The sequence below is a fragment of the Lactuca saligna genome, chromosome 9, assembly GCF_052625555.1.
Source record: "Lactuca saligna cultivar CGN05327 chromosome 9, ASM5262555v1, whole genome shotgun sequence".
Taxonomy (NCBI): domain Eukaryota; kingdom Viridiplantae; phylum Streptophyta; class Magnoliopsida; order Asterales; family Asteraceae; genus Lactuca; species Lactuca saligna.
This window is the reverse complement of record NC_136425.1, coordinates 52568846-52640934: the sequence shown is the minus strand read 5'-3', so window position 1 is coordinate 52640934 and position 72089 is coordinate 52568846. Positions and strand designations below refer to the sequence as shown.

Below are 72089 nucleotides of genomic sequence, written 5' to 3'. Positions count from 1 at the left end.
TAAAGTTGCAAACTTTACGTGAAACCAAGGAGCTATAGGCTAAAAATACTCTAGGGCTAGGGTTTGAGACAAACATGCTTCACCAACACACCAAGGACTGATACTTTATGGGTCTCTGGGCCAAGACAAACCAAGATCTGAAGTAGTAACCTCATATCTCCACTTATAACTCGAAATGGCTCCTTAACATGCCAAAATGGCCCCAAAACATCATCCGAGAAAAGATCTAAAAGCAACAAAGGAAAAGTGACCGATTGTTACCTTCAAACTGATGCTCTCAACCAAAGAGTTGAATCCTCCAGCTCCTTAGTGGTCAAATCCTCCAAATCTTCCTCTTGCAAAAGCCTCAAGCTCACTTCCCTCCTTCTCTCACTCAAATTAGGGTTTGGAATCGTCTATAGGATCTGGCCGACAAGGGGGGGGGGCTTAGGAGGGGACATAAGGTCCTTTAAATAGGGTGCAAACCATAAGATTATGGCTTTTCTTGTCCAGACCAGACTCGCTGAGTCCACTCGCCGAGTCGGTCACTTATTTTATAACCCGGATCCCACTCCGACTCGTCGAGTTCTTCCCTAGACTCGACGAGTTGACTCCTTGACTTAGCTTTTCCTTTCTTTTCTTGGTATTTATGATTCTGGGTGTTACAGGTTGTGACAACCCGATATTTTTGAATCAATGTAATGACCTAATGTAACGCCCGTAGATCCGGGCTAGTCAATTTAGAGATAATAGGGGTCGAAAATGACTTTTTAACAAAAGTTTATTTAGAATAAACAATGTTAACTAAGTTATAGTATATGTTACAAGGATTATGTACATATAGAGAACGTCGAAATCCGAGTTATAACGAAGAAGTTATGACCTGTCGAAGTTTCGCAACAGAACCGGCATGACGCTGAATGACGTAAAAACTGAATTTACGTTAGAGCGATATTTAGCCTTAGTGATCTAAATGAAAGTTTTAGAGTTCGTTAAACCATGAGCGTTCATAAAAAGAACGTCCAAATCTGACTTCGTATAAGGAAGTTATGATTTTTCTAAGTTTCGACTTAGTGGTATGCAGCTCGAATACTCAATTTGAGATCGAGCGGTTTTTCGCCAAAACAATCTAAATGAGAATCGAAGATCTCGTCATTAGCAGTGCAACGGTAAAAGACAGACGAACCGGACATCGGATGAAGAAATTATGGTTTTATAACGAAGTTTTCCTGTCCCGGCCTACTAAAAATAATATAATAAAAATAAATTCAAAATTAGCCGATGGAGTCTAAATGAAAGTTATAAATCATATTCTCACCTTCGCGTGGATATAAAGAACGTCGAAAATGGAGCTCGTATACGAAAATTATGAATTTTTGAAATCGTGGCACACATACCAAAGCTTATCCGAGGCGTACGCCTAGCGTAACCAAAATTACACCCAGCGTACTAAGTACGCCCAGCGTACTCCAAAATTACGCCCAGCATAATCCCAGACCCAACAGCCTATAAATAGAAACTGATATCAGCCATTTTCCTTGCCATTTTTCTTCCTTTCTCTCTATGTTTTGCATCGTTTAGCGTGCCAATTATATCCCGAAGCCCCGGTACCATTCCTGAACCCCGAAGCAAGTTCCAAAGCCCCGAGGATCCCGAGAAGTGAGAATCCCAAGCCGAAGCTCTGCCCGTGAGAAGCCCGTTTTTGTGAAGATCTTCCAGATCTACCGAAGAATACTACTTCTACAATTCTTAGTGTTGTCCGAGCATCGTCTAATCAAGTGAGTGTATAGTCACGTTCGTCTTACACATAGATATGAAGTATTTTATGAAATACGTGCTATGTGTATATATATTACTATTTATATGAGTGAGTGTGTGATTACTTTCTTCTAACACATAAATATAAAGTATTTTCTATGAAATACATGCTATGTGTTAAATATATTGTTGTTTATTTGAGATGAGTGTGGAATGGATGTTTTATATAGTTTTTAAATGAGCTAAACTGTATATGTATTTTGTATCTACAAATATGTTGGGTAGAACACGGGTAGATGAGATAGTTAGTATGTGATAAAATGATGAGGTATGAAAGATGATTAAGAATGATATTGGCAGATGCACTAAGTAGAGAATGTCATAATGCTAGCAGATGCGCTTAAGCATAATATTTGTAGATGCACCAAATAGAGGATGACATAATACTAGTAGATGCACTTAAGCATAATATTGGTAGATGAACCTAAAAGAGATTGCCATAATGCTAGCAGATGCGCTTAGGAATAATATTGGTAGATGCACCAAATAGAGAATGTCATAATACTAACAGATGCACTTAAGGATAATGTTGGCAGATGCGTCTAATAGTGAATGTCGTAATCCTGGCAGAGGCGCTTAAAGGATAATGTTGGTAGATGCGCCTTATGTAGCAATGGAAGTTTGTGCTAATTCCTTAGGTCAACCCTTAGGAATGAATGAATGAAGGATAGTTGATTAATAGGGTAAAACCTTAAGTAATAAAGAAGATAATGGTGATGGGTAATTGGGTTGATTTTTTAATGGTTGAATATAATAATTATATTATTGTGGGTCGAAAACCATATATGCTCACCAAGCTCCCAAGCCTGACCCACTCAGTTTTCTTTGCATTACAGGTAATGGCACAAGAGTATAAGTTGGTGGACTTGACGAGCGATTTTAGATTATAGGCCAGTAGTTATGAATAACTGTTGTAAGGTCTATTTTGTTCTGTTTATGCTTTTGGTCTGTATTGAACATGACATCCCGAGATTTTGTTATATAATGAAAATACTTTTCTTTAAGAAATGCTTCGATAAATTCTTATCATATTTTGTTTTGGGGACAAATTCCACAACAATTTTCTTTAAACGATTACTATGATTTTAAAAATAAAGCATAAACAAATCGGTCTTTTCTGGCCGTGAAATTGGGGATGTCACACCTAAAAAGTCAAGAATTGTAATCTATTTTGATATAATGAAATTAGCATTAAAAATAAAATGTTCAAAAGTCTCTATTGGATTGCATAAAATGATAGATATTGTAATAAGGTTTCCAAAAATATAAAGAACACTGAAATCCGTGTTACAACAAAGAAGTTATGAATTTCCTAAGTTTGGATATAGCAGTAGACAACTAAGAACTCGAAATAGAGATCGAGAGATTTTAGGCCGAAAAAACCTAAATGAGAATCGAAGATCTCAACAATAGTAGCGCAATGGCAAAAAGTCTGACGAAAACGAACACCGGATGAAGAAGTTATGGATTTATGATAGAGTTTTCATGTCCCATCAGGCAACAAGCTCTCCCATTCGCCATTAGATCCAAGTTACGCATGCGATGACGACTCACTACACCCAGCATAACTGGGGTGAGTATGCCCCGCTTAAATGGGGTTTTCAACCCCTATAAAAAGGGTGCAAGGGATCCAGGATTATTTGTTCAATTCCCTTCTTTCTCGTGCTGAAGCTCTGTGTCTAAACCCTCAAAGCCATCCCAAAGCCCCGGTTTTCATATCCAAGTTCCGAAGAAAGGTTTTACACTCCTGAGATTCCTGAGAATCTCGAGAAATCCACTTTCTCAAGTCGAAGTTCTTTTCGTCTCACCATCTTCAATCTATCAAGTGAGTTCATAACCTTATAACTACGTTTTCAAATGTTTTGTAAATGCTTTTATACACTTTTAAGCCAGGGGGGATACAAGTACACACACGGTTATCCTCGTGTGAAAAACATCAATCTTTTGCTATACTTTTTTGTTATATAGTAAATCATATGTGATTTATAACTATCATATGAAAACTTTCTCATACAACATATCACGATAATACTTTGTCCTTTTGGAATGAAACATGTTGTTATATAAATATCAAACACTTTATTTATATTTTGAGTATAATTGTTCAATAATGTTATTACAAATGTTATACTTTACATACAAAGTCGACACTATACTAGGGTTTATCATACAAACGAATCACACATTTAGAAAAACTATAATAGGTGTAGTTTACTAGATATTCATGAGATTTTACATACTATAAGTACTATATCAAGGAAATACTTTCATATACAAGAACAAATGGACTTTTCATACGTAAATCTATTTGATACTAAGTTTTGTGAGATATTCAAACTTCACGTACTTTCAAGTATGCAGTTAAAGCCCTATATTATATACCATAATCTCTTGTAGGGAGAGCGTGATACTTGTGTATAGATCTCTATGGGATTGACATTCCCGCAACTAAACTGTTAGCTATTGTTAGACCGGAAGGTCTGGGGTGACAAACGTCATAACATTACAACGCCTGAAGAACGTTGTTACAGGCAGTCTGGGTCAATAGCATGGTTATAAACCTCACATGGAGTATTAAAAACACGTTGATTTGCGGGGTTATCAAATGCCTTAGTGATTTTATACATACATAAATCTACTAATTTAGGCATGAAAACACTATTGCATTACAGTTTTAGAACTTTTAAACTACCACACGCTTATGGAAAAATATTGGATTTCTAGAAGCAAACATTCAAAACAGTCGGGTCTTGGTAGAAGACTACTTTTATACTGGTAGGAAATATGGGATTTTCTAGGAGTTTTCAAACATCTACTAACAATTTCATTCAAATTTATACAAGCATTGACATTAAGTACTTATGAACTCACCAGCTTAAATGTTGATTTACACTTTCAAATCTACTTGTATTTCTCAGGGATTCAGTAATACAGGTAAACATCAGTTTTTGGAGAAGTGACACTAAGGCGTTAGTTTAAAACTCATTTTGTCATCATATTGTAATTTGTTTTGAAACAAGTATCATTCAACAATGTAAATTTTAAAATATATATATGATGGTTGTTTTACTTTCTTTACTATGTATTCAACTGTTACGATACTACATGAAGTCATTCGCCCTCGAACGATTCTGCCATTCTGGTTTGGGGGTGTGACAGATTGGTATCAAAGCCTTGTTTATAGTGAACTAAGTATATCGAACCACATAAGATATACGAACTATAATGCATAGGGACTAAAACTCTCTAAAAAACGTTTTTATACCTGAATCGCGTTTCATTTAACTTAAATTATTTGGGTCGTAAAAGCACAAACACATGCATACAACAATTCATTTTCATAGTTAGAACTATACAAGAAGTATTAAGACAAATTGGACACTATGACTTGGCCTCGGTATATGTAATCGGATTTGGGAGGAATATAGCCTGATCAACTATATTTATCTGAGATCGGACTAATGTATGTCAAGGAATGGTCGTAGTGAGCAACAAGTCAAAACTTACCAAAATAACACTAGTATCAACCATAAAAATTTAAATACTATAGGATTATTGATGGGTTTTAGTCATAAGAACATCCTATGTGCTCATACAAACCCTAATGCTTGGATCTAGGTTTCTCTATTGTACATGCAATTCATCCAAGACTATAAACCCTAGATCTAGTATATGATAATCAATATAACATATAGTTAGGGTTTAGATCATACCTTGATTGTTATGTAGCATTAACAATCCCAAATCCTTCTTGTATTGACTTAAGAAAGCTTAGAGTCACAAATGTCACTCCTCTAATGGTTCACAAACACCAAGAGCAAGAGGATGAAGAAGAGAAGAGAATGAGGCTCTTAAAAACATGTGGAAACCCTAGAGAATCAGTTCACCACGTTTTTGGAGCATAAGGGTTCTATATATAGTGAGGGTATTAGGGTTATCTAACAAGGAAACCCTAATTTGGATGCTTAAGCCCTAAGCAACCCATGGACTCCTTTACTTAAAGGCCTTGGACGATTTCCAATGGGTTTCCCCATAGAATTCGTCCAACCTTATAATATAAGGCAACCCAAAGCTCAATTTCAATTATCTTATAATTAGAATTCCAGTCCCTTAAGTTTAATTAATCTCTTTTAGTCACAAACTTAATTCTTATTAATTCTTGACTAATATTAATTAAATAATATGATTTCTCCTTTAATATATTATTCTCATAATATATTAATAAATCATATTTAATCCTTTCTCTCCATAATTCATCCTATCAAGTTGCTTTGGTGAAGGCAACCCAAAAGGACCATGCACCATCGGGTCAAGTACATACCAAAATAGTTATGGACTTAGACACTAATCCAATAGTCTCCCACTTTGATAAGTCTAATAACTATTATGCGTATGACTTCAGATCCTGATCTGCAATCGTAGCTTTCCAAAGCCGCTGTCAACTCTGATCCAATCAGATACGCATGTCCTTTAGATAAGGGATCATATATTCCTCCATTCTAGATATCGTATGAGACATGATTTCTAATCATTCTCTTTGTACTATTTCTCGACTTCCGATTTATGACGACTGACTAATTGAACAAATCAAATTAGCCCTAGCCTGGCCGAGCATTTACGTTTGTCATCACTAAATCATCGATTCAATGCTCGCTTTTATCATTCTTTGGATAAAAGGAACGGATAAACTTTGATTCAATGCTCGCTTGCACTCACTTACTGAATCACACACAACAATATGTTTTATGACACCAAGTTACTGGTGCGTTTACATATTATCAATGTGCAACCGATTTGCAAGATACAACTCACACATCTCGGTTTCAAGAATATAAGATGTTATCGTTTCACCAATCACTCGTGATACAATTCATGGAGTGATCCAAGTGAGCGTGGGTTTAATCCAATGCTCAAATCATATTCATAAGCACTCATGAACGTTGCAGCAAACATTTGCTTATGTCTAATACTCTTTAGACAATCCACACACCAATTCACGACAGTCTTCATTCATACCTACTTCCAACATATGAACGACTGTGGCCCGTTTGAATAATTTGATTGTTCTTAACCAATTAAATTATTCAGGAAGTCAAAACATGCAAAGTGAAACACAAGAATAATACTAATCCCATATGGCCTCAAACCTTTGAGTATAAATAAAACACCTTTTATTTATCACCATATCGATTACTCATTATTTGTTGTTTCGGGTAATCAACTTCTTACTTGAATTATTACTACACTTTTCCCATGCTCCTAGCATGCACACAATGTTTACCTATGGTTCTTACTTTGTGAAATAGATCAAATTGAAAACATTTCCAATCATTCTCATTTCATAGCTCCTAATCCTTTTTCATAAGTGTAAGAATATCAAATTCTTGCCACTTATAGAATATACTAGATTCTAACATTTTATGCAATGATCCTTTCGTAATATCACTGCACCAAAGTCACAAAGACTATTGCCAATGAAATTACAAAGTCCTCTATCGGATATTGTTACAAGACAATTCCTTAGATATGATATCTCTCACTCAAAGTACATTCCTTTGAACATCCTTTTGCATAAAAGTTTCTAATCTAGACATAGATTTTCAATATTCAATTCCCAATATGGACACGTTTCCATATTTTCCATATGACAACTCATTCTTAATAGAATCTTATCTATTCATAATAATGTCGATATGGTCCATCCAATACTATACTTCCAACTACTCACAAGCGACCAATCCTCGGCGAACTTTGGATTGTCCTTTGATAGTTGTTTAATTATCTTAGTCAAAACCAATTCTTGTCCTTTTTCCCTCTAAATGCGCTAGACATTTGGAAAATTTTAGAATGGTCAAATATTATAGCATTTGCAATCGATCCTATACCCGAAGCGTATGGGACACGATGCATAATGTCTTACATAAAGATTTGATACTTTATCAATCTTCTGCCATAATATTTTATGTGCTACATTCTCAAAATTTGAACTATGAAGAAGAATGCTGCATAATCGAAATTTGAGAACACACTATGTTTCCTTGACTAAATTATTAACATTTCACAACCTAAGCCTTTAGATTTGAAATGAAGCATAATATTCTCTCCCTTAATTATAGCAAAATAATTTTTCAACTCTTGCGACTTTGCAAAGTATAACTGTTGTTTTCTATAATTAATATTGCTAACTTGCAATACTTTCCATAATAATCATACAATCATAACATTTATGCTCCCACTATCATGATGATTATTATAAACATAATGCTTATGCTCCCACTAGCTTTGACATGTATTCAGAAACCAGCTTAACTTCCAGAAAAACAATACTCATTGAATTTCTTAAGTTCATGTTTCTAATACCTAATGCTTTGATAATACTTTATCTAAGCTTATACACATTTGCCTTAGATAGCTCATATGTGTGTCTAAACAATTCAGACTAATTGCCAAATCTCACAATTCGAATCATGGAAAGGGATACCGTAACCATAATCGAATTCGAGAATTCAATTTCAAAATCACTATCTTCTTAAAATCTATCTTAGTGAAAGTATTTCCTCACAGTCATTTTCATGAAGGAGGGAATCTTATGACACTTAGATTTTAATGGTGTATGTGTTCCTATCCATGTGAATTTGTCAAAACCAAAGTTTACAACAAATTCAAACTCATATGGACCGAACTTTCTTAATCTTGATTTCTTGCCTTATGGTAGCACAGCTACCACCATGTCTTCCAAGTAGTTAAGCAGCTCACATTTTCCTATCAATGTACTTTTTCATTGATCAAAGTGCCTGGCTTTTATGCGTTCAAATTAGAACTCATTGAACTCACATGCATAATTAACTCAATTGGAATGGCACAGAAACAAAACAGTGTCAACACGATAGGTTGTAAACCTCAACTCGTGTGCTAGTAATGATCGATAAGGTTTATTTTGATTTGTTCTTGAAACCTTTCAAGACCATTAAGACTCCCACTGACTCCTTGACATATAAGATTCTCTTTTCAATAAACATTTCTTGACAAATATTCAAGAGTTAGTGTAGCTTTTATTAAAACACTTCATAAATTGGTCCTAGTTGGTCTTTGTATTATCCAAGACATCACAAATTTCCACATTTGATGAATGCTATAAACCTTCTTAATACTTATCACTCAATGTTACAATCTTAACTCTAAGACTTGTTTTGGAACGAAGTATGATTGACTTCTTGATTTTAACCATTTCTATCAATTCTTGATTCCTCTTCTTAGACATACAATTGTACTAAGACTCACTTAGAGGATCGATTGAGATACGGTTCTTAATCATTAAGACCTATCATAAAGCATAAGAGGTACTCTCCCTTCTTCTTAGAATGGAGAAACTTTTATCTTTCTGCCTACTTGATTCTTCTTATTCGTTCTGCCATTGATTTAAACCTTTTCAATCAATTCAGAATTACACTTAATCTTATAAGTATAATCATATTTACTAAACCGTTAGTAAATCATGACGAATATCTTTGTTACTCTTATGGTGGACTTGATCAACACGCAACTTTGTGTACTCGGTCTCCTAGTCCTTCACTTGACACTTTGTCAATGAATTAGTCTTATTTCCAAATATGAAATTTCTCATTCATCGTGCAACCAAGTTGCATGATTCCAAATTTCTGTCCAACTGAAACTTGGGCGATGAGAAGCTCTCCTTATTTGGTAAATTTTCGACATTTCCATAATTAAGAATCAAATTCATTATTGCTAATAATAGAAACATTCAAACATCAATTTTTCATACATTCCACTACAAGGATAAATAAATAATATAAAATCAAAATTTATTTTATTACGGAAAAATTCATCCTTGCAATTCATTGAAAAACTATGCCAATACATCTTTCTTAGCAATCTAATTCTAACTCTAAGTAGTAGCATAAGAATCTAATCTTCAAGTAATCTGATCGAGATCCATTCCTTCACGATTAGATTCTGCTCACTTCTTCCCTTAAGCTTCCTTTCTTTTTCATCGATCCTACAAAACATCGATTGTAATCTTATCACATTATGTATTAAGAATCTAAAATAGAAGCTTAAAAGAGTTAGTCAATGGATTTTACCTAAAGCAGAGCCATACGTTTTGACTCTCCCATATCTTTAATCTCTTAGGTAAATAGGGCAGCTTCGTCTCCAATGCCCCTTCTCTTGGCAATAAAAGCAAATTGACTCTTTTGGAATAGGATATGGAACTAGTTCAGACATTGCCTTTCTCTTATGATCAAACTTTTCGATCATAGCATGTCTTTCGTTGCCATTGTCTATATCCATAGAGGTCTTGAAGGCAGATTCACCAATCAACTTTGCTTTTCTATTGCGCCAAACCATTGCTGATTCAGCAGCAATAAGCATATAGGTGAGATCTATAAGGGTCACGTCGCAGTTCATCATATAGTACTCTCTTACGAACTCACTATATGAGTTAGGAAGTGACTGAAGAACCCAATCAACAGTCATCTCCTCACAGACAACAGATCCCAACATTCTTAACCTATCAATGTGTGACTTCATCCCTAGGACGTTTGCACACACTGACTTTCCTTCTTTATGTTTACTTGCGAAAAGGGCTTGAGTGAGCTTCAACTTTTCAAGCCTTCAAACTTGTGGGTTAGGGAGAATAATTGGAGGAGGTGGAGGAAGTAAAGCATGATTTCTTGTTCCTCGACCATAGTTTTCGTACTTTGACATCTATAAAACGCGAGAAAAAAAATTCAAGTTAGTTGATTGATTGAGTCCTTAGTAAATCACCCAAATGAGATACTAAGGCTAGGATCCAACACAATACACTACAACCTAGAAAAGGGATGCCGTAATCTAGTTGCAGAATATTTGAAGGTAAGTGAATGACGACTCACTAATTTCCACCATGAAAAATGAAAAAGAAATTTATGTTTTAAATCTATGAAAACTCCTAGATCCTTTGAGATTCATTGAACATTTCAATGGCATGTTTAAATCTCGATATGCCCCTCTAGTTTGTGACTGGGATGCCGAGGATCACAAAGCGGATGTGAATAACCATGCAAACTTACATGGTGCCCTCACATGTTATAGTCACCTATTCGATGTGCCGGTAAACCACACATGCTCCACCAAACTATGACAAACATTGAGTCACCCTTTTCTACCTTTGCTTAGAACCATTTAGTGTGCCGGTAAACCACACACGCTCCACTAACGTCTTCGCAAGGGCACAAAGTGTAATTTCATGGAATTGCATGAATTCACTTTGTCTAAGTAACTAAGACTGGGAATTTGTAAAACATTTAGTTACTTTTGTACTTCATTATACTTATAATGGAAGGTTTCGTCTTATCCTACCCGTTCGGCTAACGACCCTCCACTAGTCAAGAGTGCGGTGGGTAAGAGTGGATACCCATTCAATCGCCATTCTATAGGCAATTTCCTTAAACACCCCTTATAGACCAGCTTCGTGAATGAGGCCTACTAACGGTAATACTGACTTTTACTCATACATATATATATATATATATATATATATATATATATATATATATATAATGTTAGACTTTTAATGTTATATATATAGTATATGGTGTATTTTACACTTTTAAAATACTATGTGGTCAAATTTAACAATTATACTTTTAATTCAATTAAATTGTGAACCAAAACTTTTATGGATTTATTAAAGCTCTTTTAATTATACACCTTAATTAATTAATAAAACCATAAGGGTGTGATTTGAACTTTTCAAAATAATACCAGGGTTTTAGAATTTAACATTCCTAGATTAAACTTTTAATCAACTTTTAAATTCCAAAACATGAGGGCAAGTTTCAAAACATTTAGGTTTTAAATATACATCAAAATTAAACTTTTAATCAAAATTTAAATTCCAAAACTTGAGGGCAAGTTTTGAAACCTTTTCAAAACATTAGGGTTTCAACTATTTAAATTTCAAAACAAAACTTTTGAGTTCAAATTTAAACTATAAAACCTAAAGGGGAAAATTGAAACTTTTCATACAAGATAATTCAAATCTAAATTACAAATAATCAAAATTTATCTAATAAAACAAGTGATTATCTAAATTTTGATAATTATCTTCTATTTAGGTAAGGATAATCACCAAATAATGATAAAATTCGGATTTTATAACAAAAACATGTTTATGGTAATTATCCAAAGCCAAAACAGGAAGAAAATCGCGAATCTGAGCTGGCAGACCCTTTGACTCGTCGAGTCTGGACCTGGACTCGTCGAGTACAACTGACTCGGCGAGTTCACCAAGTGACTCGGCGAGTCAAACACTCAGAAGCCAAAAAAATTTATTTTCAGGGCTAATTTCGATCAAAGATGCATCAATACAATAGAAACCAATCAAGGCTCTGATACCACTGATGGGTTTTAGTCATAAGAACATCCTATGTGCTCATACAAACCCTAATGCTTGGATGTAGGTTTGTCTATTGTACATGCAATTCATCCAAGACTATAAACCCTAGATCTAGCATATGATAATCAATATAACATATAGTTAGGGTTTAGATCATACCTTGATTGTTATGTAGCAATAACAATCCCAAATCCTTCTTGTATTGACTTAAGAAAGCTTAGAGTCACAAATGTCACTCCTCTAATGGTTCACAAACACCAAGAGCAAGAGGATGAAGAAGAGAAGAGAAGGAGGCTCTTAAAAACGTGTGGAAACCCTAGAGAATCAGTTCACCACGTTTTTGGAGCATAAGGGTTCTATATATAGTGAGGCTATTAGGGTTATCTAACAAGGAAACCCTAATTTGGATGCTTAAGCCCTGAGCAACCCATTGACTCCTTTACCTAAAGGCCTTGGATGATTTCCAATGGGTTTCCCCATAGAATTCGTCCAACCTTATAATATAAGGCAATCCAAAGCTCAATTGCAATTATCTTACAATTACAATTCCAGTCCCTTAAGTTTAATTAATCTCTTTTGGTCACAAACTTAATTCTTATTAATTATTGACTAATATTAATTAAATAATATGATTTCTCATTTAATATATTATTCTCATAATATATTAATAAATCATATTTAATCCTTTCTCTCCATAACTCATCCTATCAAGTTGCTTTGGTGAAGGCAACCCAAAAGGACCATGCACCATCGGGTCAAGTACATACCAAAATAGTTATGGACTTAGACACTAATCCAACAAGTATTTGGTAATTACAATAGTTTAATCTACATGTTTAGATTTACATGTTTTAAATTTTAGAGAATTCTCATATCTCTATTCTCGTATAGGCACGATGGCAGGGTTCCACTTCTCGGAGACCCCTACTACCCCAATCAAGGTAATGGAGGATGGGTGGAGGAAGACCCCGAAGAGGACGAGGAACCTATAGAGTTAAAGGAAGGGGAAGACTCTGGGACAAACTCAGAGCCAGAAGTAATCAACCCACCAGTCGCTCAACGTCCCGTATTTAGGAGAAACTTTCGGGGACCAACTCCCGTTTGGGGAAGTCACATTCACCATTGGAGCCGGCAACAAGGATTACGCCCTCCCTACAGCATATTTCAGGACTTCTACGATGTCAGGGCGGAGCTTCAACCGACCAAGCACTCCCAGTCATGGTGGGCAAACTAGCCAACCAATCCTATCAATCTGGGTTCAAGCAAACCGGATTCGTGAAGTCAACGTGGAGGTACAAGTTCACACTTATGACATCCGCCCTCTGGATAGGTTGCAGGAAAATGCCCAACTCCGCACTGACACATTCCAAGAGAAACTGATTGCATCCCTCTCTGAGTTAAGAAAAATGAGTGAACAACAAGCCGCCTTTGATAGGCACCTTATGGAAGAAAGGCAATCTAACATGGAATCAAGCTCCAAGCGCAACCTACGTCGCAAGTTGTACTTGCCCGACTCCCCAAAAATTTTGTTATAGAATAGGAACTCGGCTAAAAGTCTTACTTTTCTTTAACTTCTGTAGTGGAGACCTTTAGAAAGGTCAAAATTTTCCTAACTTCAAAATTTAACTCAACTTATGTTTAATATATATGAAGAATTTCCTTTGTGTGTTAATTCCTTGAAATCCCACTCAGATTCATAAGTCTATCTATTATTATACAAACTTTTTTTTTACGAATCAAACTCAAAACCTTGGGTAGGTCAATTAAACTCATGAATTGAAGAAAATATCTAATTTATTAACACATGGCTCCCAATCATTTAAAGACTTATTGTCTTCACTTTTATTTCTTTGGCAGCACGCACGATGCCTCCTCGTAGATCTACACGTCGTGTCAACAATGCAACACCACCACCACCACCTCCATCAATGGATAATGTCGTTTTATTAGCTACTGTAACAGCAACAATGGCACAGATGAGTAATAATGGGTCCGAAGGGGGAATAAATAGCTCTACGAATGGCCAACATCAGGATTGTTCATGGGATTGCACCTTCAAGGACTTCACCAATAGCAAGCCCATGTCTTTTAATGGATCTGGAGGGATAATGGCTCTATCGCAGTGGATAGAGAAAATCGAAGCGATTTTTTAGATCTGTGCATGTTTGGAAGGGAGCAAGGTGAAGTTTGCTGCTTGTACATTCTCCAAGAGAGCTCTGACGTGGTGGAATGGCCATGTCAAGTCACTAACTCTGGTAGTGGCTAATTCTATGGGCTGGGAGAATCTAAATCAAATGTTAATGCAAGAGTACTGTCCAAGGGGCAAAGTACAAAAGCTAGTGTAGGAAATTTGGGGCCTTACTATGGTAGGCTCGGACATCACAACCTATACCAATATGTTTAGTGATTTGGGAATCCTTTGCCCAGGGATGGTTGCTCTAGAGAGTAAGAAGATTGAGAGGTACATCTGGGGACTGTCAGCCCAGATTCAAGGAAGTGTACTATCTTCCAAACTAGTCACTTTTGATAGTGCTAAATAATTGGCACAAGCTCTCGTTGACCATGGAGTCTGCCAAGGCTTCACAACTGCTGTTCTGGAGCAAACCATAGGAAACAACAACAACAACAGTACCAACAACAACAACAACAACAAGAAGTTTTGGAACAAGAGGAAGAGTTAGTTTTCACAAGAACCTTCCAAGAAGCAAGATAGTGGCAGTCTATGCCGCTACTGCCCCCAGTGATGTCCCTGTTACCCCTGCACCAGCAAAGCAATATGCTAGGAACCTACCAAAGTGCAACAAATGCAATTTCCATCACAACGGAAATTATCAAGAGATGCACTGTAACAACTGCAACAGGAAAGGGCACACTGCCCATTTCTGTAAAGCGCCGGCACAACCAATCACCCAAGTTCCTGGAGTCGGTATGGGCCAGGCATGTTATGGGTGTGATTAGGCTGGACACTACAAGAGAGACTGCCCTAAGGCAAGGAATGCTGGCGGCACAGGAAGAGTGCTAGCAATAGGGCAGAATGAAGCAATAGCTGATCCCACAGTGGTTACAGAAAGCACAAATGATAAGATATTTACAGTAGAAATGGCAAACGGTAGAATAGAAACCACAAACGATATGTACGTAGGCTGCACACTAACTCTAAACGACCATTCCTTCTGAATCGATCTAATGTCGATCACTATAAGGAGCTTTGATGTCATCATCAGTATGGATTGGTTAAGCCTGCACCATGCCGATATACTTTGTCACGAAAGGGTCGTTCGCCTAAATCTACCAAATGACAAAACTTTTGTCATTTATGGTGAGAATCCCGGTACCAATTTACAAATCATCTCTTGTGTCAAAGCCCAGAAGTACCTGCGTAAGGAGTACCATGCCTTCTTAGCCCACGTGGTAGATAAGGAAAAAGAAGCGAAAGACCTCAAAGACATTCCAGAAGTCTGCGATTTTCCCGATGTCTTCCCTGAAGATCTTCCAGGAGTCCCACCAGAACGACAAGTCGAGTTCAGGATCGATTTAATTCCCGGAGCTACCTCAGTAGCTAAGTTGACGTATCGTATAGCGTCAGCTGAGATGCAGGAATTATCCAGCCAATTAAACAAACTACTCAGCAAAGGATTCATCAGACCGAGCTTCTCACCTTGGGGAGCACCAATCATGTTCGTAAAGAAGAAGGATGGATCTTTCCGCATGTGCATCGATTACCGGGAACTCAACAAGCTCACTATCAAGAACTGATATCCCTTACCACGCATTTACGACTTGTTCGACTAACTCCAAGGAGCGAGTTATTTCTCAAAGTTCGATTTGAGGTCTGGGTATCATTAATTGCGAGTCTTGGAAGGATATGTTCCCAAAACAACCTTTCGAACTCGTTATGGTCACTACGAGTTTGTAGTGATGCCCTTTGGATTAACAAATGAACCATCGGTGTTCATGGACTTAATAAACCGAGTGTGTCATTCCTTCCTGGACAAATTTTTGATCGTGTTCATAGATGATATACTCATCTATTCGAAGAGTGAAGAGGAACATGGTCAATATCTCCGAAAAATCTTGGAAACGCTAAGAAAAGAGAAGTTATATGCAAAATTCTCAAACTGCGAATTTTGGATTCAGAAAGTAGATTTCCTAGGTCACGTGGTTAGCATAGACGGGATACACGTGGACCCTTCCAAAATCAAGGCAATCAAGAACTGGTCAGCTCCCAGAACCCCAACGGAAATCCGACAATTCATGGGCCTTGCTGGCTATTACCGAAGATTTACACAAAACTTCTCGAAGATTGCTAAACCACTTACCACCTTGACCCAGAAGGGTGTAACTTTCAATTGGGAAGAAAGACAAAATGTTGCATTCCAAACATTGAAGTAAGCACTATGCAACGCACCTATATTGTCCTTACCAGAAGGAACGGAAGACTGCGTGGTCTACTGCAATGCATCTAATCAAGGTCTTGGATGTGTGCTAATGCAACGAGGAAAGGTCATCGCGTACACCTCGAGACAAATCAAGACGCACGAGGTCAACTACACTACACACGACCTTGAACTGGGAGCAGTCGTTTTCGCGCTAAAGATTTGGAGACACTACCTCTATGGCACAAAATGCACAATCTTCACCGATCATAAGAGCCTTCAACACATTCTCAAACAAAAAGAACTCAACATGAGGCAGAGACGATGGGGTGAACTATTAAATGACTACGAATGTGAAATTCATTATCATCCAGGAAAAGTAAATGTGGTAGATGATGCTCTTAGTCGAAAGGAATACTCGGGCCACCGAGTGAAATCCTTAACAATGACGATCCATTCACACCTGTCCACACAAATCAAGGAAGCCCAGAACGAAGCCTTGAAAACAGAGAATGTGGCGGGTGAAGCCTTAAGAGGAATGGACAAAAATATTGAAGTCAAGAGAGACGGAGTTCGTTACTTTGTGAATCGGATCTGGATACCGAAATTTGGTGGATTCAGAGACGTTGTCATGAACGAAGCTCATAAGACTCGATACTTGATATGTGCATAATTAGTTAATTATTTAGCATATATTCTTAGTTATTTTTGATTAATTATGTGAATAATGTGGACAAAAGGTACTTAAAATGTTGTGAATTGTGTTTTCAGTCCAAAAGATATGCTTGGAAGCAAAAAGGAGAAAAGGAAAGCAATTGAAGATTGAAGAGTGAAAGAAGGTGATATACTCGGCGAGTAGATCGACCCTACTCGGCGAGTACACGAGGATATTCCAGAAGATAAATACGACTGCTGATTCAAGACGGATAAGTATGGATCTACTCGGCGAGTTGAATCTGCTACTCGCCGAGTACACCCTGTTTTGGGATATCTATAAAACACGAATCCTTATCTCATGGGAAGGGACTCCTGGCGATTTTTGAAGGTTTAGCTGCGACTAAGAGATTCAGAAGGCGCTAAGGAACCCTAGGCTTCACTATTTGGAAGAATTCAAGAAATTAGGTTAATTCTACCACTTAGACTTAGGAATTGAACATGTTTGCTTTAGTAAACTTTGTTTTTATGTGTGTTTCTACTGCAATTATGAGCTAAATTCGTTTTTGTTTCTGTTTGGGGAATACCAAAGAACTCCTATGGTTTGATTATTGATTATTGATTAATTGTCTTTTGGTGATTTATTAAATTAAGTTTGTTAAAGAACCTTATGTATTAATCACTACTATTTTCTGTTAATTGGAAGGCAATTAGGTTGCATGAACATCACTTAATTGTTAACCCCATATGTCTATGTGAATGCTAAACCATATGCTTAGAAGTAATGATTATGAAACTAAGATTAATAAGAAAATAGGAAGATTAATGTGTGAGCTTGTTTGAGAAACCATCAACAAGAGGTTAATTGAATTAATAACTTAATTGACCATTACAAATCTTATTTAATCCAAATAATTAATCTAGGGAATTAATTAGTTTAAACACTTGATCAACGCTTAAATTAGTTAATTGTCTAAGGGTTAGGAGTAATGAATATGAACCTAACTATTATAATTGGTAACCAATATCAATTAATCTATCTTAAACTTAAATAACCATAGGAGTGAATTGGTTGAACCTAAATAGAAACATCTTTATCAAATTTGGTGAATAGTTGTTGTTTTAGTTAATTAGTTAATTTAGTTTGTCTAAGTTTCTAGTCTTGCAAAACTAGAGAAAAACCCTTTACTTTTATTATTTTTTTTAGTTAAAATTAGTTATTAGTTTAATTTTCCGTTCCCTGAGTTCGATACCTTATTTATCAATCTATACCACTTAAAGACAGGTTCACTGCCTTTGTGTGCTCAAATTATTAATAAAAAGTAGGGATAAAACTAGTTGGTTTTACACACATCAATACTCCTTGCATCCAGGTTTAGACAAGATGTATATGGACCTCAAAAAACTGTATTGGTGGCCGAACATGAAAGCAGAGATCCTGGTCCCCACACTTGTCTTTTGCTTGCCCTCATGCAAAACTGAATTTTAACACATTAGAATTATGTATGACAACTCCAATCTAACCCAGCCATTATGCCAAGACCGCAACGAATGCATTTGTGTCTACAATTTTTCCTAAAGAACCTCCCATACTCCAAATACTCACAATCCTCATAAACATTCTCCCACTCACCCCGAACTATGCTCATTTTATGCAACCCTCCGAATCCATCCTCAGAAAACCTCTTTACCCTCAAGGTATTTTTAATTGAGCAACCCAAGCATACATATTCTAGAATTACAACTTTTCGATACCACTATGGAATTCTTTGAATTCTTCACTTTCTTGATAATTTGATATTTGATATCTTTGAATTCACCAACTTTGTATTGACTTTTGGTATCTTTAACTTTTTTTTTTTTTGGATTTCTTGGAATTTTGATCTTTAGATCTTCACTTCATTTGCTCCAAAATTCTTACAACTTTTCTTGTAATTCTCTCCCTTTTTTTTACATGTATACCTCACTTTTGTCACTCAAATCCCTACATGCTTAAGCAGTGGCGCTCAATCTCAACCTTTATTGGCTAACGATAAAAATTTTCCTGGATACATTTCAGGTTTAGGCTGCTAAACATATTGCATTCCTCAGGCTGAGCAAGGTCGTGTTTTTGTCTCATGATTTCACTAGAATAAGGAAGCCACAAATGCACTAGAACGTATATAGGCTCAACTAAACATTTGGGTCTTCATGCAATTATCAACACAATTCTAAGATGGAATCCTAATTTTTTTACCAAAATGTTCTAATTAAGTCCTAAATAATACTTTTGGTATGCAATTTTTTTTTAAAATTGACTATAAAATTGACTATTATGTAACCAACCCCCTACCCCACACTTATGTGATGCAATGCCCTCATTGCATATTATGCATAAAAACATAAAAAGAAACTAAAGAGGGAATTGGAACAAACTCCCCTGGGATAGCAGTGGATAGGTTGATCACTCTCATTTAAGCTCCAACTTCAATCAACTTTAGACATGGGAACATCTCAACCATGTCTTGGGTGTCTCGTGTCGTGTGGGTCGCTCCAAATATGCGGAAATAAGTGTAAGATCTTCAAGAATGGATATGGAAGAATAAGTGAGCAAGTGGTACAAGTAGCAGCATCAAATCCGTAGTCCGTCGGCATAATAATTGAACGACTCGTCGAGTCTTATGGTTGACTCGTCGAGTAGCAGCGTGCCTTCTCCGAATATGTGGAAATACAAGGCGACTCGTCGAGTCGGTTTAGTGCACTCGACGAGTTGGCCACTGAACGGAAAAAATTGGTATTTTGCAACTGTTTCAGCCTCTAAAAACTTCTTTCACTCTTCCTCATGATTAGACTCAATTGCTCATACCCCTAAGGACCGGACTCGACACTTTGACGTTAAAGTCCCGCTTCCTTGACTCACTTTCACTCGTGATAACACCCATGCGTTATAACTCTAAACCATCCTAAGCAAGCAATCCTAATCCATTCCTGAAAAATAACTAAAGCATACAATCATTAAGCACAATAAAATCTTAAACAAGTCATACACACCAAATAATAAAAAAAACAAAACAGAAAATTAAAATTGTTTGATTAAAACACAAAAAAATCAATCTTCGTCCTCCTCATCATCATTGGCGGCTCCACTTCCTCCGGCTCCACTTCGTCTCGCACCAATCACCTCATCCCAAGATGGAATAAATGGGTAATTTCCACCATCAATATGTGGGATATTGAAGTGGTCAAAAAGTCGAATATGGGATTGGTTGCTAAAGTTCAACCCCTGCGCCATTTGATCCTGCATCCGCCTCATCTCCACATTGTACCAATCCATTGGTACATCTTCATTCTCGACCGGAATCACCGGCGGATTGTCCTCCACATCCCGCTCTCTTCTTGATCTTACCCTCCTTCCCGGTGCTTCGGGACCAACAACAGGGTCATCATTCGGGATGGCATAATGGCCACCACCATAGTCTTCAATTATCCTTGCTCGTCGGAAAAGAATGGGATTGAACGGAGGTGTAGGGATCAATGTCATGAAGTTCCATGCACCGCGGTTCATCAACCCGAATGAGTTAGCCAATCGGGTGACAAACATCCCACCATTAATACGGGAGGTTTTGCGATCTTTGACCGCACCCTCCGAAAGGTATGAAGCTATACACCAAGGGATGTTGCAAAAGATGTTGGGTGTTATTATGCTCCATAAATAGAAGACGTCAAGGTTGGAAACCTTGTCATCATCTTTTCTTTGATTGATGGTGGAGGAAATAAGGCGGTGTATGAGGCGGTGTGTTGGGGATCGGATGCTCCCTTCTTGTGCAGACTTTGGGATGTAAACTTTATTTCCAATGGTATTCCACCAGCCCGTGCTTGTAACTCCATCGGGGAACACCATATGAGTGTGTGCCAAAAAGGCCCGAAAGATGTTTGTTGAAACCAAGGGCTAATCGTAGATCCCTAGTCGACAGGAAAGATCCACCACCGAGCATTGACGATACTCGCCCCCAAGGCAAAAACTAAAGCTTGCCGGTGATACACATCCACTCCCCCGGTAAAAGATACCGTGGAGAAAAACTCCAAACAAAGCTCTAAATAGACCGGCTCTTGTATACGGAAGACCCGGCTCCACCCGTCGCAGACCATTGTCTCGCCTTCATATTGGAACTCCTTCAAAAGGTAAGGAGCTAATTCCTCCTCATATCGAACACTTTGCAGCCACTCCCAATCAATCCTGTTTGGCACATAAACCTCCTTCTTCTTAATATCAGATAGCTTCTTCTTCCATTTCCTCATTGTTGAAGTGGACTCAATTTACGGGAAGTTTAGCCATGGAAACTCCCCTTGGTTACCACTTGAACTTTGTCCCCTTCTGAACATGATTTCTGCAAAACAAATACACAAAACCCAGAAAACACAGAATATAATTAAAAAATATTGTTGCTATCTATAACTCGACTGGACTTGTCGAGTCCAGGACCGACTCGGCGAGTTGCGCATCCTGCACGAGTCAGTCGACGGGTCACTACAAATTGGACCATAAAACCTGTAAATTCTTTCAAGGGTTTTGTCTCAACACTTAGTATTGATGTATTAAGGCCAAAATAAGCATTCAAAACAACTTAATTCATGAAAAATCAAAACCCTAGAAATTTAGAACTTCTCAAAAATGGGTTTTTCATGCAATTGCTACCATAGATGGCCTTATAATCATGCTCTTAACAAAAAATAAGAAGAAATTTGTTACCTTTTTGGATTGGGCTTGAGAAATTTGAAAGAACTTGAAGAAGAATGATGAATGCTTGAGAGAGAATGAATATAGCGGCACCCGACGAGTGTGGTTTGTGAAAACTAATTCTTAGGGTTAAAACCCTACTTACCCAATGTAAAATTAATTTCGAAATTATTTTTTTTTGTAAATAATACCGACTCGTCGAGTCGTGGTCAGACTCGGCGAGTCTGGTCGCGAAGTCCATTCTTTTCTGAAATCCATGTGGACTCGTCGAGTCGTGGTCAGACTCGGCGAGTCTCTTATGAAAAATGCATAATTTTCAAAATTTTGCTGTTTATTGTAAATCATTTCACCCCACACTTAGTGTATGCACACTCTCAAGCAGACAGGCCCGATGATTTGGAAGATTAAGATTGAAAAAAAAAACGAAGGGAAAATAAATAAATAAAAAAAAAACTAAAAAGTAAAAGAAAGCAAACTCTATATAACGGGTTGCCTCCCGCCAAGCGCTTCTTTTTGTGCGAGTCTTTATCTGGACTCTCAACTTAATAAACATCTAATAAATTCGATGCCCATCCATCCATTACATTAAATATTTTCTTTGTACCAATTTGTAAAATTTGGCTCTTTGCTTCGAAAATTGGCCAAACGAGCTTGAATTCATAAAACACAAGAATCTTGACAAGGGTTGGAACCGGTTGGATATTAATCAAAAATGGATCATGATTTAGAAATTTCTCCAAAGTTGGAATCATCACCCCATGCTTCGAAACACAAACCGGAAATATAGGGGGGCATGTCGTGGTAATGGTCAAACCACAACTTGGTTCCTGCAACTCAGGTTTTTCTTGTTCTTCATCTGACCCGTCTGCCAGCAACCTTTCCAGCTCCTCCAAATATTTTTCTGGATTAAATTCTTCATCTTGTAAATCTAGCTCTTGTAACTCATACTGTTCTTGATCGTTAGATAAGATGTTATCTAACCATCTATCAAATTTCTTCAAATCATCATGTGAGTCATAGTCCTCATCTTTTTGCTCAATTTCCTGCACTACTTCCTCAAGAAAATCATCAAAAGCATCGAGATTTGGAAAATACATAATAAATAAAAATAAAAATAAACTAAATAAAAAAAATAATCAACAAATAAAAAAAATAATAACAATTAGCAAATAAAATTAACTATTTAGAACCGTTCCCCGGCAACGGCGCCAAAAACTTGATGTGTGTAAAACTCATTTAGTTTTAATCCTACTTTAATTATCAAATAACACACAAAAGGCAGTGAACCTATCAATTGTGGTATAGCTAAATAAGCAGGGTATCGAATACAGGGAACGGCAAATTAAATTAAAAACTAATTCTATCTAAGTTGATTAAGAAATAAGGGTTTTTCTCTAGTTTTACAAGACTAGAAACTTACTAACTATAACTAATTTAAGACTAGAAAATAACAATTTAACTAGATTCAATAATTGAAAGGAACTTCTGTTTAGTTCAACTCAGTTAACTCTATGGTTGATTTCAAGGTATTAGTGCAATGGATTAATTCTTTCGTTGGTTACCGATTCAAGTGATTAGGTTCATGTTCACTATCCTAATCCTTAGCAAATAAACTAACTCAAACAGTGGCCAATTGCTTAATTTAATTATATTTACTAGATTAATTATTCGGGTTAAGTTAGACTTGCAATAGCTAATTAATTTATCATTCTTAATTAACCTCTTGTTTGATGATCATCTTACAAGCTTGCACATGAATTTACTCAATTTCCTTATTAATTCTAGTTTCATATTCATTAATCCTAGACATATGGTATAGTGGTCACATATCATATGAGGTCAATAATCAATAGATGTTCATGCTAATCAATTATCTTCCTATTAACAGAAAATTAATTATTATTCATACACAAGGTTCTTTAGCAAGCTAAAATAACAAAAATTCACCAACTTGGAATTAATCCTACCAATTAATCAAACCATATTGTCAACTTTGTATTCCCAAACAGAAGTCTAAAGATTTTAGTTCATAATTAAGGTAAATAACAGCAAACAAACAAGTTCAAGTTGCTTAATCATATTGACAAAACAAAAGAATAAGTAGAATGATGAAATTGTGCCTTAATTACTCCCGGAATTGAATTCTAGCTTCCTTTGTCGACTTCTAGGATTCTTCTGGCTTCTTAATCGCAGCAAAGCACTTCTGAAACTTCCCAGAATTCTCCTCTCTTGATCTGTGGAGTTATCTTTAAATAAGCGATCCGACTCGTCGAGTCAAGTGGTGACTCGTCGAGTCCCTCTCACATTCTCCGTATTACGATAACTATCTGGACTTCCGAATCATTATCCTTCTGATTCCTCGACCGGACTCGTCGAGTCCAGGATCGACTCGCCGAGTAGAAGCCTTTTTTAGGTGTTTTCCTTCTTCATTCCACTCTCGAGCTCCTAACCGCTTCTCCTGCTTCCTTTTGCTTCCGAGCTTCATCTTTGGACTGAAAAACATAATTTAACACTTTTAAGTACCTTTTGTCCATAATATGCGATAATTTAGCTAATATATAAATAAAAAACTATACTTAATACACACTAAATATGCACATATCACGGGTGAAGCCTTAAGAGGAATGGACAAAAATCTTGAAGTCAAGAGAGACGGAGTTCGTTACTTTGTGAATCGGATCTGGATACCGAAATTTGGTGGATTCAGAGACGTTGTGATGAACGAAGCTCATAAGACTCGATACTCCTTGCATCCAGGTTTAGACAAGATGTATCTGGACCTCAAAAAACTGTATTGGTGGCCGAACATGAAAGCAGAGATCGCTACCTATGTGGGTAAGTGTCTGACTTGCGCCAAAGTCAAGGTAAAGTACCAAAAGCCCTCGGGATTACTACAACAACCTGAAATACCCGGGTGGAAGTAGGAGCAGATAACCATGGATTTCATAACCAAATTACCCAAGACAGCAGGTGGGCTAGACACCATCTGGGTGATCGTCGATAGATTAACAAAATCCGCACACTTCCTACTAATAAAAGAGATCGACAAGATGAAGAAGCTAGCTCGAACATACATCTGAGAGATTGTACGACTGCATGGTGTGCCAATATCCATTATCTTCGATAGAGATAGTAGGTTCACCTCGCGATTCTGGCAGTCGCTGCAAAAATCTCTAGGGACGAGACTAGACATGAGTACCACTTACCATCCATAAACCGACGGTCAAAGTGAGAGGACCATACAAACCTTGGAAGATATGCTAAGAGCTTGTGTAATCGATTTTGGTAAAGCATGGGATACCCATTTACCACTAGTCGAATTCTCATACAACAATAACTATCACTCTAGCATTAAAGTTGCTCCATTTGAAGCCCTCTATGGCCACATGTGCGTATCACCGTTGTGCTGGGATGAGGTGGGTGACACACAACTAGCTAGAGGAATAGTACCCGACAGCACTCTCACGAGCCCGAAAATTATAAGAGAAACAACTGAGAAGATTGTTCAAATTTGGGAACGACTAAAGGCTTCAAGAGACAGACAAAAGAGTTATGCGGACAAAAGACGGAAGCCCTTGGAATTTCAGGTTGGGGACCAAGTGCTATTGAAGGTCTCACCCTGGAAAGGGTTAATATGTTTCAGAAAATGTGGGAAACTAAACCCAAGGTATATCAGACCATTTGAGATCCTTGTCAGGATCGACCCGGTAGCCTACAAGCTTCATTTGCCACAAGAACTCAACAACATACATCCTACCTTTCATGTGTCAAACTTGAAGAAATGTTTGTCAGATGAGACCCTCGTCGTCCCTCTAGATGAAATCGAAATCAACGAGAGTCTCCACTTTATAGAGGAACCAATTGAGATCATGGATAGGGAAATTAAAAGTATGAAACAAAGTCACATACCCATTGTGAAGGTCCGCTGGAATGCAAAGCGGGGACCTGAATACACTTGGGAGCGTGAAGATCAGATGAAACAAAAGTACCCACATCTCTTTCCCTTATCCACAAATATTTATCTTACATCAAATTTCGATACGAAATTCCCTCTGGCGGGGGGGGGGGGGGGATGACTTGACAACTCGATATATTCGAATCAATGTAATGACCTAAAAAGTCAAGAATTATAATCTATTTTGATATAATGAAAATAGCATTAAAAATAAAATGTTCAAAAGTCTCTATTGGATTGAACAAAATGATAGATATCGTAATAAGGTTTCCAAAAATATAAAGAACACTGAAATCCGTGTTATAACAAATAAGTTATAAATTTTCTAAGTTCGGATATAGCAGTCGACAGCTAAGAACTCCAAATAGAGATCGAGAGATTTTTGGCCGAAACAACCTAAATGAGAATCGAAGATCTCAACAATAGTAGCGCAACGGCAAAAAGTCTGACGAAAACGGACGTCGGATGAAGAAGTTATGGATTTATGACAAAGTTTTCGTGTCTCGGCTTGTTAAAAATAATTAATTAAAAATAGTCAAAATTAGCCGACGAAATCTAAATGAAAGTTGTAGCGTACAATCTCACCTATGCGTGTATATAAAGAACGCGAAAAACGGAGCTCGTACGCGAAAGTTACACAATTTAGAAGCTTGGAAAAGTCAATTACGCCCTGCGTACCAGAGGATAGGAGCCTCGTCCCATCGAGCAAAAGGCTTTCCCATCGGCCATCAGATCTGAGCTACGCATGCGATGACGACTCACTACGCCCAGCGTAACTGGGGTGAGTACGCCCTGCGTAAATTGGGTTTTCAACCCCTATAAAAAGGGTGCAAGGGTTCCAGGATTATTTGCTCAATTCCTTCTTTCTCGTGTCGAAGCTCTGCATTTAAACCCTTGAAGCCATCCCGAAGCCCCGGTTTTCATATCCAAGTTCTGAAGAATGGTTTTACACTCCCGAGATTCTCGAGAATCCCGAGAGATCCACTTTCTCAAGTCGAAGTTATGCTCGGTTTTCGTCTCACCATCTTCAATCTATCAAGTGAGTTCATACCCATATAACTACGTTTTCAAATGTTTTGTAAATGCTTTTATACACTTTTAGGGGGGGATACAAGTACACACACGGTTATCCTCGTATGAAAAAAATCAAACTTTTGCTATACTTTTTTGTTATATAATAAATCATATGTGATTTATAACAATCATACGAAAACGTTCTCATACAACATATCACGATAACACTTTGTCCTTTTGGAATGAAACATGTTGTTATATAAATATCAAACACTTTATTTATATTTTAAGTATAAATGTTCAATAATGTTATTACAAATGTTATACTTTACATACAAAGTCGACACTACACTAGGGTTTATCATACAAACGAATCATACATTTGGAAAAATTATAATAGGTATAGTTTAGTAGATATTCATGAGATTTTACATACTATAAGTACTATATCAAGGAAATACTTTCATATACAAGAACAAATGGACTTTTCATACGTAAATCTATTTGATACTAAGTTTTGTGAGATATTCAAACTTCACGTACTTTCAAGTATGCAGTTAAAGCCTTGTATTATATACCATAATCTCTTGTAGGGAGAGCGTGATACTTGTGTATAGATCTATATGGGATTAACAATCCTGCACCTAAACCATTAGCTACAGTTAGACCCGCATGTCTGGGGTGACAAATGTCATAACATTCCAATGCCTGAAGAACGTTGTTACAGGCAGTCTGGGTCAATAACATGGTTACAAAACTCACATGGAGTATTAAAAACACATTGATTTATGGGGTTATCAAATGCCTTAGTGATTTTTTACATACATAAATCTACTATTCTAGGCAGGAAAAACACTATTGCATTACAGTTTTGGAACTTTTAAACTACCACACGCTTATGGAAAAATATTGGATTTCTAGAAGCAAACATTCAAAACAGTTGGGTCTCGGTAGAAGACTACTTTTATACTAGTATGAAATATGAGATTTTCTAGGAGTTTTCAAACATCTACAAACAATTTCATTCAAATTTATACAAGCATTAACATTAAATACTTATGAACTCACCAGCTTAAATGTTGATTTACTCTTTCAAATCTACTTGTATTTCTCAGGGATTCAGTAATACAGGTAAACATCAGCTTTTGGAGAAGTGACATTAAGGCGTTAGTTTAAAACTCATTTTGTCATATATTGTACTTTGTTTTGAAACTAGTATCATTCAATAATGTAACTTTTAAATTATATATATGATGGTTGTTTTACTTTCTATACTATGTATTCAAATGTTACGATACTACATGAAGTCATCTTCCCTCGAACGATTCCGCCGTTCTGGTTAGGGGGTGTGACAGAGGTCATTCAAATGATTAAGATTATGCAGTTTTAATAGATGTATATATTATCATATAGTTCAAAATAATCAATATATTATATCAACTTACTATACAAATCATTATATCAAATTTAACAAAACGTTATTGTTATATTTAAGAAAACATATATTTGTAAAGATTTCAACTACATAGGTGTTTCTGCACAACGTGTGTGTATTCATCTAGTTTAGTTATAATCGAGTGAAACTGGAGCATCATAAGATGAAATAGAATACACAGATTTCAGATAGTTTATGTAAGGTTCATGATTAAGAGGTGATGACACACATTAGGTGGGGTGGAAGAGACTATGATGTACGATCGATCATATTATGGATTAAGAATGGGAATGGGCAATCCATGGGTTCTAGAGTGAGGTGAAAACCCCATAAAAATTTATGTTGGAGGTGGGAAGGATGGTGTGTTATTTGTTTCCTTCAATTAACACGAGGTTGAAGTAAGTAATTTGATTCTACGTATGGGTAGAAACAATTGGCGATTTTTCTATATTTGACAAGAATGACATGAATTTCGAAACTTAGTATATGGGTTTTGTTTTTTTGATATGGATTATTGATTTCTTGAAATAGGAATGACTTATATTAATTGTGTTGTATGTTATAGTTGTGGATGAACAAAAGTATACATGTGGCACTTCCACCGACTGATTTAGGTTAAAGGGACTAAAACGGTAGGTTACAATCCATCGTATGCCCATATAAAGCCAAAAATAAAAAAATAAGGGCTGATTCAACCAACTTTGGAAATACCGTAGGGCTTTTGTGTCATTTCACCTAAATATTAATAGCAACCATGATTTAGATCTAAGCTAAATGGCAGAAACATTTTTTTGAACGGTTGATTTGTGTTTAGAAGTTAGTATCACCAAATTATTTAAATTCGCCGATGCTAGAAGTAGAACTCGTGACCTCCAATATAAGAGACAAACATCCGACCAAGTAGGCTAGTCTCATATTGGCAAATGATGAAAACATTTACTAATAATGAGATAAAATTTAGTAACACAATTAAAAATCATATTTATTTAACCTAAAATCTTCGCTATTTATATAATGGGATATCTCCAAAAAATACTAATACGCTGGTTCAGTTTATGAAAAAATCCCCAAATTTTATTTTGTTAATAAAAAAATCTCGATTACCGGAAAGAATTTTCAAATCAACCCTTTTCTTTACCAGTAAACTATTTTTTACCCGATCACCTCTAGAAAAGTTTCATTATGTTGTCTCGGTTTATGAAAATGTTCCGATTTTTTTCACTTCAACTCTTTTACTATTTCACTAAAAATATTAAAATTTCTTATTTCAAGTTACGAATAGGTATAAACAGTCATCAAACTCCATAAAACTAAGGATCAAGGTCCTCTATAACTAATTATTTGCCACAAAACAATGACGACAACATCATTTTGATTATCGTCCATATAATCTATTTCCCACACAAATTTATGTTACAAGTATTATAAGATATTCAACCAAATCCTTATTACAATCTACTTAAAAGTAAGTTAAAGGAAACCAACTGTTATGTTCATATAAGAAACAATTAACTAATGATAAGTTGATCAATACAATAGTAGGTTGGTGGGGTTATACGTTAGCTAGAAAAGAGCACGGGTTTTATCTTTAAATTGTAAGCATATATGAACAATTCATCCATGGATCAATTACTTCACATGTCAATAAATTTGAACTTCAGAGCTGCAAAAATATTGTTAAGTCTGGATTCAATCAAAGACGTGGATAAGCGAGTGAAATTTTTTTATGTTGAAACGAGAACAACCAAATAACAGAATTAATTTGATTTAGATTCTGAAATTAGGTTTCGATGAATAGTAACAGATCGAACTATTGGGCTAAATCAATAGTACCAAATCAAACTATTGCATCAAAAGAATTAGATTGATTTTTGCGCTAACCATTGGGATTTAGTAGTGATTTTCAGATCCGATCCAAAACAAAATACGATGAACAATATATCAAAAACAAGGACATGATTCTAAGAAAATTTTAAGAGACTCAACAGAAAATTATCGAATATTGAATCAATAATGCACAAAATTTGTTAAATCAAGATCGATCCTTGAACTAATCGCTTCAATCTTCAAGGCACGACTATAATACCAATTGTTAAGGAAGAAAAACTCGAATTTAGCATGTAGAATATCCAAATCTACTCTCTAAACAATACATATCATACAAATGGGAGCTCTACTCTACAATTTAATATTACTACACTATATATAAACGAGCTACAACAAATATAAATCACAATATATTTTACTAAAATGTCATAAATGGGTATTCCAAGGCATCAAGTCATCCTCCATGGAAAGTTTTGCACCCAACTGTTTAAAATGAAGCTTCGTTTTAGATAACATACTAATATAATAACATTGTGATTTTATACTATATCAAGTGATGAAATAGTTGACTTGGTCGTGATTAGTTTGTACAATAGACAACAATGTCATTTTCCATCTACATGATAGAAAATGGTATTGAAAGTATAAAAAATGGTTAGAACCATATAATTTTTTTGAACCAAGAAATTTCCAGATTTTGTTTGTGAAAGAGTAAAATAGCTAAAATAAAATAAAAAATTTGTGACTTTTTAATAAACTGGACCAAAATAATGAAACTTTTGTGGAGGTAACCGGATAAAAAATAGTTTAGTGGTAGAAAAGGGTTGATTTGAACTTTTTATCTAGTAATCGAGATTTGTTTGTTAACAAAATAAAATTTATGACTTCTTCATAAACTGAACCAAAATATTGGGATTTTTCTCGAGATTTTCCTTATATAATCAAGTAATAAGTTAAAATACAAAAAAACAAAAAATTAATAATTTCGGATATCTGATATAATCAAGTAATAATTTTGGATATCGAATTTTTCGAATCGGATTATCAGATACGAATATTTTTGAAAACCCATATAAATGATTGTTGACAACTTTCTTAAGCACCTTGCAAGAAGTTCTCGCATTAGTTATCATTGTTGAGTTTCTATTAGGGATATACAACTTACCACATCTTCTGCATTGATCATGTAGCTGGCCGTTGTGTTGTCTCGCACAAATCGGAGTTTACAAAATTGTTAGGTTTCCAGTACATCCAAGAAAATGGAAAATGAAGAAAGATATGAAGAATCGGGTATACAACAGTGCGAGAGATAGTCGAGATTATTATAATGAAGAAAGATATGAAGAATCTACTCCTTCCGTTATTTATTTATTTTTTTTATTATTTTTTTGTCTGGTTTGTTACTAGCCTTTTATAAGAATCTGTCGTTCTAAAAACAAAAAATTCTGATTGTTTTGTGTATTTTTAAATAGTCCGGTTTGTATTATCCACCGCTATATTTGCCCATTAAAACTCACGCATGAATTAATATCTGTATATAGATATTAGTTTTAAACAACATTACGATAGATCTACGAATTATCATCAGAAATGAATCAATTAACTTCATTTCAATTGGTATATTAAATGATAAAAAAAAATTATTTTTTTTTGCATTTGATTCAAGTTCTCGAACTAAGCCCATCTTTTTTGTCTACAACTTATGGTATAATAAATACACAATGACACATTCACAGCATAATGTACGACAATAAAGACAATTGCATAGGGACCCTTTCTGTTGCTAATTTATTGTCACATTTTCATTCCCTCCTAGGTCGTCAATCCATTGCTAATTCTACATATTTAGTGACGGATAGGGTGTATAGCTATATCCATCCCTTGATGAGTTTTCTAATCGCGGATTACAGATACTAAGTAGTTCCATTCATATCAATTTGTTTCTTCTTGCCATTCTCTTTTGCAACCGATTCTTCTTCTTCCTCTACCTTAATGTTTGCACATTCTTCTTCCTTTGCCTTTGCCTTTGCTTTTGCCTCTTCATTCTCCTTATACTTCACATCGAAAAAATCAATGAGGCCAGTAAGAGCAATGTCAGGATCACTATCCTTCAATAGTTGCTCTGCTACTTCAGCCGGAGTGATCTCCACCTTAACAATTAAATCTTCGATTTCTTTAAAAAGACTGTGCTCACTGATCCCAAGGTAGTTAGAGGCCAGTAGACGAAACCCACACGGAGTGCAGTATGACATGTTGATGTGAATGTCCATACGACCGGGACGAAGGAGTGCAGGGTCAAGTTTGTCTTTTCTGTTTGTGGTAAATATGATTATCCTTTCGTCACCACAACTCGACCACAATCCATCAATAAAATTGAGAAATCCAGACAATGTTACCTGAAAAAAAAAATATAGATTTATAAACTTATCAAATTATTAATCTATTCTAAGAAATGAAAGTTTTTTTTTTTTTTTTTAATCATTTGTCACATTTACATTCAATTTGCCAAATATTATTTTGTGGTTATGTTGATTTTTTTTTTCTACATGTTATTTTATGAGTTTTTCTATTTTATTAAATTTCAAATAATATTTTAATATAATAATTACAATAAATGTATTAATAAATATATATAAATTTCATTAATCAATTTATTTTTTGATTTCTAAATTATTAAAATTAAAAGTCATTTATTTCTTTTATTTATTTATTTAAATTAAAAAAGTTATAATAAATTATTATTTTTTATTTTCTTATAAATTGATATAACCAAACCATAATTTTCAATTTATTCCCATCAATTTATTTAAGACATAAAAAGTTAATCTAGTGATATAAAATTAAATATATCTGAATTTTTATAAATATTAAATATTACTAACCTTGCGTTCGTCATGGTAACCCCATCCTTGATTTCGTCGAGTAGATCTCGGTGGTTCTGCAGTCACACGATCGTGCAATTCCACCGAGCAATCGATGTCCTCCACCACCAGTATCGACCGATTAGCAGTCGACACCAACAACTTCCGGAGCTCCGAGTTTGACCTTACATCAGTCAACTCCAAGTCATAGATGTCAAAATTCAAGTAATTGGCCATGGCGGCGATCAAGCTTGATTTTCCGGTACCCGGCGGACCATACAACAGGTAGCCTCTCTTCCATGCTTTTCCAACTTTCCGATAGTATTCTCTTCTCTCTATAAACCGATCTAAATCCTTCATCACATTCTCCTTAACATCTGTATCCATCGCCAGCGTCGCAAAATTCGCCGGATGATCTAGATTCACCGGCGCCCACATCGACGGACAGCCGGAACGCACCATCATCGTATCTACAGTGAATAGTTTCACGCTTTTCTCTTCTTGTTTCCTCGTTTTCGAGTCATTAATTATAAACGGGAGGTAATCCTTCAAAGCTAGATCCTTGTGTTTCCGATGAAATGTGAGTTCAAGCATTCGAACATCGGATCCGGTAGATCTGTTCATACCATCGTTCCGGTAATGTTCTCTCGTCGGCGCCTTATTAGACACCAAACACCACTTGAATTTGACTCCGTTGTAGATATCAGTGAACTCTTCGTTGGTTTCCATGGCGACCTTAATGTCTTTCTCGTTAGCGCGCTTGGTGAGCTTCATACGGTGGATCTGAGGAGAAATTCGGGAGGAAAGGTAAAACTCTGTGGCCTTGTAGATTTCATTTTCTGCAAACCCGTCGAATTCGTAGATCACCATGGTTATCTGTGTGGAGAACTTGTTGATGAAATTCCGGAACCCCAAATGGAGGTAGTCTTGGAATTCAGGAGGTAAGTAATCGCGTGCGACGCTGCGAACCACCATTGCCGCCGCGGCGACAGAACCGATAGTGGATACGACTGTTTTGGCCATGGCGATTCTGGATTCAGTTGTTGTTGACGAAGACATTTTGGAAATCGAGGGTTGGGATTTAGGGGATTTGGTAAGGATGTGGAAATCAAGGGTTAGCGTTCATCGTAGGTGTGATTAGGGGTTTTTATAGTAATTTCGTATGACGAGGGTGAGTTGACTTGTTGACTTTGATCATGGACGGAGTTTTAAAGTTTTTTCCTAGAAACTACAAAGGAGTCTCTGCCGTGAACCCCAATCAAATCTTTAAAAAATAGAGGTTGCATGGATGCTGAAGTGGAAAGTTTGCAGGCATGTAATGATGTAATCAGTTTCATGATAAAATGCTATTTAAGATATCATTAAAAAATAAAAACATATAATTTATTAACTTTTTGATAATTTGAACCCTTTGTAAAATAGTATGGTATATAAAACAATACAAATTATTAAATAATATAAACAACATACTCTGTAGTAATATAGATGAAGAAACGCATTTTATAATGATATAAAAATACCATATTGAATGACATTCAGATTTATATACCGAATATAACGTAATAAAACTTATGATATAAAATCAAAATGAACACCATGAATTATTTATAAAAAGTATTCATATAAAAGAAAAAAAAAATTATAATGATATAAAAATATATTTTGTGATAAAAAAATATAGCATGGTATTGAAATAAATTTATAAAAGTATATACATAAAAAATAGTTTCTCTTAATGATATATTTGAATTTATTCTGGAACAGTTCCTGAAATTGACCATGTGGTTTGGAAATGTTGCATGTTTGGTCTCTAATTCTTTTTTTTTTTTTTTTCATACACACTATGTTTCCCTTCTGTTTTTATTACGTGTCTAGTCTTGCATCCGATAACCGTCAACCTCATCCGTTTAGTGCACCCGCATGACATATGGGGTATTTTCCTCATTTTATATATGACACTTAAATGGTTATGCCAAATGTTTTATCCTCGTCTCAATCATTCGCTTGTTTCTATCAATTTAAAAAAAAAAAAAAAAAAAAAAAAAAAAAAAAAAACTCTGAACTTATTAAAGTTCAAGAAACCCTACCTTCTCGACGTTCTTCAAGATTCATCAAAGCAACAATGGTGCGTTGGAGGATTAAAGAAAACATTGGTCAAATCGACATTAAAAAACATTATGGTAATCATTTTTATGCTTAATAATTTCATCTAAAACACACATTTTCACTAAGTAACCTGAATCTTTCTCCTTTACAATTGGTCATTTCCACAATCTTCTCCATCGTTATTCTATGATGGAAAGTTTTAGATGTTTCCTGGAAAAGAGAGAAGCCAATGGAAAAGAAAAATATTTTGATCTAGTTAACATTGGTGAGTTATGTGTTCATGATACTCACAACATGATGAAGTCCATTGGCTATGTTGAGTAGGTGATTTGGCTATATTTATACATGTTTTTAGGCAATATTTACTTATATTTTTATTAATATTTTGGTTATTTGCATTCAATAATGGTATTTATGAAGATAAATTGTTCTTTGCAGCCAAGTAGAAGCATTTTTGAGAAAAATGACTAAAAATGACAAAACATGGAACTTTGGAGGATTGGAGAATAAAAGAAGAAAGAAGCTTACGTAATCTGGTGACTTCACATCGTGAGGCTTATAGATTCACAACGTGAACACGAATCTTCCAGAAGATAGACATCGTGAAGAAGAGTCCTTAGCCAACACGGAAATCTACTATTGACTTCGTGAGACTTATCCATTCACGACGTGTGTTAAGAAAAATCAAAAACTATATATACTCTTGCTCATTACGACTTGGGAGACTTTTTTGCTGCCTTGAGGGTTTCTGGAGACGATTTTCAAAAGGAGAAAAGTTCTGGAATTGGCTATTAGCATCAAAGGAGAGGAGAAGTTCATATTAGTTTAATAATTTAGTACACTTTAAACATGTCTTTAAATATGAGTTATTTGTGTTTTTTAGCTAGTATGTTCAGCTAAATCTAGTTGCACTGTTAGCTAGATGAAGCTGGAACTCATGGTGTGATACTTTAGCTTTGAGTTACTTGTTGGTTAAAACTCGTGTTTGGTTGATTGAACCTAGCATGTTTAATTTAGTAATTGATTGCTTTGATTCCTTCGTCTGTGTAGTTCATGACCATGAATTTACATGAATTAGAATACCTGGTAATTTAGTGAATATTAAATTATTAGATTTAGGATCAAACCAATCTTAATTAAGCAATTAATTATTGAATTAGGCTGTGCTAGAAAACTCAAATTATGAAAATAATTGTGTTTTGTTAATCAATCTTACATAGCTCTAATCCATCGAATAATTGATTCTGTGTTAACTTAAGTGTGAACATACTTTGATTTACATGAATTAATTAATGTTAGTATATTTAGAACTAAATTCCTAATATTATCTTAATTGGCAACCAACAGTAATTGACATAGCTAATTTATAAATCATTGAGAGAAAGTGGATTTGAACTAATAGAAGTGGTTTATTTACTGATTGAATTTGTGTTAAATAATTAAGTTTATCTAAACTTGCAAAATTAGATAAATCCTATTTCTTTGTTAGTAATTAGGTTAACGTAGTAGTAAATAGATTAATTAGTCAATACCGTTCCCTGTGATCGACACCGACTTACCCTACTATTCTATAATTTAACGAGGTACACTACCTAGGTGCATTTTAGTTAGTTAAGTTAGTTAGGTTATAAATATAAAATTAGGTGTAGCTATTTGCATGCATCAAGTTTTTGGCATCATTGTCGGGGAACGGCTTGATTGTTAGTTGATTTATTTGCTTTAGGTTAATCAAACCTTTTTATTGGGTAAAACCTGCAAAAAGTTACTTTTCAACTTAATTTTTATTCCAGTACCCAACTCACGACGTGAGCCTTAAGCTCACGGCGTGAGTTCAGTAGATTTTACGTTTTCTTCGTTTTTCTTTTCTGTTACTTTTTCTACAACAACACGAGGTGGTGACCTTTACCACGTCGTGGTGGCCAGTTAGTAAGTTATTTTTAGTTAATTTTAGTTCAGATTTACGTTTTTATTTTTGTTTATTTTGCAGAAGTTCATGACCAGAGGTTCCAACACACCTTTGGTGCCACCACTTGAAGATCCAGAGTCAGCCCTTCACAAGAAGACGGATAAGAACGCAGAAGTGAACCAAACACCAAAGAATAAACCTTTCCAAGATCTCAAATTTGTCTTTACATAGAAGTTCGGAAAGTGTTAGGCGTGTCAAACCCAACAAATAAATGGGTACAATAGACTCCAAATACACCGCTTTAATGCACTAAAAAGTAGTAAAAGGCAAGCAGGGTCGAACCATAGAGACACGGGACAAAAGTCTATACCTTTTTTGCACAAGGTACTTTGGTCACAAATAGGGGTTTTGTTTGCAAAAGTCAAATAATAAAAAATAACAATCTACTTTAAAAACATGCACAAAATAAAACAGATTTGTACACAAATTGTAAAAGTGCTTCCACTTCTAGTTCTCAATGTTGCTGTTCAACTTGATTATGACTTGATGTAATTCATGATTGCTATTCTAAGTCAGTACTGAAAGATATTAACTCGCTCTAATACCTCTCGCTTGCCAAATTATCTAACCAAACCACACTCTTTAACTAGACCTAGCTTTACTAATTCAACCTAAACACGCTCTTAGATTGTATTGAAAAACTGCATTAAGTTTTGTAGAAGCTTCCCAACAATGTTCATTTCTTCTCATACGCTCGACAGTGTAAAAACATGTGATATATGTTTTACAATAAGAAAACTTATTGCTTGTTACCAATTATTAACTTAATAGAACGATTAGGTGCCCTAAAAGTTAATTAACTGCACAAAAATTCAATTCATGAAAGTGGCTAATCAAATACAAATCAAATTTAAGGGTTCTAGTTTAAACAAAAACATAATAACTAGAATAGAATCACAAATCATATGCTTCAAGTCAAGCAATCAACATGCTTTGAACAAGAACTAGAAACTAGGCTTTCTTAGCCACACATGGCTAAGAACAAATCAAACAAGAAAAATGATGGAATTGAAATGTTTAATGCTTACTAAAATGAAATCCAAAATGTTTGCAATGATTTGGTCTTCTCAAAAGCTACAAGAATTCTCCTAGAATCGCCCGAACTGCTCCCAAAAATCGTTCTCTTTTCAAATGACATCTTCTCGTGTCTTTTATTGAAGTTCATGTGCATGCCATGAGGCCATGCATTTTTGGCATGGCCATGCCTTTTGCCCATGTGTTTTTGGCATGGCCATTTGTCTTGACCATGTGTTTTTGGCATGACCCATGCTTTTTGCTAAAATTCCAAAAAGTCTTCATTGTTGACTCCATCTTCAATCTAGCTTCACCACGAGTCATGTTGCTCAAATATGAGATGATAAAGGACAAACACGACCCATGTCAGTGTAACAAGAACCACATTTCAAACGTAGTCCTTTGCTATGATGATAATGCAACAATGACTCGGTTCATCTTCTCTTCATGTTCCAAAGCTCCAAGCTCCAAGCATCCATGCATCCAAGCTCCATGTACCATGCTCCATAATGCCTGCAAAATAAATCAAAAATAGTGAAGTACCAGACATTCTTAATGAAATATGCAATTGCCCTAATAATCAACTAAATGCTAGAATTATGAAGTAGAATGCTATAAAAAGACGGAAATAAAGATGCAAAATAGGTGCATAAAATGCACCTATCAAAAAGAAAACGGGAGAGTCGAGTTCATCTTCAAAGGACAAGAGCAAGATAGAAAGTTTAGATCTAATTCCTAATCCAAACGAATCTTAATACGAATATGAGGCCGAGTTTGGACTATATACGAGCGAACCCGAAGACGAGCCAAGAAACGAGATGGAGAACATTGAAGAGATGTCAATGGGAGCTTACAAGAAGCGAATTCGAGACAACGTTGGTCCAGGGTTAGTACAACTCGCGATTCCTACCACTGCCACATTCGAGCTTAAGGGACACATCCTTATTGCACTTAAGGATGTTCCATTTTGTGGAAAAGATCATGAGGATGCTTTTAAGCATCTAGATGAGGTCAATGACATTGCAGATTATTTCAATGTCCTGAATGTTAATAGAGATATCATCTTGCTAAGGATGCTTCCCATTACTTTTAAGGGAGCTGCGAAAGATTGGTTAAAAGCACTTCCACCTGGTACAATCACTACATGGGCTTAGATGCGCGAACAATTTTTGGACCAATTTTGCCCACCATCAAAGATAGCTAAACTCAAAAAGGCGATAACCATTTTTGAGCAATAGGCAGGGGAGTCACTTTACGTAGCTTTTTTATCATTACAAATTAGAATTCTGGAAACAAAATATTGGACATGAAATTGATTATGTTCCATGTCTCATGTCCGCATGATATCTTGAAGAATGGAGGATTATATGATCCCTTATCTTAGGACACGTAACTGACTATTTCAGAGTTCGACAGCAGTTTTGAGAGCAACAATTTGCTAATCAGTTTAGAAGAATATACTGATAATTATAGTTTTTAGACTTATCCAAGTGGGAGACTATTGGACTAGGTTTCTAAGCTCATAACTACAATTAGTATGTAATTAAATTGATAACATCACGGTCCTTTTGGGTTGCCCTTAAGACTAGCAACTAGACAAGAATATTTTGGAGAAATAAGTTGATTTATTATTTGATTAACGAATTGAAATAAATGATGTATTAATATATTATGAAAATAATATATAAATTAGAAACAATAATATTTAATTAATATTTAATCAAAAATTAATTGGGATTAATTTTGTTATTAAAAGTGCAGGGTCTGAAATGAAATTGTTCAAGAGTTGACCAAGAGGCAACTTAGAACCCTCCATAGGCCTTGGATGGTTTTCTTATAGCCTAAGGATTTCTAGAAATAGTCTTTAGTGGATAAACAGGAAAGTGGATAACTGTCCGGTTTAAGATTATCTTGGATTAGGTTTTATCTAAGGTTTCCTAACTGCCCACTCATTCCCTTGAAGAGCCATCCAAAATTTTGAAGCCTTTCTCCCCCTTCTCAATCATCTTCCACTGGTAGTGTTGGATGTGAATCACTATAGGCGTGAAATTTGTGACGATTGCTTTCAAGGCTTCAACAACACAAGGATTTGGATTGTTATTGCAATATAACAATCAAGGTATGATTCTTCTAACCCTAATTGTGTAATTGGATTATAAACTAGCATTCTAGGGTTTTCTATTTTGTTGTTCAAGTTGTATGTTCAATCTGAGAAAAAATAGATCAAAATTATTTAGGATTACATGCACACATAAGATTATATGTTTTGAATAATACCCATTAATTTGGTGAAGAAGTCAGTGGAAATGAGGGATGATGTCGATAAAAGGTATGTACATACATGGAATATTTTGGTGTTAGGTGGGCCCCATAGATATTAAAACATTTCATTTAATATGTTAATAATAAAGATAACATATAAAATAATCAATAAGGGTATTTTTGTCATTTTAAGTTGGTTAGAGACGAAAAACGCAATAAAACCATACTATAGGGACGGTTTGAGTGCAAAAAAAAGTAAGGGAGCAAACACGAAATTTTGACAACCCACATGAACGATTTCAGTAATTTGTTCTAAAATCTATTTAAAAGGATGTCGGGATGGAACTGTCTCACACTCATTTATTGGGATCAAATTGTGCATGCTACTGGAGAGAAAATCATCTTAACAAGGAGAGGGAGGATCATCACCACTCGATGATGTAGATTGATGATTTTTTTTTTGATGAAGATGAGGTGAGAGTGGGGGCATAGAAGCCAGCATCCATTAGACTTCTTTTGAAGGTTTTTGATGAGGGTAAAGAACCACCGGTAGCCATTAGTGAAGGCTGTGAATTTTTCACTGGGAAAGGCATCATCATCACCATAACTCATCATGAGGCCTTCCCTTTGCTGGAGACAACGTGATATCTTTGCTCCTCATCTCATTGTCTCATTCTCTCTTTCTCACCATGTTTGTATCTCTCTTTATGATCTCTGACGAGAGTGTCGATTGTCGACGACGAGGGTACATCCCCATCTCTTTTTCTTGTGTGTTTTCTCTCCTAAATTTTAAAGTGGAAATACATACGAGGTGAGAAGGAAATGATTAGGAATATTAACCTCTCTTTAAATTGGTTTTTGTATTAACCTCAAAAGATAAACAAAATGGAAATTAAATTTAGGGGTTGATGTATATTCTTATTTTTATAATTAAATTTAGTTTATTATAAAATAAAAGAAATTAAAAAAATAAAAATAGTCATTTTATGTAGTTGGGAGTCCATTTCCGCAAGTTTTAGAATCCGTAAAAACCGATCCGTGCAAGTTTAGAAACCACAAGGGGCTATTTGCATTAAAAATAAATAGTAAAGATTAAAAAATTATGAACTTTAATAAACCACATAGACTATTTATATAATTTTATCTAAAAGAAAAGCTCTAAAACTTATTATTTATTACTATATTTTTTATGGATGAAGTTATAATGAAATGAAAATATTAAATTTACACCATCACTACTACTTTTGGCAAACCAGCAATCGAAATCCTGCCTTTTCGTCGATCTCATGCAATAATTTTTCCTCCAAATTGCTGTTGTTAGGAAATAAGAACTTGTTCAAAAAAATTGGCTCGGTTTTTTTATTAGAAATGCGGACAAATTCAAGTCAACATCAACAAAGTCAAAGCTTTCATGGGAAGCTTATGTTTTCTGTTTACACACCTTAAATACGCCTATTCTTCTTCAAGGCTCTCAATCCACTCCAAAAATGGTAAACACCAGAGCCAAAGTCCAAAAGATCCAGAACACCATGAAGCTCTGCTTCATGGAAGCTGCCATGGCGGATTCCACTCAACTGACGACTCAGTCTGGAGCTCTAATCGGTTCCAACGATGAACTTTTAATTGAAATCCTTCGCCGGCTTCCAGTTACCTCTGTTCTTCGATTCAAATCTGTATCCAAACACTGGCGTTCCCTTTTGAGTCACCGGCGATTTACCCTTCTGTATAAAAATGCGTCATCCTCTCCTGGCCTTTTTGTTCGCAATTTGTATATTCCATTTAATAATGAAGACCGAAGCACTCCTCCTTTTCGTAAGCTCGACTTCTATCATGATCCAAGTGGTATTAGAATCGTTCAATCTTGTAATGGATTGCTGCTTTGCTGTAGCGATCGGGGGCATGTACGTGCTCGTAAGTATTACATATTCAATCCCACAACCAAGCAATTTGCCCTCCTCCCATCTGTTCCCGGAGGCATGGATGTTCGTAAAACCATCCGTTTTATGGGTCTGGCATTTCATCAAACAGATTGTGTTCACTACAAAGTTGTTTGCTTTCATCGTGCTAAACCTGATGAGTATCTGTTTGCTAAACCCGATAAGGATCTGTTTCGGATTCAAATCTACTCATCCGAGACAGGGAAATGGAAGATTTCAGATCAATCTTTCTCTGCGCCTTATTATACAAACTTCAGCTGTGGAGTTTATTTGAATCACGCGCTTTACTGGGCTCCCACCTGTGTTAGTCCATCGTACTTTAAGCTCGACACAGAAGAGATACAATCGCTTCCATTGCCGGTGGCGGTGGCACCTTTTGGAGGTTATCGAGACGGAGCAAGGCCCCTTTACTTTGGGGAGTCACATGGTCATCTACATTTGGGGGAGAGGGTCGATCGCAGTGAGAGTCATTTACAGCTGAATGTGTATGAGATGTTGAACGATCATTCTGGGTGGTTTCTCAAGTATGGAGTGGAGCTTGATGAGGTTCCGATTGCGTACCCGGAGATGATCCATAGCTACTTAGATCCATCGAGCCCGCATTATTACAAATTCGATTTTTTTGATGTGGTTAGGGGTGAAGAAGAAGAAGAAATGTTCATTGTGATCAAGATTCCAGGGAAGATTATAAGGTACAACGTTGTGGACAAGAGTTTCAAGGCGATATTTGATCTTAATCATCTGTACGCCATTTCCTATGGACGAATCGGTCACTCGGAAGTTCATCGCTATATCCAAACCTTGGCTTCTTTCTGACATAGGAAAGCTTATAGGTGTTATTATATAGAAAAAAGTATTTTAGTATGGTAAATGTTTATACGTGTATTGTTATTAGTAAAATATATACAGTGCACTTGTTTATAGGTAAGAAAAATACTTGGATGGAAAATTGGAAAGTTGTGTCGTATTTATAGGTTGGAGTCTCTTATTTTGTCACACCGCGCACCACATGTGATTTTACCATAAAATGTAGTTTTTTTTTTTTGCCACAATCCAAGTGTTGTCAAATTTGTTGATTTTTTTAATAAATAAAAACTTTATTTTTTTTAAAGATAATATTTCATTAATTAAAAAGAACAGTTCCATTATATTTCATAACTTAAAAAAAAACTAAAAAGATTAGAAAAATAAACTAGAAATATTAAAAAGATTAGAAAAATAAACTAGAAATATTAAACATACAACTTAAAAAAAAAAAAACACACTTTAAAAACTTGGAAAAAAATTAGAAATTAAAAACAATTAGCATAATGTTTTTTTGACGTTCTCCTTCATCGCCAAAACATCTTGAAGCTCATCACTGGTCAATTGCGATGTGTTCATTGTTAGCACTCTCATATCGTTGTCCATTTATTTCCGAACGTGTCTATCCGAAGCAAGTTTGAAAAATTTATTCATTCTTTCGTTTATTCCTTGCACATTTTGTCCCCCATCTAGCCCCTTTGCTTTGTCCCTTCCCATTGGTCGGGGGTGGGTGGGTGGGGTGAAACTTCAATGGACTTATCATCGTTGAGTTCGAAACAAATACGAGCATCCGATGTAGTATAATCAGATTCAGATGTTCTTGAGCGTTTTGAGTCACTATTGATATGCTTGTCGGATGTTTTGCTGTTTTGCCATTTTTTTGTTATCTTTAACTAGATTCTGAATTTCAAAAAACTTGAAAACCTTCTTTTGCTATTTTTGTTACACGTTAAAAGCTTTCTGCAAAATTACATAGTCACTTTTCCCACTTTTCCATTACCGTTTCATGTTGTTATACAAATCATTAAAGAATATGACTTATTTGTTCATCTTTCCCCATTTCAAGTATACTTGATGTTTAGAAAGATATGGTGATAGGTTTATTCCTTTGTGGAACCTAGCTCTAACGCGCATCAAAAAACAGAGATGTTTTTGGCCCGCTCCTGTCATCGGATCTTCTGAAACGTCAATCCATGATTGTTCCAATACTAACATTTCTTGGGGTTCCCATGATTTACCCTCCACTTTCTCTTTTCATTTATTTTTGCTCGAGCGGGTTGAGCTTCTTCAACAAATATGGGTTCGAAATCGGAAATGGGTGTTCGTGGTTGTGATTGTGTTTGTGGAACAAATTCGTGTTGTGTTTGTGAAACATACTCCAGTTGAGACACAAAATCAAAATGATTAAAATTTGGGTTGAGTTGTGGAAGTGGTTATGTAGGTCGTTGTGGTTGTGAGATTTGTTGTGGATAATAAGGAAACATACCGCCATAGTGATAAAAATGGGACGAATAAATCGGTTGATTGTATGAAGGTCTTAGGGTTGTGGTGTTTCTAGTGGGTGTTTTTTAGCTAGTAGATTTTTTGGAAGATGACATTTTGAAAAGTTTTGAAACAAAAAATGGTAAAATTTAAAATGTTTGTGAGTTAGTTTGGTTTAAAAACTTATGTACTTATAGAGTTAGTAAAACAAATTAATTTTGAATTTATGACCGTTTGGAACGGTCAAAAAAGCTAGTGAATCACAATCAAGGAAGAAGCGCTCCCTCCCACCACGATCCACTCCCACACCCACTCCCTTGAGCCTAATGTACAATGTTGTGGACAAGAGTTTCAAGCAAAATTTTGATATTAGCAACATTTTCCATCGGTGAATTGGATACTCCGAAGTTCATCATTATATTGAAACCTTGGTTTCTTTGTGACAATGTAAAGCTTATAGGTATATGTTATATGTGTATTGTTATTATTTCAAGTTACGTATTTTTATTTTTATTTTTATTTATTACTAGGTTATAACTTGTGTATTACAGGGTTGATATAAGTTATAATGACTATAAATTCGTATCATTAATCAAAGATTTCAAACAATTATTTTTATATAGAATTTGATGTTTTGTTTGTAAATCTATCATTGTTATTTCAAATTAATTATCAAGATAAGTATGTTAATAATATTAAGGGTTATTGATTATTAAGAAGTTAATATTATTTCCATCAAAATCATTTCCAACATGATATAACTATTGGGTATTTAGACATTATACTTTTAATGAAAATAATATATGGAGTGTAGCATTCCACATCTCCCCCTCAGGTAGATTATAACTATCTAACTGATGTGGTTTGAGGATTTAAATGAACTAACATTAAGTTTAATGATGGTATAAAAAAACAAATTATTATCAATCCATGCCAAATATGACCAAATATGACCGCAAGTGGGTAGGTTTTTGGCCGGATGATGTAGCTTAAACGACTTAACATCACAATCGTCAAGTTAGAATGTTCAGAAATAAAAAAGGTACAATATATAAAGGTTTAGGAACGAAAAAGTTAAAAAATTAAAAAAAATTAAACATTATTGTTTTTTGAAAAACTGCATTTCAAAATGATCATAGTTGATAGGTTCACAATCTTTGTAAAACACTTGTCTTTCCCTTGATGCACTATGATACATGTCAATATATACAAAGAGTCTATCTCTATTTACAGAAATTGTATCAACAATAAATATGTATAATCTACTTTCCATAACAAACCTTCCTCATATTGAGGAAGGGAATAATCATCGGCTAATATACCCCTACAGTTGAATCGGGAGGATGATGAACGTTGAGGATGTTTTTGAAGTCTTCAAGGAGGACGAGAGGTAGACCCCTAGTGAAGATATCTACAACTTGATAACAAGAGGGAATGTGAAAAATACGAACTTGACCATGTGCTACTTTCTCCCGAACGAAATGAATATCGAGCTCTATGTGCTTGGTACGTTGGTGTTGAACTGGGTTACATGATAAGTAGACGGTGCTAACATTATCGCAATATACCAACGTGTTTGTGGTTTGCGGAATAAGAAGCTCAAGCCTTAAGTTTCAAATCCAACATGTCCCAGATACTACATTGGAGACTCCCCTATATTCTGCATCTGCGCTTGGTCGCGAGAGTATTGGCTTGCACTTGGAAGACCATGAAATGAGGTTGTCTCCTAGATAGACACAATACCTTGAGGTGGAACATCTTGTGTCCGGACAACCTGGCCAATCAGCGTCTGTATAGGCTAGAAGTTTCTTGGAGGGTGATTTTGTGAGTAGTAACCCATGAGTGATCGTACCTTTAATGTACCACAAAATGTGTTTTAGAGCATTAAAATGGGATGTGTGAGGAGCATGCATGTGTATGCAAATTTGCTGAACGGCGTAGCTGATGTCTGGTCAGGTGAAAGTCAAATATTTGAGGGCCCGACAAGTTGATGATATTGCACACCCCGGTAGCGGAGTACCATCGTTGTTGTTTAGTTTTGTCTTGCTGTCAACCGGTATGGAGGAAGGGTGGCAAGAACTCATTCCCGCCCTTTCAAGAATTTCGTTGACATATTTTTGTAGTGATAAGAAAAGCGAGACTTTTCCGCGGGATATTGATATGCCAAGAAAATAGTTGAGGGGTCCAAGGTCCTTCATTGCGAACTCTTTTGCTAACAGCGCCATAAACTCATGGCGAAGGTGAGGTGATGAGGTAATAAGCAGGATATCGTCGACATAAAGGAGTATGAATGCCGAGTGGGTACCCTTTTTGTAGACAAATAACGAGTGGTCATATTTGCTATGTTTGAAGTCCAATTTGGAGATGTAGTCAGCAAATCGTTGATACCAAGCTCGCGGTGCTTGTTTGAGGCCGTATAGAGACTTTTTGAATAGACACACATGATTCGGGAATGAGCGGTCTCGAAATCCGGGTGGTTGATGCATTTAGACCGTTTCGTGAAGTTGTCCGTGGAGAAAAGCATTTTTCACGTCTAGTTGGTGAATTTGCCACATATTAGAAAGAGCTATGGATAGGACCGTACGGATTGTTGCCGGTTTGACCTCGGGGATGAAGGTTTCTCCACAATCGATGTCTTCTTTTTGAGACCTGCCATCACACACCAAACGAGTTTTGTATCGGTCTAAATAACCCTCAAATTTAGTTTTATGACAAAAAATCCACATAATGCGCACTATATTCATATAATGAGTTCTTGGGACTAAATCGCACGTGTTATTATCAATAAAGGCCTGGAATTCATCCGGTATGGCATGTTTCCAATCTGGGTTTTTGAGAGCACTAAGGGGTTTCGAGGTAAAGGAGAAATGGAGTTGGTTGTATGGAGATTGTAATGTTGTTTCGGTTTTGAAATACCCGACATACTTGGGGTATGAATGGTGCGAGTAGTGGCAACTTATGTGTTTGAGGGAGCTATTTGCAAAGACGAAATAGGAGGAGGTTGGGAAATTTATGGTTGTGTTTGTATGGTATAGATGGACTAAGGACGATGAGAGTGGCTAATGAGACGAGGTGGGGAAGGGTTTGTTTGAGAGGGGATCTCAGTTGGTTGGGTGGGGGTAGGTTTGGTGTTTACTTGCAGATTTTGGGTGGACCAAATGGGTAGGTGTGGGTCTGATGATGAACAGGTGTGAGAGGAAGGTTTCGAAGAGAGGATAATGGTTTTGGTTTTGATGTCAAATCATTTGTAACCGCGGTGATTAGTTGGGCAACCCAAGAAAATGCAAGGTTGGGAACGTTGTTGTAGTTTGTGGATTGTGATAGATGGGGTGAGTAGGTAGCATAAGCATCCAAATGTGCGGATATGGGAGTATGTGGGTTCCATATTATAAAGAAAATGTGTAGGGGTGAGGTTTGCAAGAGGTTTTCTAGGAAGGATGTTTAGGAGATATGTTGTATTTTAGAGGGCATGATGCCAAAAATTGGATGGCACATTAGAGTGGGTGAGAAAGGTTCGAAGGATGTTATTTATGGATCGTATTTTGCATTCCGCTTTGCCATTTTCCGGTGATGTGTATGGGAAAGAGAATCTAAATTGGATGCCATTTTGTGAACAAAAATTATGAAAATTTGGATTTTCAAATTCTTGGCCATTGTCACATTGTATGGTTTTAATAGTGTGGTGAAATTGAGTTTAGATCATGGAAAAGAATTGAAGCAAAATAGAAAAGACATGAGACTTTTGGCAAGAGGATATGTACGTAGGAAGTTTGTTTTGTCATCTAGAAATAAAATATAATATCTATGACCGCTTGAACTTGGTATGGGCGAGGTCTATAAATCTGTGTGAATAATATCAAAAGGTATATGAGTAATAGATGTAGAACTAGAAAATGGAAGTTTTATTTGTATACCCAACACTCAAGATTGACAAATAGAAGATAAATGTTTAGAACTAGGAAAATGTAAACTAGAACGTAAAGAAGATAAAACATCCATGACCGGGTGTCCAACGCGATGATGCCATAAATATTTGGTTATTGAAGCAAAAACCGACGGTTATGTGACTTGGGAGGTAGACTGGATAGTGAACGGGTAAAGATCGCCATTGTTATTGCATCGGAGGAATGGAGTCTGCGTCAGGAAGTCCTTCACATCAAATTTGGATGGGTCAAATTAAAAAAAAAACATTATTTTCAGTTGTAAAACGACGAATAGATAAAAGGTTTTTGATAAATTTAGGAGTGTGAAGAACATTTTTGAGATGTAAAGGAGGAAGAGGATAAGGGAGTGTTTGGTGACATGTACCATGGATTGGAATACTAGAGCCTTTACCAGCGATTACATTACAAAAAAAGACCATTATTGACATAAGACGTTAAGTTACATGAGTGGTTAGTCATGTGAGATGTTGCTCCGGTGGGTGCACTATCATGGTGTAGTTTCCTTTTGATGCAACATAAGCTTGTTGAGGATGGTTTCCTAGAATACCAGGGCCAGTGAAGGTGGTCTGAATTGCTGAGTTGGGTATGGACAGGTAGGATAAGCCCATGGTGTGTAGTTGGGATACGCCCGCCCATGGTGGCGGTGTAGACCATGGTTAAGAGGGACGGTGTAACGACCCAATTTTTACATCCTAAAATTTTGTTTTAAAACATTACTTTAGAAAACATTAACAATTAAAAACATTGTTTGATCACACAATAACACAACGTAAACCATGTTTAAAAGCCAAACCATACAACCCATCAAAATATCAGAGTACAAATCCTAGTAAATCTCGTAAATGCGGAAACCAGAGTGTGTGCATGATGTGCCACTACCGCACCAGCTCTTTCCTCTTCGAAGAAGAGGTACCTGAAACCAAAATTGTAAAACGTAAGCACAAAGCTTAGTGAGTTCCCCCACTGTACCACATACTACATAATCACATAACATACGTAAATTGTCAGGTATATCTGGGTGCCCGACCTCCCATTCGGTCCTTTCGACCGGATACTGCCTAGCATATCTGGGTGCTGGCCTCCCCTTCGGTCCTCTCGACCAGATACTGCCTAGCATATTTGGGTGCTGGCCTCCCCTTCGGTCCTCTCGACCGGATACTGGGGACTATTTCACCCCTACTACTACCACATAACACATATATCACATAGTCTATCTAGCATGGTTGGGCATGACCGCCCCTTCGGCCCTATCGACCGGTATTCTGGGGGACTATCTCCCCTACTGTCACTAACACATAACATTACACAGGCAGTAGCAACCCTAGATGAATATCACACAGACAATCATCTAATCACACATCTCCTATTGGTGGGTCGGCACTGTGGCCTTAGACCCACTGCTACTGGAAGGTAACTCACCTCAAAGTAGCTGCTGAACTGATCGGGAACTGACCGACTGCTGCTGCTGCTACTCCGGAAATCCTCCGACTGCAATTCCCACAACATAATCAATCAAACACTGCTAACTGTCCTTTGGGTAAAATGACCATTTTACCCCTGGTCAAGCCCTAAGTCAAAGTTAGAGGCAACTTTCAGTTGACCCGACTCACCGAGTTGGCTCTCTAACTCGTCGAGTTCCTAACCAGACGATTGTCCTAAGTCCCTGATTCTACTCGTCGAGTTAGGCTATGACTCGACGAGTTCTTCTTCTAAACTGACATTGAAGTTCTTCATCCTACTCGCCGAGTTGTATGAACAACTCGTCGAGTTCATCTTCATCCGATGAACACTCATGCTTAGACTCGCCGAGTTGTATGAACAACTCGCCGAGTCTGTTCTTGATCAATGAAGATTGCCTTGGACTCGCCGAGTCAGGCCATGACTCGCCGATTCCTACCATGGGTGAGTTCAGCTTCCAACTCACCGAGTCACACCTTGTGACTCACTGCTCAAACTCGATACAGCAAAAAGGGACAAATTCGGTGACTCGCGAGCAGACTCGCTGAGTCACATGAACGACTCGCCGAGTCGTTGCCATGCACCCATTAATTACACCGATTTGTTCGATTCCAGTCCATACCATTCACAGATCTGGGCTTCTAAGACACGAATCACACGTAAAGTTTCCAACTTTACGTGTAGATATTCACCAATATGGATTTTAGGGTTCAAAATGCCTCAAAAGGGTAGATCTAGGGTGAACAAGCCACATGGGTCCATAAAGCTAACAGATCTGAGCTCCTGGAGCTCAATCTTGCCTAGATCTAGGGGCCAATCAACTTATTACGAAACATTGTGCACATACTAGCTTGGGGAATGGCTCAAGAATGTCTTAAATGAAACCTTAAGCATAGAAACAGGGGGAAAATGGGGTATACCTCAATGAAACTGCTGAAAGAACACAATGATGCTTGGATGGCTCTCCTTCCTCTTGATCTACTTCCCCTTCTTGCCTCCAATCCTTCAAGAACACACACAAGGGCCTCAAACTCTCAAGAAACAAGCTTAGAACGAGGGTTGGGAGCTCTGGGGGTGAATGGGGGCTGGCATGGGGCGGATATGAGGTTTAAATAGGGTGCAAACCCCTGAAACTTAGGGTTTCATCCAACAACGGTGACTCGCCGAGTCCAGGATATGGACTCGCCGAGTCGCCAACTTAAATGTGTCCTGGGTCTCGTCCCTACTCGGCGAGTCGGACCTATGACTCGCCGAGTCCAAGGCTAAAAATGGAAAATACTTAAATAAGATTTGCATACCAGGAACCAGGATGTCTGAATAACTGCTGCAGGAGCAGTGCAATCCCTGCTGATGTGCCCAGACTTGCCGCACTTGTAGCAGCCTAATGATCCCATCTTGCACGCTGCCTCGTGCGACTTGCCGCATTTCCAGCAGCGTCCCCGTCCCTGTTGGCCTTTCGGCCCCACATCTGATCCCTTGGGCTTCTTTCCCGAAGCCCCTCCTATCTGACCCTCCTCTGACTTCCGTTTCCGGATATGCTCCAAATCTATCTCCCTCTCCCTCCCCTTGGCAATCATAGAGTCCAAGGTAGGGCAAGCCGAAAAGCTAACATGCTCCCAGATTTCAGCTCGAAGCATATCGTGATAACGAGTCCTCCTCATATCCTCGTCACCAGCATACTGGGGCACCAACAAAGCCCTCTCCCGGAACTTGGCGGTGATCTCCGCCACAGTCTCCGTCGTCTGTCTCATATCCAGAAAATCCCTGGCCAGCTGCTGAAGCTCGACAGCCGGCGCAAACTCTGCCTTGAACCTGGTCACAAAGTCCGACCAGGTCATAGTCTCGATAGCTGAGGCTCCTAACGAGTCACCCACTGACTCCCACCAATCCCGGGCTCAGTCCCGTAAACACCCTGCTGCATACCTCACCTTCGACCCCTCGGGGCAGAAGCTAATCAACTGTGCAGACTCGATGTCTGCAATCCATCGCCTGGCAGCAATGGGGTCTTTTACCCCATGGAAATCCGGCGCACCACTACCCCTGAAGTCCTTGAAGGACAGTGTGCGTGACCCCGACTGGCTAGATGCCAAATCACTCCTGAATGCCCGCAGGCGATCCTCCATCAACTCCATGATCCCTTCCTTGATCGACCCGAAGAGGATGGGGGTCGACTCAAGTATGCCTCTGGTGATCTCTGACGCGATGAACTCGCATAGCCCCTCATCTACCGGCTCGGAACCTGATCCCGAACCTGACCCCTCTTCAGAACCGCCATCCACCGGCCTCGATCGAAGTACCACCATTCTGCAATACATCACGACAATCATTAGATATACTGATGCTTCCTGAGGGATCATAGCTACTTACAAGTTCCCTGGTCTTGTCTTGGCCTTCCTTAGTTCGGGTACGGATCCTCTGCTTTCAGTAGTACGGGCCCATATTCCACATCTATCCGTACCTTCTTCAAGGACTGCCTCGACTCCACCAGGTCCCTTACACTAAGGTTGGTTACTACTATACTCACCCCAGGCTCGCCCTAGGGAAATCTCCGGCTCTACTTGATCCAGTCCTCAGCTGCTGCAGGCCTCCTTGTAATGCCAATTAGCCATCACCCGAACACCATCACCTGCGACGAGACTCAGATAATCCTTCGAGTGCCCGACTCGTCCCTACAACGGTTGGACTCAAACAAGAGCTGCACAGTAGGGTCAAATCCGGTACTCTAAGATTATTCAACTATGATCACCTGTGATGTGACGTATTCGCCTAACGGCTAATTCCCATTATTCGGAGTCCCACGTAGCACGAAGCAAGCAACATTCGGACAAGGGAAACGACATCAAACAATTCCGCTCTCATAGAAAGTAACTGAACTAGCACACCGTGCTAACTCATACTACCAGGCATACCCTAACAGGCTACCCTACTGTTGTCTACTCTATACTAGCATGCAATTCACATATAGGTGGAACACATAAAGCAGGCACATTTTTACGTCCTAAAATTTTGTTTTAAAACATTACTTTAGAAAACATTAACAATTAAAAACATTGTTTGATCACACAATAGCACAACGTAAACCATGTTTAAAAGCCAAACCATACAACCCATCAAAATATCAGAGTACAAATCCCAGTAAATCTCGTAAATGCGGAAACCAGAATGTGTGCATGATGTGCCGCTACCGCGCCAGCTCTTTCCCCTTCGAAGAAGAGGTACCTGAAACCAAAACTGTAAAACGTAAACACAAAGCTTAGTGAGTTCCCCCACTGTACCACATACTACATAATCACATAACATACATAAATTGCCAGGCATATCTGGGTGCCCGACCTCCCCTTCGGTCCTTTCGACCAGATACTGCCTAGCATATCTGGGTGCTGGCCTCCCCTTCGGTCCTCTCGATCGGATACTGCCTAGCATATCTGGGTGCTGGCCTCCCCTTCGGTCCTCTCGACTGGATACTGGGGACTATTTCACCCCTACTACTACCACATAACACATATATCACATAGTCTATCTAGCATGGTTGGGCATGACCGCCCCTTCGGCCCTATCGACCGGTATTCTAGGGGACTATCTCCCATACTGTCACTAACACATAACATTACACAGGTAGTAGCAACCCTAGATGAAGATCACACAGACAATCATCTAATCACACATCTCCTACTGGTGGGTCGGCATTGTGGCCTTAGACCCACCGCTACTGGAAGGTAACTCACCTCAAAGTAGCTGCTGAACTGATCGGGAACTGACCGACTGCTACTGCTGCTGCTCCGGAAATCCTCCGACTTCAATTCCCACAACATACTCAATCAAACACTGCTAACTGTCCTTTGGGTAAAATGACCATTTTACCCCTGGTCAAGCCCTAAGTCAAAGTCAGAGTCAACTTTCAGTTGACCCGACTCACCGAGTTGGCTCTCCAACTCGCCGAGTTCCTAACCAGACGATTGTCCTGAGTCCCTGATTCTACTCGTCGAGTTAGGCTATGACTCGACGAGTTCTTCTTCTAAACTGACATTGAAGTTCTTCATCCTACTCGCCGAGTTGTATGAACAACTCGTCGAGTTCATCTTCATCCGATGAACACTCATGCTTAGACTCGCCGAGTTGTATGAACAACTCGCCGAGTCTGTTCTTGATCAATGAAGATTGCCTTGGACTCGCCGAGTCAGGCCATGACTCGCCGATTCCTACCATGGGTGAGTTCAGCTTCCAACTCACCGAGTCACACCCTGTGACTCACTGCTCAAACTCGATACAGCAAAAAGGGACAAATTCGGTGACTCGCGAGCAGACTCGCTGAGTCACATGAACGACTCGCCGAGTCGTTGCCATGCACCCATTAATTACACCGATTTGTTCGATTCCAGTCCATACCATTCACAGATCTGGGCTTCTAAGACACGAATCACACGTAAAGTTTCCAACTTTACGTGTAGATATTCACCAATATGGATTTTAGGGTTCAAAATGCCTCAAAAGGGTAGATCTAGGGTGAACAAGCCACATGGGTCCATAAAGCTAACAGATCTGAGCTCCTGGAGCTCAATCTTGCCTAGATCTAGGGGCCAATCAACTTATTACGAAACATTGTGCACATACTAGCTTGGGGAATGGCTCAAGAATGTCTTAAATGAAACCTTAAGCATAGAAACAGGGGGAAAATGGGGTATACCTCAATGAAACTGCTGAAAGAACACAATGATGCTTGGATGGATCTCCTTCCTCTTGATCTACTTCCCCTTCTTGCCTCCAAGCCTTCAAGAACACACACAAGGGCCTCAAACTCTCAAGAAACAAGCTTAGAATGAGGGTTGGGAGCTCTGGGGGTGAATGGGGGCTGGCATGGGGCGGATATGAGGTTTAAATAGGGTGCAAACCCCTGAAACTTAGGGTTTCATCCAACAGCGGTGACTCGCCGAGTCCAGGATATGGACTCGCCGAGTCGCCAACTTAAACGTGTCCTGGGTCTCGTCCCTACTCGGCGAGTCGGACCTATGACTCGTTGAGTCCAAGACTAAAAATGGAAAATACTTAAATAAGATTTACATACCAGGAACCAGGTGGTACAGACGGGATCCCCGGTTGTATGTTTACTGTGGAGGATTGTTGTTGGTATTACGTACGTCCTCTTCCGCTGGAGAACCATCAAAGACCTTGTCCGTTTCGGCCTCATCTACGCCCACGAGTATGGTCTGTTGATGGATGTTGCTGGAAATTATCTGATTGGTGGAATCGGTTGTGATACAACCGCCGGAGTTTGAATGAGAGCCGGTGACTATTGTTGAAACAACTAGGGATGTGGTAGAAGTTCCATTTGTGACAGTAGAGTAGCATCTTGATGGGCTTTTCGGGATTCCTCCATGACATGTTTGGATCGAAATTCATAAAAATCAGGCAATGGGGTTGTTTGTTGAATGAGCATGGCCAACCCTTCGTAGCTTTCATTGAGGCTAACAACGACCTGTAGAAAAAGTCGTTGATTTGAGACTGGATTATCGACATTTAGAAGTTGGTCTGCTAACATCTTTATATCTTGTCAGTAACAGGAGATGTTAGGATGGTGATCAAGTCTTGTGGAGACGAATTTACTGTCAAGATAGATAGCTTGTGTGATTTGGTTGTCTTGAAAAATGTTTTCAAGGGCAGTCCAAGCTTGAGATGCAAAGGTGTTAGGTTTCAGAATGGTGTGTAGAAGATCGTTTGAGATGGTCCCGTATATCCATTGGAAGATGATGGTGTCAAGGCGTGACCATGTTTCATATTCAACAGCAGCTTTGGTTTTCTCGGCCTCAGTAGCTGTAGAAAAAGATGGAGATGAGGAAGGTGGCTTGAATGAAGAGTCTATGTGATTACCAACTTGAAAGGACTGACAATGGATACAAAATAATTATGCTCAGGAGCTAGGTGTATTTCCCATTTTCCATCTCAAGGCTGGTAAAAGTAATGAAGTTTCGAATGTTGGTTACTGTGATAGTTGGGTGGTTCTTGGGATCCATTGAAGAAGAGATAGTTGTTAGAAAAATGGAGAAAATGAACAGGGCGGCATAAATGGAGAAGATGGACTTTTAGGATTTTTGGTATTTACCTCTAATACCATAAAACACGTTGTATTTTCCCTTGATGCACTATGATGTCAATATATACAAAGAGCCTATATCTATTTACCCAAATTGTATCAACAAGAAATGTGTATAATCTACTTGCCATAACAAACCTTCCTCATATTGAGGAAGGGAATATAATCTACTTGCCATAACAAACCTTCCTCATATTGAGGAAGGGAATAATCACCGGCTAATACTTTGTCCCTCTCATGGTCTCTGTTCTTTTCCTTGTAGTTGTCTTTTTTTCTATATCTCTTCATATTCATGCCGAGTTATCTATCCCAGACTTTTTACATGCTTGTTGAGGATTTAATTTCGAAGCCATTTGAGCCACGCTGAAAATATGAATACCATAAGTAGCAATTTTAGGCGATCTGGATTGATATGACCAACAATTAACCTTGTTGTGGTTGGAATCTAAGAGCTTGGGGAAGGAGATCAATCATGGCTGAAACACCGTAAAGTAAATAGATTTATTCAAAAGTTAGAGTGGGTTTCTCCTCAATACACAAGCACTTAAGAAAGAAGAAAAACCAAGTGAAAAAGTGAGGTGATTATGGAAATATTTGCATGCATGGTACATGTATGAAGAAGAAGCATTGGATTTCAAAAAATTATGTCATATGTTGCAGACAAGATCTCCAACTCCAAAATATCTCTATTAACATCACAAATATGAAGACCAAACAAATAGGAATAAGAATGAATGTAATTACAACATCCATTTTAGTGTCACCGATTGAAAAGGCATATTAGAACAACAAAAGGAGTTGTCAAAATTGTTATTTCCTTCTGTCTCCAAAATTGTTATTTTTTAAGTTTGATGTCAAACTTTGAAGAGAAACGGTGATGAGGGATTCTGAGAGATAAAAGGCAATAACACTAAGGATGATTAATCATTAGGATGTTAACATTATTTCCGTCAAAATCATTTCCAAAGGATATCTATTAGGTGAGTAGACATTTTACTTTCAATGAAAATAATATTTAGGGCGTGTTTGGCATGGAGCTTTTGGAAGCGTTTGGGAGTTCTAGCTTTTAGCTTTTGACAGAACGCTCTATTTTAAACAAAAATCTTCATTTGGCAGTACGAGCGTTTAGCTTTTAGTTTTAACAAAACGCTCCGATTGTAAAAGCTACTTCATGTAGCGTTTAACAAAACGCTCTTGAGCTTTTGAAATCAATTTCCATAATTACCCTTAAAAATATATTTATATATTTATTTATTTTTAATCAATTGTCTTTTTATGTAATTTTATATATTTCAAAAGCTTCCAGCTACTTTTGCCAAACATTCATATAACAAATAAAAGCTATAGTTTTCCGCTAACAGCTACCTGCTACACGCTATCAGCTACCCGCTACCAGCTTACCACTACCCACTTCCAGCTAACAGCTACATTTGCCAAACACGCCCTTAGAGTTTAGCATTTTTAATCTCCCTCGCCAGTTGATTATAATATCCATAAGTCTTAGAGGGAGAGAACACTTAAGAGTCATAACGTGTTGAGTTTTATTTATTACTTTTTATTACATAACATTTAATCTCATAATCATATAAATTACATCTTTTTTCCAAGTTAATTCAAACCACCTAACATAAATCATCAATATCAATAAAAATATGATGATTTGCTCTTAAGAATTATCCATCCCCTTGTCATCTCATCCAAAAGTGATCATTTATGTTGGTAAATCTAACTAAAATTGGACAAATATGATCTAATATATGATCAACATAATATAAGCATGTGATAATCCTTTTAGGATGTAATTCAAGTCCAACCAAAATAACTACAGTTACTCTTCATATCTTTGGACAAAGATAACATGTTGGGGAACTAAAAGTGATACAAGATTTCATGGAAGCATAATGTGGTTTAAGTACTCAAATAATTTTATCATACAAAATGTCTTCATCCATCGAGTATGTTGATAACAAAATTGGCAGACATACCAAATATACACACATATATTCAAATATGGTTTAGAGAGAGTAAGAGAGATGACAAATACAAATTTATCATTGTGCATAGCATGAGAAAGAAAACTTGATATCGACTTGAGAGGTGATAGTAGTGAACTTGAATCAAGCTTTTTGTGATACATCTTGTTAGACATTTAAGGTTCTTGTTCTATAATTCCATAATAAAACTGGAAAATCATCTTTTTGTATATAAGCTAGGAAGAAAACAACAAATCAAGGGTTTTCAAGTCTAGAAAATAACTAAAATAGTTACAAATCAATGAACATACCTATGAAACTAAATACAATAAAATCCAGAAGTAGATGAGGATTTTTTGGATGAAACGGCACTAGGAAATAATCAAATATTTGGTATCTATATGAACTGGTGTCTATATATCTTCAATGTATTGACCAATGTTTGAAATAATCAATTTATTGCTCCTAAACATCATTTAGCGCAATTATGATAAGCCTCTAAACATCAATGTTTTCAAATTTCTCAAATAACTTGAAATTCATAGCCTAAGTTGTTAGGGATTAATAGCATCAAGTGCACAATCAAAAGCTAGCAGAATAATCAAATAAATTACCTAAGTGCATGCACGTCCTAGAATCTAGGTTTTACTAGTTTTAGCAATGTACTTAAAAATCAAACTAAAGAATGGTAGAATACTTACCTCTTGATCCTTCGATCATGTGATGAAAATCTCTTGCAATGTATGAAGAGTCCAAAGGAAAACTCCTCTAATGCATTCTAAACCAAGACTCCAAAAGCAAACATGATAAAACCCTATTAGGGTTTATGTGGAATTTACTAACCCTAGTAGAGGGCTTATGGATTTTGTATATGGATATTATATATATATATATATATATATATATATATATATATATATATATATATATATATATATATATATATATATATAGAGAGAGAGAGAGAGGAGAACGAAATTTCAAATGGAAAAAGCATCCAGGGTTTGATCCCTAGCTCCCTATTTATAGGAAAACGATAAATCCTTTAGGGTTTAAAACTCTTAAGGATTGTATGCACTTTATCTGAAACCTGCCAGACACTTATCCAAGGACATGTAGAAGTTGTTAAGCTTATTTGTAAGCATTGAGGTATAGAAGTCGACATATAAGCTATCATATTCAAATTAGGAGAAAAAAATGCTTCCTGATTTACTGGGATTACCTTAATAAACATTTGATAGAAGATTTTTTATGGTTGGTTTTATAGGATTGGTGGTAATCAAAAGAATTCCGATCAAAGATATCTGAGCGTGAAAATAGTATTTTGTATGTGGCTACATAACTATTCTTTTATTAGATATGGTATATTATGTGTAAAAATATAAGTACCTTATTATTACTAATAAGATATCAAGTACATTGTTTTATATCAGTAGAAAAAAAAATGCAGCTTTTCTATTTAATTAGTGCGGTAGAGTAAAAGTTAGGGGTGGAGAATCGGAAAACATTAACCATATTTCATCATTAGTGGAGGGGAGAGACTAATCATCAAATATTCTTCTCAATGTCATCAAAAAGGTCATACTGGAAACATATGTCCATCTTTTTCTCTAACCTAAGTAGAAGAATCATCATCATAAAAATGGAATTTCAAGTAATAAATATACATATACATGAATACTGGAAGTGTGCTTCTCAATTTCTTATTCTTTGGCTATCACTTCCTTTTTCAACTAACTAGGTGTATTGCAGGCTCTACATGTATCATGAGAAGCGGAAGGAAGATCAAACTTGTGGGCAATTTTCATGTAACATCCAAAAAATCGAAACATAAAATTTCTAAAAATCAGATTATAAGTTTACCCAAAGGTTTTATTCATAATCGTTATTACTCATGAAATCATATTTTCACAGCACATCAACATAATCATAGTAAAAATGCGGAAGCTAATTCTTGTTTTGAAAACCACAACATAACATAGAAATTTATAAAATAGATGTCATGCCCCTTCGAGAATGTCCAGATATCCCAGTCAAGCTAGCTCTTTGTCCTTTGAAATCGAAGGACCTGTAACTAAAAACATAAAGTAGCAACTGTAAGGCTAAGTCTTAGTGAGTAATCATAATACTTACTCATTATAGAAACCACATGCATTTCTCATCATACACATAGACATCATATAATAATCATATAATTGTACACATAATATATGCTATCATACTTACCCCGGTGAACTAGATTCCCTTTCTGAGAGGCTTTTCTCTAGTTGGCCAATATTTATCACTTCCCTTTCTAAGAGGTTTTTCATGATCTTACATCCTTTTAATTCAACTAGATTCCATTTCTAAGAGGTTATATGGTCTTATTTAACTATATATTCTAGGTCATTATCTTAATATATTTGATTAAAAATATTATATTTAAGATATATGATAGTGAATATGCTTTGAAATGTTCATTTACAATTAAAATTAGAGATCAAAATCTAAAGGAGAAGAATGGCGTTGAAATGGAAAAAAAATGGAGCTTAATTGATGAGCTTGAAACAAAACAACAAAAAGACTTGCTAAATTATAATTGGGCCGATGGACCTCTCTTCAGTATCTTGGTCATTTCTAATGACTTGTAACTCTGATTAAGGAGATTCAAGATGTTCTGGAAACTAGATAAAATTTTGGACGACTTTCATGTTCGTGTGAAATACGGATTCCGGTTACGACGCACTAGTGAAGGCATTACCACATCGTGGTGTCTCAAAAATCGCAAAAAATGTTTGCCTTGATATACGTGTTCGTGTGCAACAAGGAAATAGACCACCACGATGTGTTGAGACCTCTACCATACCGTGGTGTCTCTAAATCTATAAAAATGTGAGATTTTTAACCCTAAACAAGGTGAAACCTTTGGTAGCCTATAGCTATGACTTTTGCTTCTTTTTTACATATAGAAACCCCTTAGGTTTTGATTTCGAAGCTAGAGATTCGATTGGAGAAAGTATTTGAAGATTAAATCACTATTGGCATCGAGATTTCACTTTGGGTTTGCTTGATGATCGTGTCTTGCAATATTTTGGTGATGTTTTTCTACTTTATTTATTGATTATGGTGTAAAAACTTTTACTTTCACTAGATGTAGATGAACCTTATCTAAGTATGTTTTGATTTGGTTTGTAGGATTATATGATTTTGGTTAATACTTGTGTTTGATTGAGCGTTTTATCTTTCATGTTAAAGTTATGACTTTTATTGCCTATTGTTGAGTTAAGTGTAGTTAAGAGGACCAATCCAATTACATTAACTTGAATCTTATTTCGTTTATGGCCATTAAACTGTTAGGAATAAAGATTGATAATCCTAGGGTTAGGTAATATTAATTGTTGACTTTGACTATCTTAGAGAGTATTAGTTATCCATGCAATGTTTCGATTGATTGTCATGACCATTGACAAGAAATCCCTAGATCATATCGTTCATAGTTCGAATATATTTAATTAATTATATGTTCACTAATTGCATGATATTTGTGTTAGTTGTTAATTAATTATTAGTACTAGGAATTCCGACCAAGATAACTAGTCATATTACAATTCAATACCAAACTCAGTAATCCATTTCAATTCTAATGAATCAAACATAGAAACTTGGGGGATTCGTATTCTAGTGGAAATACTTATTGTCTATTGTTTTAGTTTGGTTCTTTACTTCGTTTGTTTCATTGAGTGTTAAAATCAGTTTAATTTAGTTTAAACACCCCCCTTTTTTACTTTACTATTATTAATTTAATTAACATTTGAATTATTTGATCTAAACCATTCATATTCCCCTAGTGTTCAAAACCCTTTTTTTTTACCACAACCATAGTACTATATGATTAGTTTCAATGCCTAGTATGCGTATTAGTTTAGACGTGATAAATTAGTATTTATAAATTTAAAACTAGTACATAATTAACGGATCAAATTTTTGGCGCCGTTGTCGGAAAACTGTTGCGTTTAGTTTAGACTCTCTATTTGGTGATTAAATTTTGCTTAAAGTTTAGTTTTCTAGTTTTCTAGTTTTATTTTATTTAAAAGGATACGATTAATTCTATTCTTGAGCATGAGCTACAGGCATTAGATGATCTATTTGATCCAAAAAAAGATTTGGAGGAGTTAGAAAGATTGCTAGCAAAAGACTCAAGAACAAGAACAAGCTGAATTATAGGAACCACGTCATGGTTTGATCAATACCACGATATGGTCCGTTGTTTGTCTAGATAGTGTTTCAAAACATGGGGTGATGATTTTATCTTTGGAGAGAGTTCTGATGTGCAATCCATTTTCTGATGAGTGTCCAACTGTTTCTAACCCTTGTCATTTTTTGGGATTTTATAGATGCTCGCTCGATTGGCCGATTTTCGAAATGAGGAGTCAAATTTTACGAATCGGTACAAAAAGAGTATTTAATGAAACCGATGGATTGGCAACGACGCTATTAGAAGTTTATTAAGTTGGGAGTCCAACTTAAGACTTGTACAAAAAGAAGCGCTTATCATGCGGCAGCCTAATTTTTTTTAATTTGCATTTTCTTTTTGTTAAGCTTGCATTTTCTTTTTGGTTTAGTTTTTATTTTTATTTTTATTTTTATTTTTATTTTTATGTTTTTATAAAAGTGTTTTAGATTATTGTTACTTTTATTGCAAGCAAATTTCCGGTTAAGGAATTGATAAGGAATTGATGATGGGAAAAAATTCAAGAGTGGGGTGATTATTACAAAGAGAAGGCAAGAGGCATGACATACAAATAAGTGTGGGGTGCACATCCAACGATGAGCAAATCGAGGAGTCTATTATGGATTTTGTGCTACATAAGGGTAAGAAACTAATACGAGAGACTAGTCAAGAGACAGATCATCTTCCGATTGATCGATTCATTCAGCGGTGAAGAATTTAATTTTTTGCGGAACCTAGCTAATCCACGACGCAGTTAATTATTCAAGCGCAACTGATTTTCCCGACTTTTGAAGACGATGATGTGCCAATTCTCATAGCGCGTCTTGAGGAAGATTTGATCGTGAATTCCACATTTTATTTGTAATAACGCCGTGGCCCATTACTTGCCACAACGTGCATCGCCCCATTCAAACTATTTGCAAGCCATGAGGTTTAGTTGTCCACCATATATTTATTGCAAAAGTCCATTATTTTCAGCAAGGACGTTCAATTCCAGAAGTATTCTAGCATACAAATTCAACAAGCACCCACTACAATCAAGCGATCTCACGACTATATACCCAAGGCGAGCCTTTGCTCTTTCTTTTCTTTTATATGCTTTAATTGTTATTATATAAAATAAGGGCATTTCATAATTTAAATATGGGGTTGGGGATCGAATTTAAGGAAAAGAGCATGTTAGATTAAAAATATTTTATGCTATATTATATTAAAAAAAAAACGTAAAAATATAGACTTGAAAATGGTCTAATTTAGAAAAATCAAGTAAATTATAAAAATATATAGTGTTAGAACTAAGTTTGCTAGAGTCAGGTGGTTTGAGGGACATAAAAAGTTTTGCATCATGAGACAAAAATGCAAACTTATGTAATTTGAGGGACATAAAAAGTTTTGCATCATGTACTGAAATATAACCAAGAAAATTTATGCAGTTATTGCACATCAGATTAATATCTTTAACCAATAAAGGTTAACGTTAAAATTTTCAAGCTTAAGCATATGTTTATCTTTTAGGTTTTTAGTTAAGAGAAAAAAAAAAGTAAGTTGTGAAAAAGAAAAAAAAAATGTTGAAAAGGAAAAAAAATTGCAAAAAGTTGTTAAGTCAATAAAAGATATCGAAGCAACAAATCTAGAAGGAAGTGAAGAAATAAGGAAAACTTGAGAAAAAGCCAAAGGCTTATGAGATATAATTTTTATTTCTAGGTTATTTTACGATATGTATGTTTGGGGATTTAACAAAAATACCTTGAGGCTAAGAAAATCTTCTGATGATGTGTTCAGATGGACACAAAAATGAATGTTTTTTAAAATGAGTGGGAAATGTTTATATGAGGAATGTGAGTATTTTGGGAAGTATTTAGGAATTTAGACACAAATATATGCATTGAGGCGAGACATAATATGAAAGTTCAAATTGGGTTATTATATGTTATATTGGTGGGAAAAGTTTTGATATGATAGTATAATAACAATCTAGTTTGCTTGAGGACAAGCAAAAGGTAAATGTGGGGTATCTTACATTTATGGTGGGATTTCTTGACTGTCACCGTCCTTGCTATGTGGCAGATTTCTTGACTGAGAGGGTTTGCTCGGGGCTCCCATTTATGGTGGATGTTGGTTACATTATTAGCCAGATCTTTTGGAGTGTTTGACTAGCCTGAAGCTGCATTTCTTACGAAGAAGGATGGGCACCTAGTTCATATACAATTATTCAAAACGGCTAAGATAGTCAAAGATTTAGGGAACGACACTTACACGGTACCAGTGAATGATGAGGTTGTGGTTCCAAGATACGGGAGGAATGTGAGGCCACGAGTTGAGGATCAAGCTTCTCAAGATGCATGTGTGGACGATGAGATACCCATGGACTCGTATCATGTTATGTAGAGACAATATGATGATGATCTTGGCTAGGGCATGAACTTTATCGGGTATTAAATTGAGATGATAATGCACCATCTACAGTTAGTTCCCCCTCGTTGAGCACCTCCCCGCTACACTTACATAACTTCATGGGAGGAGTATTTGGCCGAGCATACGAGAGGCGTTGGTACTAGTGGAGTTGGTGATGGGGATGATGAAGAAGAAGAATGATTATCCTTGCTTTATTTTTACGTTTCTTTGTGTTCGGTGTGTTTTAGACTATTTTTATTGTTTATAGCGTGTTAGGATTTTCATAATATAGGATTATGGTAATTTTTGTTTTATGTTTTCCTTTTATTACTTATTTTTGTTTTTGTTTCTCAGAAGTAATGTTGGCATTAAGTACAACAGGTTGATTGGAGTTTACGATTTTGTTTACCGAGAACGTGACGAGAGCTTAAGCGAGGGGTTCGACATGTGATCAAGAAGAGTTTATGAGAGAATTTGAAAGTCTAATCGACTTATTAACTGCAGAATGTGATATAACATCAGTAATGGAGGGATATGTCATCCCGAAATTAACTATTTTAACCAAAAATTGAAGAAAACAACGACTATACTTTTCTGAATTCCCAGCAGCCACGACGTGGCTATACGTACCCACGACGTGGCCATGAAGATTTCCATGATTTTAGAACTCATTATTTGAAGCCCACGACGTGGCTACGCTCTTCCAGGACATGGGAAATCTCAGTTACAATTTTTGTTAATTCGTTTTACTGCTATTTAAAGTCCGTTTTTGCGGTGCATTTCTAGAGCTGACAGAAATTGACCCAACCCGAACCCAAACCAAAATTAGCATGTTGGGTTGAGATTTTCAACCCATTTAAGTTAAGTGGATTAATCTGTCTAACCCATTTAATTAAATAGGTTGGGTCGGGTAAAAGTTATCAACCCGTTTTCAACCCGCCAACCCATTTAACTTTAATTTAATAATTATTTAAATATTATCATGTATTAATCTAAGTATTAGTTTATAAATTACAATGTTCATATTATTATTTATGCTTTAAAAAATGGAATCATAAGTCTTACCTTTTTTCTTGACACCGAAAACACTAGTCGCTCTAAAAATCACTTAGAAATTACATATCTTCAATGTTATTTGAATAATTTCTTTGTATATGTGAATTGAGATTGTGTTCTTGTCATACTTTGAAATTTTATTTAAGTATATAACTAATTTAAATGGTGTAATCTTTAGTTAATTAATTAATTTATTTTTATTTTAAATGGGTCAACCAAATTTAACCAATTTATTTAATATGTTGGATTGAGAACTATATAAATGGGTCAACCCGATGACAACCCATTTATCTGAAAGGTTGGGTTGGGTTGGAAATATCAACCCATTTAAATAAACAGGTTGGGTTGGGTTGTGTTGGGATTAAAACCCTAATTGTGATTTGATGAACAAGATGCGGAAAATAAGAACAACACAAATATGTAGATTAGGTCGAATGATCACTCGATTTATTGAATTGTGAGGAACAAATTACACTTAAGAAATAAGAATCTAACTCTACAAGAAACCTCACAACGTGGCGGCTACATTTTGCCTAACTCTTAACCCTAATAATGAATAATACATGACTATTTATAGGGAAAAGACAAGTCTTGGGCTTTTAACCTAGAATTCATCAAAGGGGCCCATTGCCATCATCCATGGAGTGCTTTGAAACCCTACAATCTCCCCCTCAAAGTATGGAATGGATGACAATGCGTTAACTTCCAAAACAAGCATCTAGCAAATAAAAAGATCTACAACGAGGAATATATGAAGCAATCCACGAATCTTGATTCTTCAATATTCTTCAAACACGGGCTCTAGGATATATAAATCAAGCACTGAAGTAATGTCTTTAAACTTCATTTTCGAATGTAATCCCAAAGAATCTTCATGAAAACCAAACTCGCCATAAAAACTCATTTCAGAACAAAGAAACCAAATCACTTCTTGTCTTTGAAGAGATCCCCCTCCAAGTTACAATGATCTTCAAATAAGCTAATGATATAAGTCATCAAAAAATATCATGTAACAACCCAAACTTTATGATTCGTAACGCCACTTGATCGAGAAAATACAAGAAGTCGGAGATATACCAAGTCCTTAGCAGAGCTCGATAAAGAACTTCCGCTGTAAAGGATACTTCTCTGTAAAAGCTTTAGCAGAGCTCGATGAAGAACTTCCGCTGTAAAAGCTACCTTCATAATTCTACCACAAGCTTTATCAAAAATCTTCAAATTTGAAAAGTTAAAAATCCAATTTCAAATGACCATACCAAATTCTTCCCCGATTTATAATCAAAAACATGATTATCAAGCCTTCAAATGGTCATGAGAATGTTCTTGAATGGATAACAAATTTACTAAGCCCCCCCCCCCCCCCCCCCCGGCGACAAGATGATATACACAATGAAGTATAAGACCCGAAAAAGTCATGAAAAATTTGTCGTTATCACGAAAGATGACTTTCCGAACCGCCAAGAATTGAAGAATCAAGATTCGTGGATTGCTTCATATATTCCGTTGTAGATCTTTTTATTTGCTAGATGCTTGTTTTGGAAGTTAAAGCATTGTCATCCATTCCATACTTTGAGGGGGAGATTGTAGGGTTTCAAAGCACTCCATGGATGATGGCAATGGGCCCCTTTGATGAATTCTAGGTTAAAAGCCCAAGACTTGTCTTTTCCCTATAAATAGTCATGTATTATTCATTATTAGGGTTAAGAGTTAGGCAAAATGTAGCCGCCACGTTGTGAGGTTTCTTGTAGAGTTATATTCTTATTTCTTAAGTGTAATTTGTTCCTCACAATTCAATAAATCGAGTGATCATTCGACCTAATCGAGTGATCATTCGATGTGCTCTGCTTTGTCCCTATTCTGTAGCAGAAGGTACGTTCGGTCTCTTAACCATCTCCTCAACTTCTTCATTTACCTTCGATTCCCCAACGTAACCCTTGATGCTTTCGGTCTTTACCACTGAGGCTTATGGTTACACAACCTCTGTGTTTATGATCTTGGATTCGATTACCACGTTCTAAGTGAAACCCAAAATCCAATACCTGCAATGAATTAACGGTGAGTGATAAACTCAAGCTATTACTTAGAAATCTCAATTTCTTTTTGTGTGATCTTTTATGAAATTGTCTCCACCTAAGACATTTCTTCCCAAAGAGGTCCAGTTTATTTATCTTTGAGATTTCTGTCTATCCCATTCTTGTCACGCGATAATTCCCACCTACCTGTTCAACAGATCACATCGGTCTCACAGGTATCTCTACCAACACTCAGTTTTATGTTAAGACTTGATGTTCGGTTAGAGGTCAGCCACCCTTCAGCCCATGATCAAAAGATGCCTTTCATTGTTTATTAAAAGACAACTGATCGTATTTCTCGGGAAACCACACAAGCACTTCAAGTCTCTCTTGGCTTTGAAGGAAGCGATTCTTGCCCGGAATCTTCCGCTTTCTATCTTCTTACTAGACAACACTCACATCCCAAACACCTTTGATTTATTTCTTTATCTTTCACACTCTTATGCACGAAAATTAATTTTTTCCAACATTCTGATTGCTGTTTGGTATGTGGTTTTAAGTTTCAGTTGTAACCAAACAAGGGCACAAGGAATTTCAAACGGTACAAAAATGATTTGGGCGCGTGCGATTGATTCCTTTCACACCCACGTGTGCTGACGTATTCCTGGGATACACCATAACTTCCAATCGCGCTTTTTCAGGCGACGTTTTGGTTTCCTCATCATCACGATTTTCTCTCTCCAGTAACCGGTATAAATAAGGGGTGATCGTGTTCTTTGGCATTTACCTCCCACGAATTATCTCTCTGAAAAGTTTCCACTGTTCATCTTCTTCCACAACTCAACAATGGCGACTTCTTCTTCTGCACAAGATCAAACTACATCTTCGTCTTTGCTCTCAATCAAACCTAATCAAAATTTGATTATAGAGATGACCCCATTCTTATATGATTCATACATGCTACACGTGGTGGAATGCCTAAAATATTCCCTATTGTTGTTGGCACTCACGCAGGTGGAGGTGGTTCCCATGTCCCTGCTCTCTCAAGTCTACACAACGGCCAACTATGACAAACACAAAGATCGCATCTTCTTCACCATTCACGACAAGAAAACCTCTGTGTCCAAAACAAGGTTTTGCTCTCTTCTAGGGCTTGCCGTAGACTCTTTCGTCATCTCACCGGATTTTATCACCACTACTCAACTCTTTTCAATGATGTATGAAATGGGGTATACAGATGTTCTTACTACCATTGCCAAAGTCAAGAAATCCTGTCTTCCGTCTCAGTGGAACGGATTGCTTACCCTTCTGATTAAGGGTTTAGCGGAGAGGTGTGGTGGTTCTAACACCACGAGTAAAGGGTTTCTCACCATCCTGTATGGTCTTTACAATGGCATCAATCTAGATTATGGCTCCATAATCTGGTCTCAAGTCGTTCAGAGTCTCAACACCACTACACGGTACTCCGAGATATCATGCGGCCGTTTCTGGATGCTTATTACCAAAAGGGCCATGGAGTCCCTTGAAATCCCGATGATGAAGGATGCTCTTATGGCTTCAATTGCCTCTTACCATACCAAGAAGATCATCGTCTCTGATCCAAGTAAGTTTCTCCATTATGGATTGATCCCTGAATCCATGTATAGGTGTGTCATGCCTCACAGCAAAATCATGGCTGACTATAGCACCAGAACACCCTTGCCTCCAAGGGTTCTGTCCGATGAACAGCGAGCTGCTCTCGACGCCCTCGATCAACCTGCCAACCGTGGCAAGAGGGCAAGCAAAAAGGAGAAAACGGAGAAGAAAGAAACTGAACCAAAGAAGGAGAGAAAGCGAAGATCCTCCAAACGCAAATCTGAGGCAGAGGAACCTTCTCAGTCCAAATCCAAAAAGGTCAAGAAGATGGCTAAAAGAGCCAAAGGGTCTCCTTCTCCTGGCTCTGCTCCTAATGACCCATCAGACACAGAGGCTGCTGCTCCTCAAACCGAGACATCCTTAGCTCAGTCTCCTCAACAACCATCTTCTCCCGCAGGCACTCATCTACCCTCTCCACCAGCATCTCCCAAAATTCCCAAATCACCCTCTCCACCTACATCTCCCAAAATTACCAAATCACCCACTCCTCCCACTTCTCCTAAACTTCCAACCCCACCCCAATCACCAACACAGAAGGTCCCACTTTTTGTTCCTATAATCATCCCTCCCACTACAACAGAACCAACCATTCCCTTCTTTGTTACTCAACCTTCATCCTCTATCTCCACACCAATTATTACCGAATCCGTTACTATCACCTCTTCCCAACCACCAGTAATAGTCAATGTATCTGATACAGGGGCTGCTACTGTGGTTGAAACCCCGGTCATCAACATTCCCCCATCTCCTTCTCCATCCTCCAACTCCGGTGCTACCTTGGGCGGCGATGATGAAGAGTACGACTCTCTTTATTATAGCCCCTACCGGATTCCCACAGACACTGATGCCGATACCCCTGTTACTAGTCAGCAGATTCAGGAAATTCACGACAAACTTGACAGTCTGCTGGCTGATAATAAAGCCTACGGGGGTGTCGTGCTAAAAGCCTTCATTGAGTCTGCGATCAAGACGTACACTGACGCTCTGGATTGTTCAACTGATGCCATCGACAACTCAGCTGCTTCATGTTCCAAAGCCACCAAGGAAGTTTCTGAGGTTGTTCACACAACTCAGATCTTTCTTGATTCTCTAAAAGCTCATGCTGATTCCAGTGCGGCCAAGTTTCAGACGTCCGTTGACTCTTTCTCGGCTACCCTTCAGGGTGAAACCTCCAAATTTGAGGCTCTGCGTGCTGACCTCAAAACTGAATCCACATCATTTCTCAAATCTTTGGATTCACGTTTTGCTTCTCTGGCAGCAGAGAGCACCCTAAAGGAAGATCTTGTCAAGCATCAGGCAACCATCGACCTACAAAAGATTCAACTGGCCCAGGCACAACAAGAAATTTCTTTGCTAAAGACTCAACGAGCAGTTCTTCAAGGTTGCGCTGGTGATGTCAAGAATATGTTAACAAATGTTCTTGACACTCATGATCCCTTCCTTACCCTTACTATCAGACAGCATCTCCAGGCTAAACTCCTCCCTGCTATTAACATCTTGAGTGAAATGAAGGGTGTCTCGGAGAAGCTTGTTCTTCCGCGACAAGGGGGAGAGGAAGGTGTGTCAAAGACAGAACCGAAGGTTAATGTAGCTTCGGGTTCTGGGAAACAAGTCCTTGTTGAGAGCGAGTCAGATTCAGATGAAACTATCACTGAAGCTCTTCAACGGAAGAAAAGGGACAAAGAGCTAGATGAAACTCTTAAAATAGCTCGAGAGGCTGAAGCCAGGGAAAGAAAGATCAAGGAGGATGAGGATGCTATTCAAGCCAAGAAGACTCTGTTCCCAGAATGGGACAGAGACACACTCATCACTCAAGCGATTGAGTTTCCCTCCATATATTGGTTGGAACCGATTGCATCTTTCGAGTGTGAAAATACAAAAGACTCGCAGTTTGACATGCCAATCACGCGAAAAACTTTTACATTTCATTGCTTTGATGTCACTGCCGATGTCCCTCATCCGAACTTGAAGGTTGACAGAGAGTTAATAGATTTCTATCTGAAGTATGGTCAACCACAGTACTTGACATGGAGCGCTCAGAAGATAATTAAAGTCAAGGTACTGAAACCAACACAAGCTGGGAAATTTGTGAACGTTAATTTCAAAATCAACAGAGGAACGGCCAACACAGAACATCTCATTTCTCTGGTAGATCTTCCCAGTCTGAATCCGCAAGATTGGATTCTGCTATACAACATTCTTCTCTCCAATCATAGAGAGTATGAACCGATTCTTAAACATCTTAAAATAATGTTGGCTTCCTACATCCATGAGCTCGCCACTATGGATCAGGAAATAGCAAAGATTATGAACAAGAAACCGACCGTCAAGCCTACTTCCAAGACAGGAGATGTTCATAAAATGAAGGTAGGGCAAATTGATTCTTCCAATCTGACGGTCATGTTCACCAGAGGTGACAAGCATAAGTTTTTGTTTGCTTTGGTAGACAAACATCTGTTTTCAACAGATTGTTTGGAGCATATTATAAATATCATTCACCGATGCAAGCAGAACTCAACAGCAGACAAGAAGAACTTCACTGATATGCTTCGTTGGTATATCACCTTCAGGCATCACATTCTGGCTATAATACCGAGGATTTTTGAGAAGGTAAAGAAGCCTTCTGCTGTCAAAAAGGAATGAAGATTCTGTGCCAAAGACGGAAAGGGGGAGATTGTTGAAGATAATAGAGTTGCGTCTTGGGCCCTTTTGT

At 37.0% G+C, this 72089-nt stretch overlaps 2 protein-coding genes and 1 long non-coding RNA gene across 3 annotated transcripts; 2 read left to right on the top strand and 1 right to left on the bottom strand.

The window, feature by feature from the left end:
- Window positions 1-31840: 31840 nt before the first annotated feature.
- Window positions 31841-34323, bottom strand: LOC145015261 (AAA-ATPase At3g50940-like). The gene is made up of 2 exons (XM_078973714.1): window positions 33057-34323; window positions 31841-32570 (listed from the first exon to the last, which is right to left on the bottom strand). The coding sequence occupies exons 1-2, from the start codon at window positions 34092-34094 to the stop codon at window positions 32088-32090; spliced, it is 1521 nt and encodes a 506-aa protein (XP_078829840.1). The 5' UTR covers window positions 34095-34323; the 3' UTR covers window positions 31841-32087.
- On the top strand, window positions 33207-36182 carry LOC145015262 (uncharacterized). The gene is made up of 2 exons (XR_013665811.1): window positions 33207-33320; window positions 35580-36182. It is a non-coding gene; the product is annotated as an uncharacterized LOC145015262 (long non-coding RNA).
- Window positions 36183-41870: 5688 nt separating this feature from the next.
- LOC145015767 (F-box protein At5g07610-like) lies at window positions 41871-43269 on the top strand. The gene has a single exon (XM_078974241.1). It carries the CDS (start codon window positions 41871-41873, stop codon window positions 43134-43136), a length of 1266 nt encoding a protein of 421 aa, XP_078830367.1. The 3' UTR covers window positions 43137-43269.
- The last annotated feature ends 28820 nt before the right edge of the window (window positions 43270-72089 follow it).

Excerpts from the sequence above, each read along its gene's own strand:
- LOC145015261 (XM_078973714.1), bottom strand. The coding sequence starts at position 34,094 with ATGTCTTCGTCAACAACAACTGAATCCAGAATCGCCATGGCCAAAACA. Across the intron at positions 32,571-33,056 it reads GTTACCATGACGAACGCAAG|GTAACATTGTCTGGATTTCT; the intron begins GTTAGTAATATT and ends TTTTTTTTTCAG.
- LOC145015767 (XM_078974241.1), top strand. The coding sequence starts at position 41,871 with ATGGTAAACACCAGAGCCAAAGTCCAAAAGATCCAGAACACCATGAAG.